The sequence below is a fragment of the Uloborus diversus genome, chromosome 1, assembly GCF_026930045.1.
Source record: "Uloborus diversus isolate 005 chromosome 1, Udiv.v.3.1, whole genome shotgun sequence".
NCBI classification, from domain to species: Eukaryota; Metazoa; Arthropoda; class Arachnida; order Araneae; family Uloboridae; genus Uloborus; species Uloborus diversus.
Genome location: NC_072731.1, coordinates 58,591,719 through 58,663,807, shown reverse-complemented (window position 1 = coordinate 58,663,807; position 72,089 = coordinate 58,591,719).

Genomic DNA, 72,089 nt, shown 5'->3' with positions numbered 1-72,089 from the left:
TTAGCAAAAACGTATGCTAACCACTATGCTATATTTTTCATTACTCTTTCAGTCTTAATGTGAATCTGTACCATGACAACGAATATTACAATTAAATTAATTTTAAAACCATCAGTTAATTTACTCTTTAGTACTAATCATGGCATATCATTAACTGAATTTCAGCTCATAATTGAAACTATCATCATCATTATTATTATTATTATTTTTCATAATTACAATGTTTTCACTTAAGTAAAGATTTATTTAAATACAACCCATTCGAGATTTTAGATTTATTTCAATGCTTTGTGGACATGAAATATATTTTAAACTTTGATTTTCTTTTTCATGCATTTCAAACTTTATCCTTTTTATTTTTTCTAACTTGTTAAATTTTCTTAACTAATTTCTTTTTTCTTTGTCAAATTTACAAATAATTTTTCTAACTTGTAAAAATTTCGAAGAAATAATTTTCTTAACTAATTTTTTTTTTTTGACTTTCATACAACAAAATATTTTTTCTTATTTGTTAAATTTTCTAAGAAATAATAAACTTAAATATTCTTTCATACATTTTGAACTTTAACGTTTTTTTCCTGTCATTTAGCACTTTGATTTTTTTTCACTATTTTAGCGTTTTTCAATTATTTTCAGTCTTTAACTATTTTCTTAGCTTTTTAGTCTTTAACTAATTTCAAGCATTTCAGACTTAGATTATTTTTTCGTGATTTCGATTTTTTTAGTATATTTTAGAGTTTGATCATTTTCTCGCTTGTTTTTACTTTATCGTTTTTTTCCGATATTTTTAAACTTAGAAATTTTTCACAAGTAGTGACTGGAATCGAACCTTCAAATTTTTCGAAACATTATCATGTCTACAATTTTTGCAATCATGTCAAACTTGCAATCAATTTACTCTTAGTAGTAATTAACACTTATCATTAACAAATTTTTACGGATTTTAAAAAATCAACTTAATTAATTTTTTCCAGTAAGCAAATTTCGCACTCAAGTTACATTTCATCACTGCATATACGTTTCAAGAGTTTCATTGAATTTATCACATTCCATTTAATTAACTCTAATAATTACTTTTTCATTAATACTTAACTTAATCATTTTATCATACATTTATTCCAGTTACAAAATTATGCTTAAAAGTTATTTATTTTTCTTAGCACAAGAGATTTTAACATGTTCCTACTAAAATGCTTTTCACTCCAGTTTGAGTTTACTAAAATAGCAACTCATTTACGATTTAGATTCATTTAATCGTCTTTGATTCTTTTTCATTATTATTATTTTACATTATCACATACGTTATTATTTTTATACATTTATCCATTTAATTTTCCAAAATCTACAATCAATTTACTCTTCGTATTAATTACTGCATAACATTAACAAATTTTCATAGAATTTAAAAATCATCTTATGTAATTTTTTCAGTAGATAAATTTCCCACTCAAGTTACATTTCATCACTACATATGCTTTTCAAGAGTTTCATTTAATTTATCGCATTTCATTTAATTAACTCTAATAATTATTTTTTATCATCGTTATTTAAGTTAATCATATTTTCCTTTATTTATTTTTCATGCAAACACTCTTGATGGAATAAAACAAAATTTTCAACTTTCATGAATTAAATCCCCTCTGACTATTTTATTTTACTTTACCATACTTTACTATTTTACTTACTGCGTTTTACTATTTATCATTCATTACAGCTTTTCCAAAATATTACTTTACAACCAACTAATTTCATTAACAGAATTTTCATTACAATTTATAAATTTCACTTTTATTTAATTATTTTTACCTACGCTAAAATAAAACACATCACATAAAAAAGTTAAACATCAATGAAGAACCCGAGAAATGTTAAAATTATAAGTCAAGTATCAAAACTTCATGTCAACAAATTTTAAAAATAGACTTACCGAAAAATAACTTCTACTGAAATTAATTTCAAAACTTGGCATCAATTTACTCTTAGCATTAATAAACACTTATCATTAAGAAATTTTCATGGATTTTAAAAATCAACTTATTTAATTTTTTCCAGTAAGCAAATTTCGCACTCAAGTAACATTTCATCACTTTATATGCTTTTCAAGAGTTTCATTTAATTTATCACATTTTATTTAATCAACTCTATTAATTATTTTTGATTAGTATTTAACTTAGTCATTTTATTGCATAGTGTTTTACTTTATTATTATTTTTTTTTTTTTTCATGCAAGCACTCTTGTTAGAATAAAACAAAATTTTCAACCTTCATGAATTAGAATCACTTTGGCTATTTCATTTTCCCAATAATATTTTACTTTAACAACTAATTTCTTTAACAAAATCGATATCATTTATTTTAGTCTTTATCCTTTTCGAACGATACATTCAAATGGACAGCTATACGTCAAATTAAGAAACTTAATCTAAATTTTGACAAATTAAGTTATAGCTAAATACTGACTAAAATTAAGTACAAAAGACTAACCTTTTTGAGGTGAAATCCCTCAAGTACCAGCTATCGCGAAGTTATTTAAAAACAGTGAATGAAATTGTAATAAGTGGATTGTTAATTATAACTCAATCTCACAAAATTACAATTACACGCATGTTTTATTTGAAATCACTGCATACGGCTGGCTGCCCATCGTCGATTTGCAGTATGCATGCCGTGATATCGCAAATCAACTCGGCTGTTGAAAAAACTACCGTAATGCTACAGCACTTCGGATCGTCCACACACACATCGAGACGAATTGAGAAAATGACTTTATCAATATTGCTATCTACCCCTTTACCGATAACAGATAACAAACCCCACGTGCTAGTATTATTCACCACCTGGCCTACGTCTTTCAAGTGATGTCACTGTTTCTGACCAAATAAAATTAGTTCACGTTTCTCAAATATCAAGCACATAGATCGGCAATAGCCTGATGTCTGGTTTTCCAAACAAAATTTTAGATTTTAATTCGTAGTTTCGAATTAATTTCTTTTTCATTTCAAACTTATATAAAAAAAAATTTCCAGCTTGTAAGAATATTTCTTTCAAAAACAGATTTTTGATTCAAAACAGTATTTTTTCAAACTTGTAATATTTTTCTACTTAGAAAATGAAATCAAAAATTTTTGTTTTCTTTAATCATATAAAATGTTTTTTAAGAAATAATTTCTCAAACTTGTAATATTTTTCCACTAATTAAAAAAAAAATCAATTTTTTTTTTCAATCATATAAAAAATAAATTTTTATTCTTACAACAATAAATTTTTCCGCAAAAATATTTTTTTTCAAATCAAAATAATAATAATAATAATATTTTTGTAACATATTGTTTTTTTTTTTCCTTTCAATCTTTTTTTTTTTTTTTTTCAAAAATTTTCAAACTTACAAAATAAAATTTTTTCAACTGAATCTTCAAACGAAATGATTTAATTAAATTTAAAACTCAATATCACTTTACTCTTAGTATTAATAAATAATAGCACTTAACCATTTACTCTTTGCACTCTAAGCATTAATTAACACACACGCATTACAAATAATAATAATAATGTTTAAGATACTTACAAATCATCCACTCAAGCTTTCAAATATCCATCTAGCATGTTATTGTTCATTCGTGTGAGGGAACTTGTAATAAAACTTTACTTATCAACCGAAATTATAAGCGAAAATATCGCATTTTTTTTTAGCACTTAATATAATCCTACAATTAACAAATTGGTTTTAACTTTGAATTTAAGAAAAATAAAAACTATTACACACTTAGTAACATATCTATCGATGTATATTATTTCATGACAAATCACAAATAGGTGAGGATCTTTTATCGATCATGTGACCAACTAAGTTAAGAAAGAGCGTTCTTATCTCATATGAGAATTTATAAGTCTTTAATATTTCTCTTTAATGTAAGTGTATTGATACGTACGAGTTTGTGTATGTGAATATAACTGTGTATTGTTTTCAAACCATTGTCATGTTTAAGCTTTACGGTTCTAATTTTGACTTTCCACTTAGCATTATTTGAAGTCCTTCGCATGCATTAAACTATAGAAATATTACAAAAATTATATTTTCATTCAGTCTTAATTACAAAACCATACAATAAGATGAAGACAACACCGATAGTATAAAGATTACTTACAATAAAGTGCATATAAAAAATATATGTAAGAGTGATTTCAAAGTATAATCCATCAACCATATTCAACAACTCAATCAAAACACAAGTCTCTTTTAAAATGATAAACACAATTTATTCACACACACAGTAAAAGACAATTAAAAAAACTTTCATCCTTAAGTAAAACTCTTCAAAACTTTCAAGCGTATTTTTAACATCGATTGCATCAAATAAATCAGACACATGACATTTTTAACATGGACTATCAACATTCAAAGTAACGAAGTCACGAGTCAAGTTTTCCCAATTAACATTAAAAAGAACCCGTTCGAAAAAAGTGTCGAACTTTCGACCCCTTGTTAATGATTCACATTCATGCACTCTCATGTAAAAAATGAATCCATTTTTACAATCCACACATTCTTTTTTAGAAAGGTAGTTTATGTTGCATATGAGCTCATCAAATAGTCACTTACGTAGAGAATCAGCCAGTTTACGAACTTCTTGCGATGTATATGTGCTGATTTTATCACATCGACAATCACAGGGAGCGTTTTTCAATTATTTTCAGTCTTTAACTATTTTCTTAGCTTTTTAGTCTTTAACTAATTTCAAGCATTTCAGACTTAGATTTTTTTTTCGTGATTTCGATTTTTTTAGTATATTTTAGAGTTTGATCATTTTCTCGCTTGTTTTTACTTTATCGTTTTTTTCCGATATTTTTAAACTTAGAAATTTTTCACAAGTAGTGACTGGAATAGAACCTTCAAATTTTTCGAAACATTATCATGTCTACAATTTTTGCAATCATGTCAAACTTGCAATCAATTTACTCTTAGTAGTAATTAACACTTATCATTAACAAATTTTTACGGATTTTAAAAAATCAACTTAATTAATTTTTTCCAGTAAGCAAATTTCGCACTCAAGTTACATTTCATCACTGCATATACGTTTCAAGAGTTTCATTGAATTTATCACATTCCATTTAATTAACTCTAATAATTACTTTTTCATTAATACTTAACTTAATCATTTTATCATACATTTATTCCAGTTACAAAATTATGCTTAAAAGTTATTTATTTTTCTTAGCACAAGAGATTTTAACATGTTCCTACTAAAATGCTTTTCACTCCAGTTTGAGTTTACTAAAATAGCAACTCATTTACGATTTAGATTCATTTAATCGTCTTTGATTCTTTTTCATTATTATTATTTTACATTATCACATACGTTATTATTTTTATACATTTATCCATTTAATTTTCCAAAATCTACAATCAATTTACTCTTCGTATTAATTACTGCATAACATTAACAAATTTTCATAGAATTTAAAAATCATCTTATGTAATTTTTTCAGTAGATAAATTTCCCACTCAAGTTACATTTCATCACTACATATGCTTTTCAAGAGTTTCATTTAATTTATCGCATTTCATTTAATTAACTCTAATAATTATTTTTTATCATCGTTATTTAAGTTAATCAATTATTTAAGTTAATTAAGTTATGCAAATTGACATGATCAATTACACGTGATTGATCATGTCATGCGTGAGATGCGAAACCGTCATCGGCATTCGATGTGATGTGAAAACCTGCTACCATCTTAAAATTACTCGTAGTAGGTCAGGATGAATTTGGAAGTCAAAGTGTTGGCATTTTCTAAAAATCTGAATACTGTGTAAAACAACACAATTCTGCTCAAAAGTTCATGTGATATTCTATGACGTCAGTAGCAAGAGATTTATGTACACTTCTCATTGGTTAAAGTGGATATTCATTGGTTTATAGTGGATGTTTGGAGAATCATTTTCAGGGTGATTCTGAGCTTTGAAAGAGATCGTGAAATTTTATTCTATGTACTTAGGATTTTTCTTCACCAGCTAGTGTTAAAACCTAGTTTGATTTATTTTTTAAGTTCACAGGAAGTTGTTTTAGTATTGTGACTCCTAATCCTATGAGAGTTAAGAATGACTAACGCTGGTGAAAATCATTCTGAAACTTTGAAGCCCGAAGATGAACAGATGGGATGCAACGAACATGAAAATGAACATTGAGGCTTCTCCACAGCCTGATGATATGATACACTTGGGTGATTGTATTTTCACTTTAGGTGAATACTTTTCGGAAACGTACACGCGTGCATATTAGAAGATATACGTGTGGGAAAGATGGTATTTTTCGACCAACTATGGATGGTATTTCCTTAGAACCAGATGTGTGGAGATCACTTATTTCAAGCCTACGTAAAAATATAAATCAAAAATTAATCGAAGACCGTGATTTCGCTTTTGTTATAAAAAAGGAGAGTCGAGTGCGAATGGTAACATCTGTGTTAGTGTGCAAAGATTGTTCAAACTGAAACGAGAAGTGTTCCAGTTGATGCCTGATAGAGTTCTACTTTTGGAAAGCTAGATTGACAAATTGTGCTACGCGTCCCCTTGTATCTCACGTAGTGTCAAAGACAAACTTATGACTTATACTCTAAAAGAGTACATCCTTTCGGAAATTGAGAAAAAATATCCCTGTGATTGTCGATGTGATAAAATCAGCACATATACATCGCAAGAAGTTCGTAAACTGGCTGATTCTCTACGTAAGTGACTATTTGATGAGCTCATATGCAACATAAACTACCTTTCTAAAAAAGAATGTGTGGATTGTAAAAATGGATTCATTTTTTACATGAGAGTGCATGAATGTGAATCATTAACAAGGGGTCGAAAGTTCGACACTTTTTTCGAACGGGTTCTTTTTAATGTTAATTGGGAAAACTTGACTCGTGACTTCGTTACTTTGAATGTTGATAGTCCATGTTAAAAATGTCATGTGTCTGATTTATTTGATGCAATCGATGTTAAAAATACGCTTGAAAGTTTTGAAGAGTTTTACTTAAGGATGAAAGTTTTTTTAATTGTCTTTTACTGTGTGTGTGAATAAATTGTGTTTATCATTTTAAAAGAGACTTGTGTTTTGATTGAGTTGTTGAATATGGTTGATGGATTATACTTTGAAATCACTCTTACATATATTTTTTATATGCACTTTATTGTAAGTAATCTTTATACTATCGGTGTTGTCTTCATCTTATTGTATGGTTTTGTAATTAAGACTGAATGAAAATATAATTTTTGTAATATTTCTATAGTTTAATGCATGCGAAGGACTTCAAATAATGCTAAGTGGAAAGTCAAAATTAGAACCGTAAAGCTTAAACATGACAATGGTTTGAAAACAATACACAGTTATATTCACATACACAAACTCGTACGTATCAATACACTTACATTAAAGAGAAATATTAAAGACTTATAAATTCTCATATGAGATAAGAACGCTCTTTCTTAACTTAGTTGGTCACATGATCGATAAAAGATCCTCACCTATTTGTGATTTGTCATGAAATAATATACATCGATAGATATGTTACTAAGTGTGTAATAGTTTTTATTTTTCTTAAATTCAAAGTTAAAACCAATTTGTTAATTGTAGGATTATATTAAGTGCTAAAAAAAATGCGATATTTTCGCTTATAATTTCGGTTGATAAGTAAAGTTTTATTACAAGTTCCCTCACACGAATGAACAATAACATGCTAGATGGATATTTGAAAGCTTGAGTGGATGATTTGTAAGTATCTTAAACATTATTATTATTATTTGTAATGCGTGTGTGTTAATTAATGCTTAGAGTGCAAAGAGTAAATGGTTAAGTGCTATTATTTATTAATACTAAGAGTAAAGTGATATTGAGTTTTAAATTTAATTAAATCATTTCGTTTGAAGATTCAGTTGAAAAAATTTTATTTTGTAAGTTTGAAAATTTTTGAAAAAAAAAAAAAAAAAGATTGAAAGGAAAAAAAAAAAACAATATGTTACAAAAATATTATTATTATTATTATTTTGATTTGAAAAAAAATATTTTTGCGGAAAAATTTATTGTTGTAAGAATAAAAATTTATTTTTTATATGATTGAAAAAAAAAATTGATTTTTTTTTTTAATTAGTGGAAAAATATTACAAGTTTGAGAAATTATTTCTTAAAAAACATTTTATATGATTAAAGAAAACAAAAATTTTTGATTTCATTTTCTAAGTAGAAAAATATTACAAGTTTGAAAAAATACTGTTTTGAATCAAAAATCTGTTTTTGAAAGAAATATTCTTACAAGCTGGAAATTTTTTTTTATATAAGTTTGAAATGAAAAAGAAATTAATTCGAAACTACGAATTAAAATCTAAAATTTTGTTTGGAAAACCAGACATCAGGCTATTGCCGATCTATGTGCTTGATATTTGAGAAACGTGAACTAATTTTATTTGGTCAGAAACAGTGACATCACTTGAAAGACGTAGGCCAGGTGGTGAATAATACTAGCACGTGGGGTTTGTTATCTGTTATCGGTAAAGGGGTAGATAGCAATATTGATAAAGTCATTTTCTCAATTCGTCTCGATGTGTGTGTGGACGATCCGAAGTGCTGTAGCATTACGGTAGTTTTTTCAACAGCCGAGTTGATTTGCGATATCACGGCATGCATACTGCAAATCGACGATGGGCAGCCAGCCGTATGCAGTGATTTCAAATAAAACATGCGTGTAATTGTAATTTTGTGAGATTGAGTTATAATTAACAATCCACTTATTACAATTTCATTCACTGTTTTTAAATAACTTCGCGATAGCTGGTACTTGAGGGATTTCACCTCAAAAAGGTTAGTCTTTTGTACTTAATTTTAGTCAGTATTTAGCTATAACTTAATTTGTCAAAATTTAGATTAAGTTTCTTAATTTGACGTATAGCTGTCCATTTGAATGTATCGTTCGAAAAGGATAAAGACTAAAATAAATGATATCGATTTTGTTAAAGAAATTAGTTGTTAAAGTAAAATATTATTGGGAAAATGAAATAGCCAAAGTGATTCTAATTCATGAAGGTTGAAAATTTTGTTTTATTCTAACAAGAGTGCTTGCATGAAAAAAAAAAAAAAATAATAATAAAGTAAAACACTATGCAATAAAATGACTAAGTTAAATACTAATCAAAAATAATTAATAGAGTTGATTAAATAAAATGTGATAAATTAAATGAAACTCTTGAAAAGCATATAAAGTGATGAAATGTTACTTGAGTGCGAAATTTGCTTACTGGAAAAAATTAAATAAGTTGATTTTTAAAATCCATGAAAATTTCTTAATGATAAGTGTTTATTAATGCTAAGAGTAAATTGATGCCAAGTTTTGAAATTAATTTCAGTAGAAGTTATTTTTCGGTAAGTCTATTTTTAAAATTTGTTGACATGAAGTTTTGATACTTGACTTATAATTTTAACATTTCTCGGGTTCTTCATTGATGTTTAACTTTTTTATGTGATGTGTTTTATTTTAGCGTAGGTAAAAATAATTAAATAAAAGTGAAATTTATAAATTGTAATGAAAATTCTGTTAATGAAATTAGTTGGTTGTAAAGTAATATTTTGGAAAAGCTGTAATGAATGATAAATAGTAAAACGCAGTAAGTAAAATAGTAAAGTATGGTAAAGTAAAATAAAATAGTCAGAGGGGATTTAATTCATGAAAGTTGAAAATTTTGTTTTATTCCATCAAGAGTGTTTGCATGAAAAATAAATAAAGGAAAATATGATTAACTTAAATAACGATGATAAAAAATAATTATTAGAGTTAATTAAATGAAATGCGATAAATTAAATGAAACTCTTGAAAAGCATATGTAGTGATGAAATGTAACTTGAGTGGGAAATTTATCTACTGAAAAAATTACATAAGATGATTTTTAAATTCTATGAAAATTTGTTAATGTTATGCAGTAATTAATACGAAGAGTAAATTGATTGTAGATTTTGGAAAATTAAATGGATAAATGTATAAAAATAATAACGTATGTGATAATGTAAAATAATAATAATGAAAAAGAATCAAAGACGATTAAATGAATCTAAATCGTAAATGAGTTGCTATTTTAGTAAACTCAAACTGGAGTGAAAAGCATTTTAGTAGGAACATGTTAAAATCTCTTGTGCTAAGAAAAATAAATAACTTTTAAGCATAATTTTGTAACTGGAATAAATGTATGATAAAATGATTAAGTTAAGTATTAATGAAAAAGTAATTATTAGAGTTAATTAAATGGAATGTGATAAATTCAATGAAACTCTTGAAACGTATATGCAGTGATGAAATGTAACTTGAGTGCGAAATTTGCTTACTGGAAAAAATTAATTAAGTTGATTTTTTAAAATCCGTAAAAATTTGTTAATGATAAGTGTTAATTACTACTAAGAGTAAATTGATTGCAAGTTTGACATGATTGCAAAAATTGTAGACATGATAATGTTTCGAAAAATTTGAAGGTTCGATTCCAGTCACTACTTGTGAAAAATTTCTAAGTTTAAAAATATCGGAAAAAAACGATAAAGTAAAAACAAGCGAGAAAATGATCAAACTCTAAAATATACTAAAAAAATCGAAATCACGAAAAAATAATCTAAGTCTGAAATGCTTGAAATTAGTTAAAGACTAAAAAGTTAAGAAAATAGTTAAAGACTGAAAATAATTGAAAAACGCTAAAATAGTGAAAAAAAAAAAAAAAAAAAATCAAAGTGCTAAATGACAGGAAAAAACGTTAAAGTTCAAAATGTGTGAAAGAATATTTAAGTTAATTATATCTTTGAAAATTTAACAAGTAAGAAAAAATATTTTGTTGTATGAAAGTCAAAAAAAATTAGTTAAGAAAATTATTTCTTCGAAATTTTTACAAGTTAGAAAAAATATTTTGTAAATTTGACAAAGAAAAATGAAATTAGTTAAGAAAATTTAACAAGTTAGAAAAAATAAAAATGATAAAGTTTGAAATGCATGAAAAAGAAAATCAAAGTTTAAAATATATTTCAAGTCCACAAAGCATTGAACCAAATCTAAAATCTCGAATGGGTTGTATTTAAATAAATCTTTACTTAAGTGAAAACTTTGTTATTATGAAAAATAATAATAATGATGATAGTTTCAATTATGAGCTGAAATTCAGTTAATGATATGCCATGATTAGTACTAAAGAGTAAATTAACTGATGGTTTTAAAATTAATTTAATTGTAATATTCGTTGTCATGGTACAGATTCACATTAAGACTGAAAGAGTAATGAAAAATATAGCATAGTGGTTAGCATACGTTTTTGCTAACTCAAAGTTTGGGTGTTCGATTCCCAACTTCAACACTCTGTAAAAATAAAAATAATTAAATTCGTAGAAATATTCAAAGTCCGGAAATAAAAAATAAACCTCTCAATAGATGGCGCCACCGACGTTAAACATAGCATAAGTTAAAACATAGCAACAAGTGTTGCCAACCGAAAACTAAAAACTCTGGTTGTCATGACAACAAGTGTTGCCATTCCAAAACCGAAACTCAAACAAGTGTTGCCATCCAAAAAGTAAAAACTTTGTGGATACCATGACAACAAGTTCAAAATATTCTAAGTCCGAAAACGCGGGAAAAATATCTAAAACGCGGGGAAAAACCCTCGTCACCTTCTACGGGTTCTCGCGGCGGCCCCGGTCGTGGGGAGGGTCAACCCCAAGGTCGGGAGGGGGTGGGGAGGAAGTGGAGGAGGCGGTGGGAGGAAGAGTGGGAGGGGGAGGCGGATTTGCAGATGCATACCACCGACACCGCCTCCTGTTGCAGAACTCTCATAAGTACCCTACTATCGTCGTTGAAAGTAATTCTGGTCAAGTAATTCTATTTCGGTAATTTACGAAATAGAAATTAATATTCATTTTTATGCACCCTCGTGTTTATTTATTTGTAAAACACATTATTCGCTAAATATGGTGCATAATTCCGGAAGTGTTATTCGTGACAACAATAGACTAATAATGTAAGAAGACAAACTTCAGAGAATTACTTTCAGCATCTTTCAATCGTCGTTGAAAGTAATTCTGGTCAAGCAATTCTATTTCGATAGTTTACGAAATAGAAATAAATATGTATTTTTATGCACATTCGTGTTTATTTGTTTATTTACTTGTCAAACACATTATTCGTTAAACATGGTGCATAATTCCGGAAGTGTCATTTGTGACAACAATAGACTAAAGCAGGAAGTCGAACTTCCGAGAATTATTTTTGACAAGTGGAACTGCTAGTTTACGAAATAGAAATAAATAAACATTTTCATGCGCGCACGTATTTATTTGTTTATTTTTTTGAAAAACATATTATTCGAACACTTGTATAGCTTGACCACGGAGAGATGGCAGATGACCTTGAAGCGGAAACACCATTTGTATCATTTGTGCTTGTTATTATTTTGTAATAGATAGGATCAGAGAAAACGTACCTTTTGCTACTCGGCACTTTCTGGCTGATTCTACGTATTAACAAGAAGTTCTGTCTAGAACTAGACGAGCCTACTTTCCCGTATACCCATACAACTTTCTAGTACCTGATCAATAGTCTCAAAAATAGCTAAAATCGCAAATGTTTTCAAATATATTTTCAAAATACTTTAAGCTGATTTCTAGGAATAAAAATATTCCTCACTCATCTAAAAAAAAAAAAAAAGCAGCACCTTTTAAACAAAGCAGCTAATACACTTTTTTTCCATTAAAAAAATCTTTAACAGCTTTCAAAACGAAAAAACAATAATTGAAATTAATAAGCTCATTAAAATAAATACATCATATCAAAAAAAAAAAAAATCGTTTCTTTTTCCCCTGTTGCCAAAAACAATTTTTTAAATGAATTAATGCACTTACCAAAATAAATAAAAAAATAAAATGTCAACTCAAAGAAATAATTTTCATTGTCAAAAAAAAAATCGTTTGCGCATATCTTTATGTAGAAACATAAATGACGTTCGGATAAATCTGCAACGGTCTACTTCTGACGTCACAAGAATGGGTGGAGCTACGTAACCTTCTGACGTCACATCGTTTCTTTTCTAGTTGATTTTCGCGTTTGATATTTTTTTCTTTTCGCTTTTCGATCTTAATTTTTTATTTATTTATTTCTCTTTTTTTATCTTTATTCCCTTTTTGTTATTGTTATAAAACAGAAAGGGAGTTAATTTTTTAAAGCATAACGGTTTTACTTCATATTTAATTAAAATATTATTTGTTTTTAAGATATAAATTTGGCGTTCTAAAAGATATGATTATTTTATTCGAAAAATGGGAGGGGGGGGAGGAGGTATCAAGATTAGTTTTTCAAGTTATTTACCAAATATGTTTTATTTTAGTTATTTAATAGAAACATTTTGAGGGGAAAAATAGGTTTTAAGTTTCTGTAAAATAATACGGTATACGAAAAAAGAATGGAAAAAAAAAAAGTACGAATTTTTTTGTTAAGAAATAATTTAATTCCTTTGAGCCGAGAAATAACAGGAAATATCTAACGTTTATTAGCACAAATAAATAGATTGTTGAATACACTTATTACGGGGTTTCCAGGAACCCCTTTTTCATTTCAAAGTTGTGAACTTTTGGATGTAAAGACATCCGGTAAAAATCTGTTTATTTGTACTAAAAAAAATTGGCTATTTCTTGTTAATATTAATATTAAAGTTTAAAATAGGGGGTGGCGATTGTCAAAATATGTTTATCAAGTTACTCAACCATTATATTTTTATTTTAGCTATTAAATAAAATTTAATAGCTAAAGGGGGTAATTTAATAGCTAAGTTTTGGGCAACAATAGGTTTTAAGAGTTCGTGAAATAAAACAGTTGACAAAAAACAAAATGAAAATGGAAGAGTAGGATGGGGGGGGGGGCAATATTGTTATACAAAATCCAAATTATTTCTAATGAGGAATAGAGGAAACAGAGGTATGGATTTAAAACGAAAAATATACATTACTGAAGTTTAGTGCATTTGTGCTCAGGCATCCTAACTCCTTTAAATGATTGCTTTTGATAAAGTTTCGGTTTTTTTGTATTATTTTATGGAATAAACTAGGATGACTTGAATAAGAGTCCCCTGCTAGTTTCGCTACGCCGCAGACCCGGGTTCTGTGCCAAGGTTGGGCACGGTCAACTCGGCCTTTCATTTCCTCAGTGGGTCGATAAAACGAGTACCAAGTGTGCTTGGAATCTAAACACTAGGGACTCCGCGTTCGACTGACCGGAACATCTGATTTTAGCACCCCAGTGCCAAATGTTAGTCCATAAGTTTTGTTGATTTTTATTTCAAGGATATAAAGCTAGCAGTAAATTTTTTAAATGAATAAACTTGTAAATATAGGATCGAATTAAAAAAGTTTAAAATTTCGGAGGAGGGGGAATGAAATGAAATGGAAGTGTAACGATTTTTCTATAGCAAATACTTGGTAATAGGTTAATAGCAGATTAAAGTAGCAGAAATAGCAACACCTTCGTAGTCAGCATGTTAAATAACACTAGCCTATACTCCAGGGTCCCCCGTCAAGGGCGTCCATATAGGGGGCAAGTGGGGGCTCAAGCGCTCCCTCCCTTAGATATTGAAACCTCCTTGCTTTTAGTAATTTTTTCTTTGCAAAAATGTAAAAACATTTTTTCTCTAGCCATCAATGAATAATTTATTAAAAATGTCACACTTCAATTACTCTAATCTGCACTGAAATCGGTTTCTATGGGGAAAATATCCTGCTAAACCATGAAGAAAATATCTGAGCCCCCCCCCCCCCTTTCTTAAAATTATGCACATGGGCGCCCATATCCCCGCACCTACCGCTTACACATGGTTTCATTAGTCAGATGGGACCCTGAAAACAGTTAAGTTTCTTGATCCAGACCAGGAACCGGGCAATTCCTGATCCAGCACCCTCGGAGATATCGATTTGGAATGGAAACTTGGAGGTCTTCGTGATCACGACTGATTAAACGTGACGTGAACCTGTCACCATTAGCGTACACGGAGGATCTCCGACCAGCTGCATCGAACCCGCAACCCTGCAGTTGCGAATCCAACGCCCTACCGATCAGACGAATACGGCCACCTGTTAAGAACATGCAAAGGTCACTGTATCATTTACCTGGGGACCCTACTCAATGGGGTTCTTTTTCCTACTAATGGATTTTGCCGCAACGCTGTAATTTGAATTCTTGACGTCATAATTCAAATGAATGCCTGGGGTTGGATACTGGATGTTATGTGTTGGATGTTGCGTGCTGGATACTGTTTTCGCTTAAAAAGAATGAGTGATAAGTCGAAAAGGTCATTAATAAATAATTCGCTTTCGAGGTGCATGGACGCTACCATCCGAGGGAAGGAACATGCTAGCGGAGGCCCGAGGACCAGAGGACATGGGCGCCACCAATGAAGGAGGTGGACACGCTCATGGAGGCCCGTGCACCAGAGAAGTTTGCATCATAAGCATAGAAAAATGAAATCAAAGGAAATCAACTATTGTCAAGTAAAAACAATGAACAACAGCGATTACTCAAAAACATATTTATGTAAACTTTTTTATTTTACATTTTTTTCTTTAATTCAGCAATTGCGATTTGCTTATTGTTCTCACTTGACCGTTTTGGGCGTCCGTCCGTCCTTTGATTTTATTTTTGCCGCCACCAGTGGATGTTTGGAGGGACTCCACCTTGGCCACCCACTCCCCATACTGCTACTCCAGCGGGCACCGTCTCCAGGTTGCATCCATATCATATGCACATGCAGATGCCTACACGCACACACACACACCTGCAGACACACACATGTCTGCACACACACACACACACACACACACCACTGCACACTCACACACACACACGCTTGCAAACACACACACACACCGCCTGCATACACACTCACACATCTACATATACACGCCTGCACACAACTACATGCCTGCAGATAGACTTACACGCACACGCCTACATACACACACACACACACACAAACTCGTGATTGCGAAAGACATAGCCAAAATTAAAATTAATTTTTATTTATTCATTGATTTACCAATTTTTAAAAAATTATGTGAATAATTATTTATGCATTTAATTTATCTTAAAGCGACTTCTAAGACGTATTTCTATTTAATTACTCAGTTCAAAAGTTACATTTTTCTGATCACAGTATTTCTGTAGTTTTATATCTGTCCTTTGCTTAAAATGCAGTTATTTTTACTTTCTTTCTTATTTAGTATTAACAATCATTAAAAACATGCTTAAAAATATTTTAAAATTATTATTAAGTTTTTGTTTTGAAATTATTGCAATTTTATTTTTTAAAGTTGATGGGGGGGAGGGGGGGGGCACTTTCTTGCCAATTCAGGTAAACACAAGCGATGGAATAATACTAATCGTGATGTATTTTGCAGTTCTTTAAGATATTTTGTATTTTTTTTAATATGTTTAACTTATCCAATTTAGTTTTTATAAGTCAAGGATGAAGAATGTCCCTAAAAATAGCATAAAAACACTTAAATATAAAAGAAAACCTAGTGATTTATCTTTAAATTTCCTATAAATACATAACTAGTAAAAAAGTTAATATAAAAAAAATTCTTTTGAAAATTTTTTTTTCAAAATCCGTGAGGTATAAGAACCCTCCTTGCAACCCCCCCCCCCTCCTTGCCGGCACGCATGCGCACATCTCTTATTTCCTGTGGAAATAATAGGTGTCACATCACTGTCGTATCATTAAAATTACAAAAGTATAAGAAAAAGAAGGAAAAGAATGAGTAAAAAAAAAAATAAAAAAAATAGCGAGAATAAAACAACGTAAATCCGCTTATTTCAGACAGGCTGAAGAAAACGTAGCTCCACCCATTCCGATGACATCAGAAGGCAACGTAGCTGTGACGTCAGTGGTAGACCGTTGCATATTTATCCGAACGTCATAAATGACTTCGAGTTTATTCGCCGAAAACTGAATACCTAAATTAAAACTTGAGCGTAAAAATAAAAACAAGTCAAATCAACAATAATTATTTCACAGTCAAAACCATAGCTGCGGAGTCGGAGTCGGAGTCAATCTCATTTTGGGGTAAAGGAGTCGGAGTCGAATATCTAAGAATCGGAGTCAGTCATTTGTCCTTCGTGTATAAATTTTTGCCAAAGCTACGAAATCAGAGTCGAAGTCGGGGAGTCGGAGTCCGATTAATTGTCGGGCACAGGAGTCGGAGTCAAGTGCCCCTAAATTCTCGGAGTCGGAGTCTGGAGTTTGGCGTCAAGAGCTATTTCCAACAAAATTTGTTTGAAGTAAATCCGCCTTCAAGTACGGAATCTACATTGACTTTCAGTTTCCCCGTAGGCTCTAATGTTAAGGAATTTGAACTGTTCAAAATTGAACGGAAAATTGTTCAAATCAAAAAAAAATTTATATACAAGTTTTTCATCAAAAGCTTTTTCCTACAAAGTTTGTTTGAAGCAAATTCGCCTCACAGTTCGGAATTGCCTTGAATTTCCCCGTAGGCGCTAATGTTAAGTTTTTTTGAACTGTTCAAAATTGAACAAAAAATAGTTCAAATCAAAAAGTGAAATATGGGAATGAGGTGTCCTCGCCGAGATCTTTCGAACAAAAAAAAGTTTGTTTGAATCGGACTATTAATTCGAAAGTTATTAGGGGGGGGGGACAGACAGACAGACCGACATTTTTCCCCATCTCAATACTCTACTTTCCTATTTTTAATTTTTCGATATTTATTTAATTATTTTATTTATTTTTCACTTTTTTTTTTGTTTTTCGCAATATTTTAAAGATGCATTAAGCCTTCTTTCATGCTTTTTTCTTCTTTTTCTGACTTTTACTGGGAAAGTAGGCTAAAAATGGTGCAAATTATGTTTCCGCTTCAAGGTCATGCACCATCTCTCCGTGTTCAAACTTTACTTAGTTCATACATTGTATTAGGCTGTTAACTGAACCATTCTCTGCGTCAACTTTACTTTACCGAGCTGGACTGTCTCAGTCTGTTTTCTTTGATAATACGTGGACGTCCTGCACCTAGGCTCCTGTTTTGGGCTTTTTTTTCCCTTTTTTTTTTACACGTTTCATTAATGTTAACAACGACAAATCATGAATAACGTATCAGTCATGCAGTTTCGGAGATACTCGTTCCGAATCTTCGATCCATTATTCTGCCTTCTATCAAATTCACTTTGATCAACTGCCTTTCTCATCACTCGCAAAAGTGCAAGGAAATTCTTTTTAATGTCTTCTATTTTGAGAATCACTCATATATTAGTGCCTTAGAGTGAGCAAAAAAAAAAAAAAAAAAAAAAAAAAAAAAACACTTTAAATAATCACACATCTAGATAGTCGCGAATCAATGCAAAAACGTGTTTTCCAGATATTCACTTTCCAAATATGGACGATTTTAACATGATTGAATGGCTATCTCTTTAACTATCGCCAATAAAACCAAATTGGCGGTATTGATGGTTCGTAAAACCGAATTCGAATAATCGGATTTTTTTCGTCTTTTAATTTTGCGATATATCGCCAGAACGCAGCCACGGGAAGGCTTTGGGGGTTAAAACCCCTCCCAGAACTCCAACGCATTTATCCCCCCCTCCCTACTCCATTTTCCCACAAATAAGGAGAGAGAAAAAACAGTATTTTAAACTTTTCCGAATTGAATCAGTTTTAACAAAATAGCCTACTGATCGGGAAGCAATCACGAATTACTTTCCAGTTCTTAAAAATATCAGAAGTATTTCGTGATGAACACCATCTACTGGTATAATAAAAGGTCTACTGGTACAATAAATGGTCTTAATTATGCTCAAAATGGGATCATAGTCACTCAGCACTTCCAGCGCTGTACAAATTCTTCTGAGGGAAACCTAGGGTGAGGATGTCTACCACGCCGGATTTCCTGTGGTTTCTTTCCAATTCTCATATAGAACGATTGAACCCTTTATTAGCCTGCATTTGACAACGTGACTTGACTTTTATCTTGATTTTGACTTTACATATGAGGAAGTGAGAAGCAAAAGGATGCGACATTTTCAAGTTTTGAGTAAAGCGCATTTAAAGATAAGGTCCTTCCTAGGTGAGCTTTTAATGAAAATGTTTTCTAAATCCAGTGTTGCCAGATGGTCAAATCCACATTTCCCAAATTCCCTTCCAACTTTTCCCCAACAAGCGATGTTTTCTACCAAAATTCCCCAAATGCAAAAATTATTTTTCCACTAATATTTTCATAAAATGAATCGACTTCCTTTAATATTTTTGTTTCTTGGAATTTTTTTTTCCCCAAATAGCCAAATTTTCTTATAAAATTCCCCAACTTTTTTTTTCTTCACATTTTCGCTTTTTTTTTTTTTTGTCTTCTTTATCTCTCTTTATCTTTACTAATAATAAAACTGAAAGTCTCTCTGTCTGGATATCTCTCTGTCCGGATCTCTTTCTGTCTGTCAGGATCTCTAACGCGCATATAGCGCCAAGACCGTTCGGCTGATTTTCATGAAATTTGGCAAGAATTAGTTTGTAACATGGGGGTGTGCACCCCTTTAAGCGATTTTTTGAAAATTTGATTTTGTTCTTTTTCTACTCCAATTTTAAGAACATTTTCCTGAGCAAAATTATCATAAGATGGACGAGTAAATTACCAAGTTATCATAACGTGGAACCGTAACGTGAGCAAGCCACTTGGCGAGAAATTCATCATGCATTATTTATAAATATACAGGGGGACCAAAAGACCTTTTAATTTTCTACTACGGACAAAGCCGTGCGAGTGCCACTAGTCATAAATACAAGCGCCTGACCGAGAGATAAGAAATAACCAAATTTTTTTTTCTACTCGCATTTACTACTCTGCTTCTGTATGTACATTTAAACTATGATTTTTGTATATATTTATGCAAGAACCCTCTTCATCACACTTATCTTTACCTGTTTCACGTATCAACTAGTTATTCACGCAGAACATTAATGCGCATTCCATAACATAATATTCCACATATGCGAAATGTGAATTCCATAAAGTGGAGCAAAGCTAACCCAACACTGTTTGATACAAACAATGTTCCCACTACTTCTTGAAGCAAATTTAAATACGAAAAAAAATCTTTTTTCCCGAGGGTTTTTTTCTTCCAGGTTTTCCCCAAGGAAAAAATTTTTCCTCAAAGAATTCCCCTCAAAATCCATTTCCCCAAAATTTCCCCAGAAAGCACCTTATTTCCCCAAAATGGGGAAATTTCTTCCAATCTGGCAATACTGTCTAAATCATGCTGGACAGCAGCACTTACAAGGGCAACGAGTACTATCTCTTGCCCCAAGATAGAGGAGAGGTTTACCCCTATCATTTGTACCGGTTTTCTCCAAATTTTTAATTTTGTCACTTACTACCCTTTGCTTCTGACTTCCTCATCTACATTGCGAGTGTTTTAAATAGCTATTTAAGTAAAATTTATGTTTCTCCTTATGGTTTACGACATTCTTCCTTTGGAATTAGTACTCCTTATGTAGTGATTTCGGAAGAACGATTAAACGGCCTTTTTCCTCTTTAAAAACATTCATAAAGACATAATGTATCTTAAAGAGAGCTTTTCGATGATCTCGAAAATAATAATACGCAAAATGGATACAAAATTTAAGATAAAAGTAATGACGAATATTTTGGACTCTCCACCTTCTTCCCTCTTTTTATAGTTATTATGAAATCAGTAAGAGTTATTAATTATTTTTAAGTGAGTGATATAAATGAATAATTACTGAGTCTCTGTTGAAAATATGTTGAATAATATTTTGTGAAAATGAGAAAGAAAACAGTAATTTTCGGTTTTGGAAAATCTTCCCAGATTTTTTTTTTTTTTTTTTTTCCTGGCTGCACCACTGTAGGGAACCCGCCGAATGGTTTTTTGCCTCGGGCCCTGAGTTCGGTAAATCGTCGCCTGAACATGCAGGTTGAGGAATTTTTAAGCTAACGTACCATCCAGCGTCAATGAGCCCTAAACCTGAAAGATCACCGCAAGTTCACTATGATGTCATCAAAATAAGCTCTTGGTGGATATTTTTTTCCCGCGGCCAGTTCCTGGAATCGGACCAAGCTCGAGAGATAGCATCAACCATCAGTGGCCTTCCGTGCGTTGAGGGAAAGCTAGAAAGCGCATCACGAAACTACGATAAGTTGATGGATTCCAACATAGAAAGAGGATTTTCAGCGAAAAGGATTTGATTTTAGGGTTTCAAAGAACTCAGCCTAAATGAAAATCTCTATTTATCAATCATCAGAGAGGATTTTTTTGTTCATCTTTCAAAAAATTCTGATGTTTGTGATGCTTAGCCGCCGGGTGCTTTCTTGGAAGCTGCTGGCTTGAAATTCGTCGTTTCGGTTTAGTTTTGATTAGAACCCCTTCTGCAGAAAACAGGACCCGCGTATCTGACATTTTGAACCCAACTTTGTTTCAAGTACAGTAAACCCAGGAGCGCCCCGGTGAGAGGTCACGGGAGGTCACTTTACGACCTCCCAAAAATGTCCTTATTCTGTAAGTTTTGTCTGATGATTCGGCAAAAGTATCCTCATTCAACAAAACTTGAAGTTCTGCTCGGCAAAATTATCATAATTCGGCGAAATTCGGAATTTCATTCTACAAAATTATCATAATTCGGCGAAATTAGGAGTTTCTTTCAACAAAATTATCATTTTCGTTCGGCGAAATTTGGAGTTCCATTCGGCAGAATTATTATCATTCGGAAAAATATGGAGTTTCATTCGACAAAGTTATCATCATCATTCGGCGAAATTTGTAGTTCTATTCGGAAGAATTATTATCATTCGGCAAAATTTGAAGTTCCATCCGAAAAATTGAGAATTCCAACCTCCCAAAAAATTTAAGTTTCGGGCCGCCCCTTAATAAACCCTCATTACTTCACTTAGGACTTCACTTAGTCCGGACAGTCATTCAGACGTACATAGTAGATAAATGAAGAGCGAGTTAGCGCAACAATGTATTTTTATAGGCCGCATTTTGTATGTTTGAAATGAATTTTTGCAGTTACCTCTTTTGCAATTTTATAATTGCATTCTCTTGGATTCAAAAATACAATGCTTAATGTTTGCAATAGTTTGTTTATGTACCTTGACTGAGTTTAGAGGTTATTTTGTGAAATCCGTACTTTCAATATCTTTCGGACAAACCTTAACCCCTACAAGGCCCGATCCAGGCAAAGTGATGACCAGGTCTTGGTGAAATTTGTTGCCCCTCTTGTGAGAAAATCTGCACATTCTTTAAGTTATTGTTTTAAAGAAGGAGAAGAATGAAAGAAGTTTACCTATTTTGGTGCTCCGGTCCACCGACCCGCAGGACCGTACATTTACCTGGCCCTGATTGCTATTAGTCCAGATTAATTAGTTTACTGCATTTGAAAACACGTTATTATAGCGATTGTTACTGCGTCGTGTCGCAAAAATAATTGGGGAGAAGTTGAATAAAACACCACAAATGGCAGATCTGGAAACATATCCCATAGAGTTATGGGCGTCTTCACAGGGGGGCAAATGAGAGCAACTTCCTCCGCCCTCTCCAAAAGAAGAAAGTGATTCAAACATTAAAAAAAAATAAGGAAAAGTTTTTAAAAGACGATCTTTCAATTTCTAAACTTATAGTTAAGTTCCGCTCTGTAATTTGGCGCCTGATTTTGAAAGTGTATATTTCTTCTTCGAGAGTTCATTGAAAAGAGAAAGAAAGCTATTGGGGTAGGGTTACAGTCTCAATATCACTATGCAGGTAACATAATATAACGTATTTACAGCGTCAAAAGCACTTCCCTTTTCAAACTCCCCCCCCCCCCCCCCCCCAAAAAAAAAGTGCTCTTTTTTTTTTTTTTTTGCAAAAGTTGTGTTATTACAAGTGACCGTCTTTCTTGAGGCTATATAAAGGAACTTGCCTCCAGCAGATTTGTGATATTGAGCAATTAAAATTATAATTTTACATGATCTTCGATGATGTTAGAGAAGGGAAGTACGGCGCTATGAAAAAGTTTCCGAATTGCAAGTCCTAAAACGGAATCAAAATCTGAAAATTGCCGGCAATTTCGTTTTACGAAAGGAGAAGGGATGGGATTCTGAAATTTAGCGCAGGAACTCAGGACATATTGAAAGCTGTAAACAACAAAAATTCAATCTCCCACCCACCCTTTGAAAATATTCTCTATTGGAAATTAACGACTATAACGGAAATTGTGTTTGGTCCCTTAGACTAAAACTGGAAAAGGTACGACTGTAACAGTTTATCTGGAGATGTTTCCTGTAAAGAACCCCATTTTCATGCCTAAAATGTTTTGAATTTGAATCAAGGAAATCTTCTGCTTTTACGGACTGAAATACACGTCAATCTAGCAACACACCTGACGAGGTTTACAGGCACTAGTTTTGCTGCGCGGTTTTCGTACACGACCTAATGGTACAGTAGAACCTCATTAATCCGGACTAATACGGAATCCAGGTCGTCCGAATTCCTGAAAGTACGGATTAAGCAAAATAACCTATAGATTAAGCCAAGGTACATATTAAACTCTTGTACCCAGTAATTACTGTATTTTAAATTAAAGAGAATATAAGAAGTGAACCAAATTACTTTTTAATTTTCAACCGCGGGCTAGACCGCGGGGAACCACTAGTGAAATATAAAACTGCATGAGAGAAATTTTCAAAAATACATTATAAAAATGCAAAATACCACATGCAAAAATACAAAAATTGCATAAACTTGCCACTTATTTTTCAGCATGAACATCTAAATGGCTGTCCGGATGAAGCGAAGTCCGGTTTAATCAAGTCAGGATTAATGAGCATTTACTGTATATCGCGTTCGCTTGTGGGCAGGACCTGATTACCACACAGGCCCACTAGGCCTGGGCCTAGGGACCGCAAATTACTTAAAGAATTATGCATAGCATTACAACTATACGAAAAATACATACATTTTACAAATAAAAATTTAAAAATAATGACTTTGCTAATTGGAAAACAATTTTCTTAAAGAAGAATTTTCATTCATTCTTGCAGTAGTGAATTTACTATATCACAATTAAGAAAAGCCCCGAACGAGATTCATAAATACACATGATAAATGATTTACATAGATGTGTGATAGACAAAGGGACCCCAAACCTGTAAATCAATCACTGTATTCCGCTAAAGAGCCTTCAGGGAGCCTCCAAATTATTGTGGGCCACGGGCCTCACTTTTAGTTAGTCGGGCCTTGTTTGTGGGACCAAAATATCAGATGAGTCAGCTCTCTTAAGAGAAGTGACCTTAGTTTTGATAAAAAAATTAATTTGAATTCTGAAATCTTGAATTCAAATTATGTGTTTCGCAATCACGAGTGTTGACAGGACCCTACTCTTTGGAGTTATTGTTTCTAGAAACGGTTCCTGTCTCCCCAAGCCTGCCCTTCCTCTTGGGCGGTTACGCGTGTACAGGTGTTTGTGTGTAGGCTTATGTGTGTGCACCACGTAGGCGTGTGTGTATATGTGTGAAGGCATGTGTGTGTATGAGCGTGTGTGTGTGTGTGTGTATGAGCGTGTGTGTGTGTGTGTGTAGGACATGGACGCCACCGACCATAAGAAGCAGAATCTGGGGGACAGTGCTCAGGACCGGAGCAGCCGCGTTTGCAGAGGCCGGTGGGCGGTGGTGCTGCTGAGGCCCCTGGTTCAAGTTGAAAAAAGGCACGGACATCAAAGACGGTCAAGTGAGAACAATAAGCAATCGTGATTGCTCAAAAAGAAACAATTGACGGAGGCATCTTCTGATAACATTCTGCGAAAAGGTATTCATGAGCTTTATTGCAACGAAACTAACTCTAAGAGATGAAAGTACAACATATATGATTTTAAGAATGAAATCGAGATTGAGTTGCTTCAACTACAAAACTACAAATAAAAGCTGTATGCATTGTGTTATGTTCCACGCAAAGCTTTTAGGGGGGATTTTGATGTTTTATCGTTCCAAGAAAATATTAATCCCTAATAAAAAAGTATTATGAATAAAACTTTAATCCGATTTCACCAGTAACACTAACCTGCGGTACTTGGAATTTCTTGGGTTTAGATAATGGATTAATGCTTACTTCAGTTTTCAGCACTGAAACTGGAAATGACGTTCATGTAGCTCCATTTCTTCAACATGTTTTTGGCAAAAACGCATGTTACAAAATACACAGAGCCGTAACCATTGTACTTTTGTCTCGAGGAGACTGTTACAAAAAAAATTTCCTGTGAAATCAATATGATCGGTAAAATTAGATTTTAATTGTATTGATTTTTGTTACGATAGGTTATTTAAATAATGGGAGTGCTGCTTTAAGGACATTAACATGAGCAAATGTAAAAGATGTCGTATATGAAGGGAAAAATCTGATGTACACAACATAAACTTCACCTTAATTAAATATTTTAAGTCTTTTTAACAACTTAAAAGAATAGATGAGTGTACTCATTTACTCGCATTCGAAGTAAGAAGTAACACTCATTAAATTTATATTTTTTTGACCCTTAAAATACTTTAAATGTATAGTGTTCGGCCAGGAGCGTGCACAGGCGGGAGGGGAGAAGGGACACGTGATGGCCAGGGCCCGAGCCTGAAGGGGCCCAATATTATTAAAACTAAGTGTGAAATATAGAGGTAAACAATAGGAGGGGGGGGGGGGGGGCAAAATAAAATACTTTTAAGAAATTGAAATAAAAAAGAAAGAATCGAAGGATTTGAAAAGTGTACCCCACCCAAGTAGTGCCTGAAGTGCAGCAAAGCCTTGAAAAATTCGGGTTTTTAACGCAAATAATGGGGTTGTTTCCTTCAGTCAAAAGTACTTTTTATCACTGAAATTGATAGAATAACAAAAAAAAAAAAAAAAACATGCATCCAGAAAGTATTTTCATTTTCCCAACAGTTATTTTTTAATTAATTAAAATGTCCGATTTTTCAAACAAGGCGTGGTCTTGATGACTTCACAAATGATGCTCTTTGGCACATCTTTCTACCGCATTTCCACGTTATGATAATCAAGAAGCGAAATAAAATTGCGCTCTACACTTGCTATCAACCATATCGTTGCCAATACACGTAAGTAACGATGCGAACTAAATATTTTACTCTATGAATGGCAACACTGAATGGCATTTCATCATATGTGATGTCATCAGCAGAAGCGTCAAACAATGAAACCGCACCGATTTTAGTAGTTTTTTTTAATATTAAACAAATTATTTAAAAAATGGTCAGACCCTATGTTTTTAAGCATGCTCTTTCAGAAAAAAAATACTTTTAAAATTTTGAAAACGGCCACATTCCGCCATAAATAAGTTAGAGAGTTGAAAAAAATTGCATAGAGAGCAGAAACCTTGTATTTTCCAACGATATATAATGTTGATATGAGCGGGTAATTTTTCACCCCCATATTCGGGAATTTATGTGAGACGCTTTTCGGAGACTTCATTTCATACTATGTAGAGGTGATTAACAATTTTTTTTGATTAATTACCTTTCTTTAGTGCCTTAAAATTTTGATTAGCTAATTAATTTGAAGCTAATTATCATGCATTAGTTATTGTAGTTTCAATTGAAATAGTACTAATTAATATAATTAACAGCTAAAGCTTCTGGCTCAGTATTCCCCCATTTTTAAAGTTCATTCCGCCTTGTACCCCCCCCCCCCCCCGCCCCCTTAACAAAGTTCTAGCTACTTGCTTGCGGCCCTGCTGATATATTATCATATATTTTAGAAATAGTAACAAAACTGGCTTTATGCTGTGAGTGCTATGTAATTATTCTTCATTCCCTTTTTAATATGGGACCCCTCCAAACCACTCCTCTTGTTAATAATACCAAAGATTATCTAAAAACTGCTTTTTAAAAAAGAACTTGTAAAAGTTTCCAGGGGAGGGTCCCCCACCTCTCATTTTCGCCAATAACGTTCAAAATCAGCCTTAATTTTGTTTTAGGCACTTGAGTTTCAAAATGTTTCCGAGGGAGAACTCCTCCCTCCCTAACATCATTGAAAATCTTCAAGAAAAACGTTTTTGGAGCTTAGTTTCAAAGATTGATGGTCCTCTAAAATCTGCTCATGAATCATGGATAGCAGTGGTACCCCACCTGGGGGGGGGGGTCATGGCGCAGATTGCGCCATTGAAGTTTTTAGGGGGTGTTTTGACGGGTATTTTGCTCATTGGGGGGCTCTTGCTTTTGTGGGGGGTGTTCATGATATTTAGGGGGTGCGCCCTTTCTTTTAGGGGGTGGGCACCCTGGTGGATTGCCTACACTTGCAATTTGTTAAAAATTTGGGAGAAGACATCAGGACCTCATCAACACCTAACCTTACCAAACATAGTCTAGAATGCGTTTTTAAGTCTATAAATTAGAATAAGTTCCTGAGATGGGTCTTTTTCATATCTCCTCCTCTTAACATCACCAAAAATCGTCTAAAACAGCCTTTTTAGAGCTACAATTTCACACAAACAATTTCCTGGGGAGCGCTCCAAACCTCTTCTGCCCTACCATTATAAAAGATAATTAGAATGCATCTTTAAGACTGAAAATTAGAAAAATTTCTTGATGCGGGCCCTCGAAACTCTCCTCCACATAACATCATGAAAAGATCGTATTAAACTGCGTTTTTAGCACTGCAATTGAAAAAAAAAAAAATCCGCCGGAGAACCTCTCGAACCTTTCTCTTCTGAACATTAATGTTTGCGTTTTTAAGTTTTCAATTTTGAAAAATGGGCGGGAGGGGGGGGGGAGGCGCACCCGAGCGCTTAATATTACGAAAGACAGAATGCACTTCAAAGATTACAAATCAGGAGAACTTCCTGGGATGGGCCCTCAAATCTCTCCTCCCTCCAGCATCATCAAAAAGATCGTCTAAAACTGTATTCTTAAAGCTCCAATTTCGAAAAATCGACAAGTGAGCGCCATCAAACCTCTTCTCCCCTAACATTACCAAAGATCGTCTAAAATGCGTTTTTAAGACTACAAATTCGAAAATTTTTCGAGAGAGAAACCCCCGGATTCCCTTTACTTCGGGGTTAATATTATACTTACGATAGGTTCATATCGGATTCCTCTTAAATCAGAAGTCCCATAGAGTCGCCTCAGAACAAACAGTACTTACAGAAATACTACTTTGAGGCGACGATATATGCACATGTTTGCTGGAAAAAAGAGGAAAATTATCGGGAACGTTTCAGCCTTTATGATAAACTTTGTCGCCTAGTAAAAATTCCTTAAAAAATGCTCTGCCGCGGATTGTCTGCCTTTTTACCCCTCAACATCTACGCATTGAACCTCAATATTTACAGCAGGATTCACCTGTATGTTGTTTATTTTAAAAAGCTTGAATGTTCTTCTTACGCGATTCAGGCTATGTAAAATAAACAACATACAGTAAAGGAAGAAGCCTTCATTTGCGCAAAATTAGACCGTTTGCACCTTTCTTGACTCCTTGTCTTCAAGTAATGAGCGTACTATAATGACAATTTAGAGAGGAAATGATTAGTTTTAAAATTATTTTTCGGGGGGGGGGGGGTATTAGTTTTGAATGCACTTTAAAAGTTATTACTTCTTCGGGTTTTAAATTTAGTTGCTAAAATTGTAGGTTAAACCAAAACTTGCATCGTATTATCCGCGGATTATACGAAGGTTTTTTTTTTCTTCTTCTTCTGACCGATTTTAGGATTTTAATTTTTAAACAAATTCCGGGGGAGAGTTCCAGAATCCCTTCCCGTAAAAATCTGCAAACGTTGTCTACAATTACGTTTTTGGAACTGCAACTTCGAAAAATTGAAGAAGGGAGGACGAATTGATTTATATTCATTTTTCAAAAAACGGAAAAAAAAAAGACGATCATTGAGAGTCCCGGAGCTCCATTTCTTACCCAAACGTCAATAAATATGGCCTATAACCGCGTTTTAAGACTTCAATTTCTACAAATTTCCGCAGAGTCCCTTGTACCGTTCTTTCCCCTAACATCAATAAAGACCGTCAAAAATTGCGTTTTTAAAACTACAAATTTCAAAATTGAGAGATTTGATGAGCAAATCAAAACAATCAAATTGATGATTTTTTTTTCTCTATTATGCCTCCTCCCTTAAAAAATATTTTCTAGTTGCGTCACTGTTGCGTGTTGTGTTGTATGTACCTGTGTGCATATATCGATACAAGATTTTTTTTTTAATTCAAAAAGTGTCTCCCCATTGCTACACAGAAATTATGTTTTAAATTACTGCTCATGTATTTTTAAAGAGAATGTGCCACGTTATCAATAATTTGAAGAAAATAAAAAAATTTCGATACTTTTTCTTTTCGTAAAAATTCTGAATCTGGCCCATGGAAGTCGGCAAATTCATATGCAGAAGGGTACACCAGCATGTATATCGCCAGTATATTTTTTTAAACTAGTTTTTTAATTAATTAATTATTTTTTTCATTTACTCTATCTATTTTTATTTTATTTATTTTAAAGCGAATACTGAGATGTATTTTCATTTTTGTTGAAGTTAGTTAATTTATAATTTTTACATATTTCTCTGATCACAATGCACTTTTGTAATTAGGCCTTGCTTGAAATAAAATTAATTTTACTCATTCAAAATAATTAGTTATTAAAAGATTAAAAATAATATTACTATTAAAAATTTTTTGATTAATATTGCTTTTTAAAATTTATTTATTTATTTTGAAAATCCAGGGGGTGAAATTGCCTCTCTTGCAGCCCCTTACTTGTGCTGCAAGGGAGGTGTACTACAGCGCCGGAGAGCGTACTGGATATAAACGTGAGATCAATAATTTTCGTGATATATTTTGTGGCTTTTCCCTATCTGCTTAGTTAAATCTTATTTTTGAAAGTCAGGGGGTGAAAAGGCACCACCCTGCCGGCACTCACGGACATAAACATGATATTAATATCTTTCGTGATTTACTTAGCAGTTTAAGTATTTTGTAGTTTGTCCTATGCTTAAAATGAATTTCATTTTATTTATTTTACACAAATAAAAATTTTCAGAAAGTTTAAATATTAAATTTTTTTTTTTTTTTTTTTGAGCAATCACGATTGCTTATTGTTCTCATTTGACCGTTTTTGGTGTCCGTGCCTTTTTCAACTTGGACCAGAAGCCTTTGCAGCACCACCGCCCCACCGTCCTCTGCTGGCGGCGCGGCGCGGCTGCTCCGGTTTTGAGCTATCCGCTTCTCCTGGTCGGAGGCGTCCATGTCCTACACACACGCACGTTCACACACATACACACACACGACTTCACACACATACACTCACACACACCTACGTGCATACACACAGGTCTACGCACACACACAACTATGCACAAGTAACCGCCCAGGAGGAGAGGCAGACTTGAGGGGGGACAGGAGCCGTTTCTAGAAACAATAACTCCAATGAGTAGGGTCCTGTCTCAGTTCGTGATTGCGAAAAACATAATTTGAATTCAAAATTTCAGAATTCAAATTAATTTTCTTTCTTTCTTTCTTTTTTTTTTTTTTTATTTTTTTTTTTTTTTTTTTAAATCGGGTGAGGGGGGAGTGCGAATACACCCATGATCTGGCCCCTTCACTTTTACAAAGCACGAGCCGTCACTGGTAGAGAAATATATATTTGCTAGGGTTATCACAAGGGAACATATGTTATCCAAAATGAAATTATTCACGCTAAGAATTTGAATACCAATCATCAAAATATCCCCTTTCCTTCATTTATCTTGAGATTAACATACAAAAAGCTTTGATTGTATGGTTTTTTTTTTTTTTTTTTTTGCGAAGCGTTATTAATAGGCTATGCTACAGCACATACAGAAAGTAAAATCGGAATAAATTATTACTGTTTGGTATTGTGAGTCCATGCAAAAATTATATGTTCTCAGATGTACACTAAACAAATGTATAAGAGTAAAAATAAAACTGTTAGAAACAGGGAAATTCATACGTAAGTTTTCTCACATATTCAGCAATGAATATGGTCGAATTTCGACCGCTGGGCAAACCCTAATTTAAAATAATTCGCCAATGCGCTAACGTAGTCGCCTGGCGAGACTGGAGATAAAAAAAATGGATTTGGCGGATAAATTTACATTTTAATGGTAGTTTTAATGTTATTTCAGCGTGTTGTTTTACAAAATTGACCGATTAATGTTAACTACTATCTTCTATACATATAAAGGTGTCGGTGTTTCTTTGTTTCTTTGTTTGTACCCCGATGGCCAGAAGACCCCATAGCACCTATAGAGTCCTGAAACTTGGCACAAAAATTCGAACGTACCCCGGGCTCGTGCACCTCGAAGCCGAAATTCTAAATTTCGAATTAGTCTTTTTCTAATTAACTAATTAAGCTAAATTTCGGCTAATTAGGGGTAAAAAAATCTCCCTACCCCCCAAACATTATATATCGTTGGAAAGGGTTTCCCTTCCGAAACAAGATGATGTTTGCTCCATTTTTCTCAATTAGTTAGAACAGGAGATATGAGCGATTCTAATTGAACCAATTTTCAAGGCTTCTCTTTCGAGAATTTGCCATAACACTAGGTCCACTTTCCAGACAATTTTCAACTATAAAACTTGGTCCATTTTCCAGATAATTTTTCAATTACTTTCTTTTTAAACATTTTGGAGGAAGTTGCCTTTGTTGCTTAGGAATATTTTACTGTTACTACTTTATTTTAAATTCATTGTGCGTATGTTAATTGATTTTCTTTTTAATTAGAAAGTCGCTTGGCGAGTTTGTCGATGAATTATGGAGCTTTTTGCATTTGAAAGCTACTGAAAATGTAATTTTGATGCAATTTGTTTTTCTTTAATTCAACGGATTTTCTTTAAATTTTTAGCACAGGCATCGCTGTGCGGATACCGCTAGTAGAATATATAATCTTCTTACCAAAATTAATTTGGCCGAATTTTTGCATTTAATGCAACTTTTGTAATGGCTATAGCGCCAAGATTTTTGAACACTTGTCACGACCACGTTATCGTTACTCTGCCTATCAAATAAGTTTTGAAAATGTCATTTTGTTTAATTTCATTTTCTATTTTTGCAATTAAAAGCAGCGTTTAAATGTAAAATAATAGATCCAAATCCATTGTTAAACGCCAAAGGACCATATTCCCGTAAATTTGCGATAGACTTGCCAAGTTTATGAAACTGCGTAAAATAGTTTCTTAAATCTAATTCGCAACTCCAGTAAACTATAAGGGGGCGCTGTAGCTACTGTCTAATGGTGGTGGAAAAAGGTAAAACAAACAAATGCTGTAACTTATAAATTGCTTTGACGCTTTGTGATTGACAGGAATTTTTCATTGTGTTTGTGGGAAGCTTTCTTTTCTATTCTTTTGAAATTACATTGCACCATAAACTGTCTGAAGCCTGTAATTTACCCCAAAGAAAACACGTGGAATGGAATGTTTTACTTTAGTATTGTTAATCACCGTAAGGTAGCGTATTCGAGCTCTGGAGTTGCGAATTCATAAGATATGATTTTTTAATTCCGAACAGAAGATGCTATAAAGAAACTGTTCTGCATGTATTTGGCTTGGCTGTTCTTGACGAGAAAATAAATCTTTCTTTGGCGGTAACAGGGGAGAGGGGGGCACATTCGATTTAAGGACTTTATTTAGTTACCAAATTATTGTGCATTTTATCGAAAGTTTTAAGCTTGTTCTCTTGCGACTTAGGCAAAAATGACGGCAAACGAATTCGCAACTCCAGCGCTCGAATACGCTACCTTGCGGTGATTTACAAAACTGCCGAAAAAACTAAAACATTGCCACATTGCGTTCCAAGTGTGTCTGTTAACGTAAACACAGGCAGTTTATTAGGAGTATTTATTAACGCATTCGATGTGTCTTAGATTGCTTTCAGCAACAGAAATTGTTTTGTCCTTTAATGGTATTCTCGATCTTTTCAAAATAATGTTAGTTTTCATAATTTTCCTCTAAAAGTGATGATTGTCGTAAATGGCGAAAGCGTGAACACACAAGAAACTCTGGGTTCACAATCTTCGCATTTGCTCTGTTCGATGCATTTTTCTTTTTTTGAAAGAGGATAATTGTATACCAGGTAAGGTTTTTTTTTTTTAAATTGTTTTGTGTGAATTTGTAAGAATATGGGGTTTTTTTAATCTTAAGTTCGAAAGAAGGATTTGATAACATTAGCAGAAGAATTAGGGCTTTCATCTCCGCCTAGTTTAAAAATAATTAATTTAACCAACCTAATTTTACTGCAGCATTTAGTTGGAATGGGCAGTATGCAAAATATTTTCTTGAATATATTATCGTAGAAAGAAATGAAAAATGTTTAACGCTGAGAATTTTCCTCGCCAAAATAGTGGGATTATAGTGGGGTTATAGTTTTAGTATTGTGCGAGCAAAGAACATTTGGCGAGATTTCGCATGTCAGTTAAACCATATTTACTTTTTATCATGAGTGGAATAAAATGGTCGAACGATTAACAGAATTCGATAAGTTTAAAGAAATAATATTTGATCAATTGAAAAGAAAGCTACCACCACATATCCGTGAGAATGTTGTTGATGATTTTAATGGCATGACATAATTAAATTATAACGCAGAAATTAGGAAAATACGAAACAGAAAAATTTAAATAAACCGATTCGGCAATTTTAGAAAAATAACTCAGCTACAAATGCAAAACAATTAACGCTAGCCAAGGCAAAGAAGTATCATCTTCTTTTGATAATAATTCGTAATGTCATATAACTAAATTATCTAGCATTAATTGTTATTCATGTCAGACAACAATTATTACTTAGTTTTTATCAAGAATTGATAAATATTGAATTCAACATCGTAGAAATGGCTACTTAGAAATACGAACTACGTATTTTGCATTAATTTTTGACGTTTAGTAATGCTTCTTGAATTCTCATTTCATTCTACGTGGACCAGAATATCCACAAGACTTTGACAATTAATTTGAAAAGAATAAAGCGAAAAAATCATGCATACGAACAAAATTTACTAAGGCTTATGACATTTTTTACGCTACGGCTTGCGTTTGTTTTACCTTTTTCATCTGCCATTAAACGGTGGCTGCAGTGTCCCCTATTCGGAACTCCAGCGCTCGAATACGCTACCTTGCGGTGATTTACAAAACTGCAAATGAAACTAAAACATTGCCACGTTGCGTTCCACGTGTGTCTGTTGACGTAAACACAGGCAGTTTGTTCTGAGTATTTATTAACGCAATCGATGTGTCTTAGTTTGCTTTCAGCTACAGAAATTAATTTGTCCCTTAGTAGTATTCTCGAGCTTCTCAAAATAATGTTAGTTTTCCTTATTTCTTTCAAAAAAGTATTAAATGGTGGAAGCGTAAACAAGAAAACTCTGGATTAACAAAATTGGATAACGTTATACAAGGTAAAAATTTTTTATTGTTTTGTATGAATTTGTAAGAATATGAGTTTTTTTTTTAATCTTAAATTTATTTAACTAATCATATTTTACAGCAGCATTTAGTTGGAATGGACAGTATGCAAAATATTTTCTTGAATTTATTATCGTAGAACAAAATGAAAAATGTTTAACCGAGAAAGAATTTACTTTATTCCTTTTATTCTCAGCTGAAAGGTTTCGCCGAATTTGTTTAGGGTTATAGTTTTAGTATTGTGCGAGCAAAGTAGCCTTGGCGAGATTTCGCGTTTTTAGTTAAACCATTTTTAATTTTTATCATGAGTGGAATAAAATGATAGTAAGATTACAGAATTCAATAAGTGAAAGGAAATAACGGTCAATCAACTGAAAAGAAAACTACCACCATATATCCGTGAGAATTTTGTTGATGATTTGCATAACATGACACAATTAAATCGTAACTCAGAAATTAGAAAAATCGAAACAGAAAACTTTTAAATTAACCGATTCGGGAATTCGAGAGAAATAACTCAGCTACAAATGGGAAAAAAAAATAAGCGCTAGCCAAGCAAGGCAAAAAAAGTATCATCTTCTTTCGATAACAATTTGTAATGTCACATTGAATTTTCTAGCATTACTTGTTATTCTTGTCAGGCTACAATTATTATTTAGTTTTATCAAGAATTGATAAATATCGAATTCAACATCGTGGAAATAGCTGCTTAGAACTACGAACTACGTAGTTTGCATTAATCTTTGACGTTTAGTAATGCTTCTTGAATTCTCATTTCTTTCTACGTGGGCCAGAATATCCATCACAAGACTTTGAAAATTAATTTAAAAAGAATAAAGCGAAAAAATCATACGTACGAACAAAAATCACAACACTTTTAGCATTTTCTTCGTTACCATGTGCGTTTGTTTTAGTTTTCAATTCCGCCATTAGACAGTGACTTCAGTGCCCCCTATAGTTCGTTGGAGTTGCGAATAGTTTGTTGGAGTTTGTTGCGAATAGAGTAAATGAAAAATAGTAGTAAGTAGAGAAAATAAAAAGCAATAATATTTTCTTCTGTTGCCAAATACAAAAAATTGGGAAACTGAGCTTACTTAAAAGAGGTAAAATTAAACTGGAGTTCCGACAATAAATTTAAGGATCAAGATAAGCCTCGTAAAAAAAAGAAAAAAAAAAACTCTTTTTTTTTCTGGATGAAGAGTACCCTATGTTCTATTCTGCACCCCTGACGGTGTTTATAAATAAATTTCATGATGATCGGTTGAGTAGTTAAGACATGAAAGAATTACAAACAAACAAACACACAAATATTCGTAACTCCAACAAACTATAGGGGGCACTGCAGCCACCGTCTAATGGCGGATGAAAAAGATAAAACAAGCGCACGCCGTAGCGTAGAAAATGCTAATAAACCTAGTAATTTTTGTTTGTATGCATGACATTTTTGTTTTATTCTTTTTAAATTAATTTTTAAAGTCTTGTGGGATGTTCTGGCCCACGTAGAAAGAAATGAGAACTCAAGAAGCATTACTAAACGTTAGAAATTAATACAAATTTCGTAGTTCGTAGTTGCAAGCAGTCATTTCCACGATGTTGAATTCGATATGTATCAATTCTTGATGGAACTACATTTTCATTGCGGCCATAAGAACACTAGAAATATTTCATGTAACAAAACCTTTGTTTACCAGTGTTATCAAAAGAGGAAGATGATACTTTTTTGTCTTGTTTGGCTAGCGCTAATTGTTTTACATTTGTAGTTGAGTTATTTCTCAAACTGCCGAATCGTTTAATTTCAGTTTCTTCTGCTTCGTATATTTCTAATTTCTGAATTATGATTTAATTCTGTCATGCATCATCAATAAAACTTTCACGGATACACTTTGGTAGTTTTCTTTTTAATTGATCTTCCATTATTTCTTTAAACTTATTCGGAACTCCAGCGCTCGAATACGCTACCTCGCGGTGATTTACAAAACTGTGGATGGAACTAAAACATTGCCACGTTGCGTTCCACGTGTGTCTGTTGACGTAAACACAGGCAGTTTGTTCTGAGTATTTATTAACGCAATCGATGTGTCTTAGTTTGCTTTCAGCTACAGACATTAATTCGTCCCTTAGTAGTATTCTCGAGCTTCTCAAAATAATGTTAGTTTTCCTTATTTCTTTCAAAAAAGTATTAAATGGTGGAAGCGTAAACAAGAAAACTCTGGATTAACAAAATTGGATAACGTTATACAAGGTAAAATTTTTTATTGTTTTGTATGAATTTGTAAGAATATGAGTTTTTTTTTAATCTTAAATTTATTTAACTAATCATATTTTACAGCAGCATTTAGTTGGAATGGACAGTATGCAAAATATTTTCTTGAATTTATTATCGTAGAACAAAATGAAAAATGTTTAACCGAGAAAGAATTTACTTTATTCCTTTTATTAACCGACTTCAAAAAGGAGGCGGTTATCAATTCATACCGTATGTATGTTTTTTTTTTTTGTTTGTCCACTCATAGCGTCTCACCTAGTGAACCGATTTTGATGATTCTTTTTTTAATGGATAGGGGATGACTCAACTTAGGTCCCATTACTTTGTTTGACCATATTTGTTCTTTAGAAAAAAAAATATGGGCAAAAAACAATAAATTTTGTGCAATTTCCCTATTAAATGATATTGTAGCGAAGTTCGCACTTTTCATCCGTGGATAACGGTGGTTCAGTGGTAGAATTCTCGCCTCCCACACGAGCGACCTGGGTTCAATTCCCGACTAGGAGAAAGTGAATTTTACTAAAATTTCGTTTCTACTGTTTCCCGTATTTTCTCGAATCTTCTATTAATTTCTGTATCTTTCCAAGTCTGGAAAGTTCCAGCACTTTCTCAAGTTGTATATAAGGAGATGTAACGTTCATTCGTGGTTCTGAAAATAAAGATCTCGTGTTGAGACTAACGAGTATTCGCTTCATTTGGCTTTCACATTGTCTTCGCTATCTTCATCTACGCGACAATATGAAACTCATTGTTATAAAAGTTTGGTGCCATATAATTGTAACATTAATAGTAATTGTAATGAAATTTTGAATGAAAGCTTCTCTGAAGCAAGCATCAAATTTCTTCAAGGGATATTTCGATAATGGGGAATCTGGCGCTGTCGTCTCATTTTTGGCATAAATAATTTTATTTTAGTAACCCTGCTGATTTATAGTAACCCTATGTGAATTATCAAAATCTGCCTTTCTTCAGTGCTATTGCTCCATAGTAGGGGTAAACCTAACCTGGAAGCGAGGTGATGCAGTGATTAGGATCTGCTTAGCCTTCACAATGCTACCATTAGGTTTGACTCAACTACTCTGTAATATTTTTATCGTTATCATCTATGCCGATAACAGATGATCGGGACTAAGTAAGAAAATACAGGATTGCATCATGAGCAACTTAGATGCTGTGGAATGAAAATTAGTTAGGAAAAACGTAATACTTAAATGGTTATAATTAAATTAACTACGCATGATTTCCAGAGAGGAACAAAGATAAGTTTTTAGTGCCAATCGCTTAAAGTTTAACGCGTGTCAATAGTTTTTTTTTTTTTTTAGTATGGAGCATTTTTAAGAAAAAAAATGTGAAGTTTCGTGATGGTAACTTCTTATTATTTCTGAAATACCTACATTTACAGTAAAAAGAATGAAATAAAAAATTTTTGAAAAAAAAATAGAACCGACTTCAAAATTGCTCTAAAAAGTGAAAAATAATTTTGTTCTTTAAACACCATCGATAATGATCTTATACATATAAAATCTGAGTATCTATCTACAGTGACTCCCAAAAGTGTTCGTACACTTTGAAATTTTTTAGTAAAACCAAAATAACTCGAAACTGAATTCGAATATGAAGTCCAATATTTTTTCACATCATTCCTATGTCATTCTAAATACAACCAATTGGTTTTTTCAAAATGTTAACGGATCTTCTTTTTGAAATAAGTCAGAAAACGAAGAGACAGAGAAATAACACGCCACGAAAGTCATCGCACACTCAACTATTTTCGAATAAATTCATGATTAAAATTATCATATGCCGTTTTATTAATATTTTTGCATTGTTTTGACCCTTATAAGTCATTTGGCTTTAATTTTTTGTTTATTTATTCCTTAATATTGTCTTTATTGCTATAAAATCGCTGGTATTCGTAAAAAACCGCAAACACCATTCAAAATTCGAATTTGTTTCCCACAGTAATGGTAAATTGGTTTGAAATGACTCTAAATTGGTTAATTTATTTGTTTGTATAGTACAGTGCTTGATAAAATGCTTTAAACAAAGGAATCGGACCGAAAACAAGGTAAGAAAAGGTCAACAGACAAAGTTGACAAAACATGATCGGAGATTTAAAGTTGAAAAATTTTTGAAAAAATACACATTTGAGTGCTGTAAAAGTTTCTACAGAGTTAAAAGAAAAATTTTACGTTTAATTTTCACCTAAAATGTTTCGCCAAAATCTCTGATTAGCTGGATTAAATGGGGCCTCTTCCCGCAGAAATTTTCTTGATCGCGCGAAAAACAGAAAGTTTACGCTTTTCGTCGCAGAATCAAGGATAAATAAGCTCAAAATGTTTTAAAATTACGTCTTACTTACAGATAAAAATGAATTCAACATTTTTGGTCAAATTTTTGCTTAAATGTAAGTAGAAGAAAAAATTAGGAACTTAATCTTAAGAACTTAGTTGGATCAGTTAATCACGACGGTGGAGATGTTCTAGTGTAAGGGTGCATATCAGCATCAGGACTTGGTAGTTTGGAATTTTTTGATGAAATAATGAATCATGCTGTTCCTTTAAGTATTTTAAAAACCAATTTTGAACTTTAGTCAAAAATTTGGTTATTGGAAACAACTTTGTTTTTTTTTTTTTATCAAGATAACGATATGAAGCACACTGTTTTCAACGTTTGCGTCTAGTGCCTCAAAAATTGTCCTAAAATTTAGAAAATACTCCCTCAATTTCCAGATTTGAACTTAATGTAACGTATTTGGAGATATCTAAAGGCTAGATTACGAAAATACGGCTTTAAAACGAAAATAGAGCTAGAAACAGTAAGACTCGAAGTGTGGTTGAACACTTACTCAGAAATTACGCAAAAAAAAAAAAAAAAAAAAAAAAAAGAAAGAAAGAAAAAGAATTAAATCTATTCTCAGACTTTTAAAAGGTGTTATGAATACTGTATGATATTCTACTAATTAATAACTTAATAAGAAGTTAGATTATTCAATAATACATAAACATTTTATAAAGTGTACGAAGACTTTTGTGACATAAAATTTCAGGCACTTTTTGATTTTCGATTTTTTAAAAATTAAGTTTTAATAGTTTTTAAAAACTTTTCATGTAGTTTTGTTGAACATTGATCATATATCTTATAATTAAATACCTAATCCGAAATATTAATTCTAACCAATGGATTGGGGCCTATTTCGTTGAAAGTCGTAGGTGTACGAAGACTTTTGGGAGCCACTGTATCTATCTATCTATGTCCAAGCTTCTTCTCCCGAACGACAGTGAACTGACCATCGAACCAGGTATCGTTGGATTCGTCATCTTCCCGTCTTCATGTTTGGCTATTTAACATAATCCTCCGATAATAATTAGCGGAGATATCAATTAAAAACTATTAATTATGACTCTTAGATTTCAAAATCAAATCCCTATTTTTCGAAGGCTTTCCTCCATTTAAATTATTATTCAGTGCTTCATCTCAACTTTCCATAACAATGCTTTTATTAAAATGTATAGCGGGTGAAGAAAATCATTGAGATGAAAGATCTGATGCCATTTTTTTTCTCGAATATGAACAGGTAAAATTCTTGTTTTTATTTTGAGGCTTTTCCTGTAATCAGGGGATTTAAAATGTTTACTTTTTGGGGTTTTCCGCAATCTGCCGCAAAATTTCAGTGACTTTTTTTTTTTTGGTTCAAGCCTGATTGTTAAATACGCGTCACATGACATAACTTTCATTTTCGAGGAGGACCGTGCACGTCGTAAAGTAAATGAGTGATTTACAAGTTATTTGAGTTCTTTGAAAGTTTGTACCTGGAAAACGGATTGATGTAATTCTTGTACGACCATGTGGATAGAATCCATCCAAATATTTATCTGAGTGGTATGTTGCATTAATAAACACCCGGGAAACGCCGGGTAGTAGACTATTTTATGTAAAAAGCGGATTGTTATTGTGCATAAATATTTCCGATATAGTCTATCAGATGTAATTCAGTTTAACGTGAGTAAAGATTATAGTTGATAATGCATATATTTTCCCCTTTTGTGCTGACTGAAAATGTACTCATAACTTGTATCATTGATAACGATTATTAACGTTGATGAGGTGTTTTGGCAAAAATATGTTTTACTGGTGTTTTGCAAACCTTGCTTTACGCGCATTTATTTATTCCTTAACGCGTTAGAAACTAGTGTCAGTGTACTACAAAAGCATCAAATGGACTGCTCTTACATTTTTTAGGTAGCCCGTGCAACGCCGGGCACGCAGCTAGTTTTAAACATAATTTTTGAAGTTGGCGCAAAAACGATAGATAAAATCATTCACAGCCATAACTCAAATACAACTATAAATTTAAGCTGGTCCAGTTTCCTCACTATCACATACATTATGCATTGATACATACATTATGCATTGATGACAGCATATTTGAATAGTGATATAAATGTTTCGTTCGTAACTTTGGATGCTTTTCTAAAAAAAAATATGAACGAAGCATGGTTACACTGGATTTTACGTTTTGTTTTTGCGCCAACTTCAAAAATTATGTTTAAAAGCATTATCGATGATGTTTAAAGAATAAAATTATTTTCCACTTTTTAGAGCAATTTTGAAGTCGGTTCTATTTTTTTTTTTTTTTTCAAATTTTTTTTATTCTCAGCTGAAAGGTTTCGCCAAATTTGTTTAGGGTTATAGTTTTAGTATTGTGCGAGCAAAGTAGCCTTGGCGAGATTTCGCGTTTTTAGTTAAACCATTTTTAATTTTTATCATGAGTGGAATAAAATGATAGTAAGATTACAGAATTCGATAAGTGAAAGGAAATAACGGTCAATCAACTGAAAAGAAAACTACCATCATATATCCGTGAGAATTTTGTTGATGATTTGCATAACATGACACAATTAAATCGTAACTCAGAAATTAGAAAAATCGAAACAGAAAATTTTTAAATTAACCGATTTGGGAATTCGAGAGAAATAACTCAGCTACAAATGGAAAGAAAATAAGCGCTAGCCAAGCAAGGCAAAAAAGTATCATCTTCTTTCGATAACAATTTGTAATGTCACATTGAATTTTCTAGCATTACTTGTTATTCTTGTCAGGCTACAATTATTATTTAGTTTTATCAAGAATTGATAAATATCGAATTCAACATCGTGGAAATAGCTGCTTAGAACTACGAACTACGTAGTTTGCATTAATCTTTGACGTTTAGTAATGCTTCTTGAATTCTCATTTCTTTCTACGTGGGCCAGAATATCCATCACAAGACTTTGAAAATTAATTTAAAAAGAATAAAGCGAAAAAATCATACGTACGAACAAAAATCACAACACTTTTAGCATTTTCTTCGTTACCATGTGCGTTTGTTTTAGTTTTCAATTCCGCCATTAGACAGTGACTTCAGTGCCCCCTATAGTTCGTTGGAGTTGCGAATAGTTTGTTGGAGTTGGTTGCGAATAGAGTAAATGAAAAATAGTAGTAAGTAGAGAAAATAAAAAGCAATAATATTTTCTTCTGTTGCCAAATACAAAAAATTGGGAAACTGAGCTTACTTAAAAGAGGTAAAATTAAACTGGAGTTCCGACAATAAATTTAAGGATCAAGATAAGCCTCGTAAAAAAGAAAAAAAAAACTCTTTTTTTTCTGGATGAAGAGTACCCTATGTTCTATTCTGCACCCACCCCTGACGGTGTTTATAAATAATTTCATGATGATCGGTTGAGTAGTTAAGACATGAAAGAATTACAAACAAACAAACACACAAATATTCGTAACTCCAACAAACTATAGGGGGCACTGCAGCCACCGTCTAATGGCGGATGAAAAAGTTAAAACAAGCGCACGCCGTAGCGTAGAAAATGCTAATAAACCTAGTAATTTTTGTTTGTATGCGCGACATTTTTGTTTTATTCTTTTTAAATTAATTTTTAAAGTCTTGTGGGATGTTCTGGCCCACGTAGAAAGAAATGAGAACTCAAGAAGCATTACTAAACGTTAGAAATTAATACAAATTTCGTAGTTCGTAGTTGTAAGCAGTCATTTCCACGATGTTGAATTCGATATGTATCAATTCTTGATGGAACTACATTTTCATTGCGGCCATAAGAACACTAGAAATATTTCATGTAACAAAACCTTTGTTTACCAGTGTTATCAAAAGAGGAAGATGATACTTTTTTGTCTTGTTTGGCTAGCGCTAATTGTTTTACATTTGTAGTTGAGTTATTTCTCAAACTGCCGAATCGTTTAATTTTAGTTTTTTCTGCTTCGTATATTTCTAATTTCTGAATTATGATTTAATTCTGTCATGCATCATCAATAAAACTTTCACGGATACACTTTGGTAGTTTTCTTTTTAATTGATCTTCCATTATTTCTTTAAACTTATTCGGAACTCCAGCGCTCGAATACGCTACCTCGCGGTGATTCACAAAACTGTCGATGGAACTAAAACATTGCCACGTTGCGTTCCACGTGTGTCTGTTGACGTAAACACAGGCAGTTTGTTCTGAGTATTTATTAACGCAATCGATGTGTCTTAGTTTGCTTTCAGCTACAGAAATTAATTCGTCCCTTAGTAGTATTCTCGAGCTTCTCAAAATAATGTTAGTTTTCCTTATTTCTTTCAAAAAAGTATTAAATGGTGGAAGCGTAAACAAGAAAACTCTGGATTAACAAAATTGGATAACGTTATACAAGGTAAAAATTTTTATTGTTTTGTATGAATTTGTAAGAATATGAGTTTTTTTTTTTAATCTTAAATTTATTTACTTAATCATATTTTACAGCAGCATTTAGTTGGAATGGACAGTATGCAAAATATTTTCTTGAATTTATTATCGTAGAACAAAATGAAAAATGTTTAACCGAGAAAGAATTTACTTTATTCCTTTTATTCTCAGCTGAAAGGTTTCGCCAAATTTGTTTAGGGTTATAGTTTTAGTATTGTGCGAGCAAAGTAGCCTTGGCGAGATTTCGCGTTTTTAGTTAAACCATTTTTAATTTTTATCATGAGTGGAATAAAATGATAGTAAGATTACAGAATTCGATAAGTAAAAAGAAATAATGGTCAATCAACTGAAAAGAAAACTACCACCATTTATAAACTGTGAGTACACATTTTATTTATTTTGTTCTGAGTGAATTTGAATAAATATCAGTTTTTCAATTCGATGAAAAAAAAAACGAACTTAACAACATTGACTGAACACTTTTCCTTAACCTAATTCCACATAAATGATGTAAATAACCTTTGTTACTACAGTATCCTACTGAAATAGACAGTATGCAAATAAATTTTCTTGAAAATATTTATCGCAGAACAGATTGAAAAATCCAGAAAGAACGTTAAGAATTTGAACAATAAAAAATAAAAGTTCACCAAAAATCTGTTTATAGGGTTATGGTTTTAAAATTGCGTGAAAGAATAATGCATCTTGACAAGATTTCGCATATCAGGTAAATCATTTCCATGACGAATGAATTAAATGCATGATTTCTTTGGATATCCAATCATATAGTCATAGAAATAAATTATCTAGTCTTAAACGTTACTCTTGACAATCTGCCACGTATGTGCACTATCTGACAAAGATGTCAACAAATGCCGGAGATGTCAACAAATGCCTGTCACGAAGCTGAACTTAATATGTACTAATGTATAGAAAAAACGGTACAAAATGAAAATGCCTTTCGAAGCGAACCAAAAATTTATGAATTCCGAATTCAACATCGTGAAAATGGCTGCTTCAGAACAACTTACTGTGTGATCTGCATTAATTGTTGACTTTCGTAATACTTTGGTTTCTAATCTCTTTCTATATGGGTCAGAATAACCAAAAGACTTTGAAAAATTTTTTCAAATGAATAAAGCGAAAAAATCATACATAACAACAAAAATCACAACACTTTTAGCATTTTCTTCGTTACCACATGCGTTTGTTTTAGTTTTTAAGTCGGCCATTAGACAGTGACTGCAGTGCCCCCTATAGTTCGTTGGAGTTGCGAATCGAATTCGGTAATCTTTCTACCATTTTAATCCACACATGATAAAAAATAAAAATGGTTTATAACTGACATTCGAAATCTAGCCAAGGGTTCTTAGCTTGCACAATACTAAAATTATAACCCTAAACAAATTTTTGGTGCTCTTCAGCTGATAATGTAAGTAATAAAGTTAAGTTGGCGCACTATTTTGGCGATGAAAATTCTCAGCGTCAAACATTTTTCATTTCGTTCTACGATAATACAGTGGCTCCCAAAAGTGTTCGTACACCTACGACTTTCAATGAAAAAGGCCCCATGGAATGGTTAGAATTAATATTTCGGAATAGGTATTTAAGTACAAGATCTATGATCTATTTTTAACAAAACTAAACGAAAATTTTTAATAAAATATTAAAACTTATTTTTTTTTAAATCAAAAACCAAAAAGTGCCGGAAATTTTATCTCACAAAAGTCTTCGTACACTTTGAAAAAATGTCAAAAAATTGGCAAATAATCTAACTTTTTACAAAATTATTATTTAGTAGAATATCATACAGTATCAATAACAGCTTTTAAACGTGTGGGAATAGATTTCATTGTTTTTCCTTTCTTTTTTTATGCAATTTCTGAGTAAGTGTTCAGCCGCTCTTCGAGTCTTACTGTTTCTATTTCGCTTTTAGTTTCAATGGTGTATTTTCGTAATCTAGCCGACAGAAATCTCCAAATATGCTCCATTAAGTTTAAATCTGACGATTGAGGAGATATTTCTAATTTTAAGGACAATTTTTGGGGCACCCAATGCAAACGTGTACTTCTTATCGTTATATTGATAAAAAAAAATCAAGGTTGTTTCCGATTACCAAATTTTGGGGTAAACGTTTAAAATTGTTTTTTAAAATATTTAAATGTACAGCATGATTCATTATTTTATCAAAAAATTTCAAATTTCCAAGTTCTGATGCTGTCATGCACCCTCACACAAGAACACTTTCACCGTCCTGATTAAGTGATCCAACTAAGTTCTTAAGATTAAATTCCTCATTTTTTCTTCTATTGACAGATATACAACAATTTAACCTAAAATATTGAATTTATTTTCATCTATAAGTAAGACGTTGTTCCAGAACGTTTAGAGCTTATTTATCATTGATTTGACGATGGAAAGCGTAAGCTTACTGTTTTTCTCACGAACAAGAAAATTTCTGCATGAAGAGATGCCGCTAATCAGAGAACTTGACGAACAATTTTTGGTGAAAATTAAACATAAAATTTTTTATTCAATTCTGCAGAAACTTTTTCAGCACACAAATCTGTATTTTTCATTATTTTTTTAACTGTAAACCTCCGATCACTCTTTGTTAACTTTGCCAGTTGACCTTTTTTTTTACCTTGTTTTCGATCTGATTCTTGTCTTTAAGTCATTTTATCAAGCACTTCACTATAGAATGGTATAAATTAACTAATTTAGAGACATTTTAAACCAATTTATGTCTACTGTGAGGGGGAAAAATCAAATTTCGAATCTTATTTGTTGTTTTCTACTCATACCTGCCATTTAAAAATAATAAACAGGATATTAGGGAATAAATAAACAAAAAATTAAAGGCAAATGACTTTACAGTGTCATTACAATACAAAAATTATGAAAAAAAACCACATATGATAATTTTAATCATGAATTTATTCAAAAATATTTCAGTGTACGATGACTTTTGTGGCGTATTTTTTCTCTGTCTTTTAGTTTTTGACAAATTTCAAAAATAAAATCTGGAAATATTTTGAAAAAAACTGCTGGGTTTTATTCAGAATGGCATAGGAATGGTGTGAAAAAAAATTGGACTTCATATTCGAAGTTTTGCGTTATTTTGGTTTTACTACAAAATTTCAAGGTGTACGAACACTTTTGGGAGCCACTGTATCTTCTCCGGATTAATAGAGATAAATCCACTTTGATAAAGTGCAAGAGCTATCTCAAAGCGGTAGAAGAATAATAAGATAATATATTCCAGAAAATATATTGCATACTGTCCATTCCAACTAAAAGCTGCAGTAAAATAAGATTAGTTAAATTAATTGTCTTTAAACTGGGCGGAGATGAAAGCCCTAATTCTTCTGCTAATATTATCAAGTCCTTCTTTCGAGCTTAAGATTTAAAAAAAAAAAAAAGCCACATTCTTACAAATTCACACAAAACAATAAAAATAAAAATTACCTGGTATAACGTTATCCTCTTTCAAAAAAATAATAAAAATGTATCGAATAGACGAACATAATTTCATGAAAATGCGAAATTTGTTGTTCTTGTTTTCTTGCGTTTACGCTTTCGCCATTTACGACAATCAATTCACTTTTTAGAGGGAAATAATGAAAACTAACAATTTTTTGAGAAGTTCGAGAATACTATTTAGGGACGAAACAATCTGTTGCTGAATGCAATCTAAGATGCATCGAATGCGGGCTATGTTTACCAACAGACACACGTGGAACGCAATGTTTTACCTTTTTCTTAAATCGAATGCGGGCTATGTTTACCAACAGACACACGTGGAACGCAATGCTTTACCTTTTTCTTAAATTTTGTAAATCACCGCAAGATAGCGTATTCGAGCGCTGGAGTTGCGAATAAAAACGAAGTTACTTTCGTATTTATAATATTAGTAAGGATATATATATTTCTCTTTCTATATGTACTTTTTTAATTTATTTATTTATTTCAATAAACGTTGTGCAACTTTGAAATAGAAAACTAAAATCCCTATCAGTTTAAAACCTCATCAATAAAAATAGTTAGATTTTAACGGTTAACTAATGAACGCGCACATATGCAGAAGAAAAGTTCTTATTTCTATCAGACACTAAGAATTACGTTTTCATCCCAATTTTTAAACAAAACCATAGCAGTTAACTTTTTCTCCGTCACTCCCTCAATTCAAAAGTTGAAGAAAAAAAGTTCTTTTTTCTACCAGACTCCAAGAATTGCATTTTCTGAGGATTTTAACGTCATTTTTTAACAAAATCGTGGGGGAGACATTTTCTACATCACTCTTTTAAATCGAAAGTTGAAAGATTCGCTACTGCTTTGGCGGATGCTTTTGCACGCTATTTGTTTTTTCAACTGTTCCCAGAGACTAGTCTGAAGTTCATGTGGCTTCTATTATGATTAAATACGAAAGTCAGTTTTGTGTTTATGGCTTCTGTTTCTATTATTTGTGTGCTTCGTGTGGCTTCTGTTATGGTTACATCCAATTCTTCATTTATGAAGAGAGACAGAGATGATGAAATTGTGTCGCAATCTCTTTCTCATCTCTTCATTTCGAAAACTAAGCTCTGGTGCCGGGGGGGGGGGGGGAGCGGCCAATTTCTTCTTTCTAACTTTTGGGGCTGGCCGTAGATGATATCACTTTTTAAACAAATTTGACACTCCTCCCTTTTCACTTGTCGCACTGTTTTTCATAAGCATATTGCTACAAAAAATGTGTGGTGTCCAATTTCCCTGCACCCAGGGGCGGCCCGGATGGAAGGTGTGACCTTCCAAAAATTTGTCGGACGATTTGGCAAAATTATCATCATTAGGCAAAATTTGGAGTACTATTCGGTAAAATTATCTTCATTCGGCGAAATTTGGAGTTCCGTTTGGCAAATTGAGAATTTCTGCCCTCCCAAAAATTTGGGGTTACCCTGGTTACACTCTCCCTCCTTTTTTGTCCCAAGCTGTCAAAATTTCACGAACTCCCGTCGGCCTCAAAGCGTGACATCATTTATGGAATACGCCACATGCAAATGAACTCGAACTTATGCCACTATTGTAACAAGAAAGAGCCTTAAATTTAGATTTTAAATCATTAACACAACATCGAAGCAGGGATTTAGCTGACTTAAAAACTGTGACTCGTTCTTGATCAACTTTTGGCCCCTGAGTCCACAAATGATCTCGGTTTTCATCCATCACGTCAGGATTTTCAGCTATAGAGGGTTACAAGCGAACAAATCACAAAACGCAGAACATTTTTAAAAATACAGGACAAAAGTAAGTATATTTTAGGTAAGCAATAATAAAATATTAAGAAATGGGTTCCAAGGCAGCAGATTCGTACGCGGGTGAAGACAATGTTGTGCGCATTGCCTCACCTGTGCAGTAGAGAAAGAGCTGATTTCTACAGCTGCCGCTTTTGGAGGTGCAATATGACTGGAGTAATACAATAGTAGCGCTCAAAAAGGGGTACCCCCCCTAAGAACAAGAGCTAAATATCGCAAAGAGTCCCCCCCCCCAAAAAAAAAGCAAGAGTCCCCCCTCCCAAAAAAAAACCTTAAAACATTTCCCCTAAAAATTTCAATGACGTGACCCCCCCCCCCTCCCTGGATGAGCCGCCCTGGCTCATGTAACTGCATTCTGAGATGTAATGCCAGCATTATTAGTACTACATACTGTGTGTTACCGCGTTGCTTGATTTTACGTTTTTCCCTCGCATTGATCATTTATTTTGTGAATCTTAAAGTATTTTACTTTGAATAAAACAGCTTTTTTTAAATTTTTTAAAAACAGTAAGTTCAGTTCTTTATGTGAGAAACTGTAATGTATAATTGAGGAATGCTTTAAAGCAGTTTAAGAGGTGTATAAAAGTATAAAATAATTTTGTATGTTCCTTAAAAAAAATTGAATACGTACATTTTTCTACAACGCGAAATTTCGACTTACGCGAAGAGTCTTGGAACACTTTTCTCCATTACTTTTCTTGAAGATATTACCGTTGCAACGAACAAAATTTTCGGTTCCTTGAAGTTCGTTGCTACGTGATTTCATTGGAGCAATGGCAATCCTCACATATATAATAGCCAATGATCGAATAATCCGCGTATTTCAACAATGAAACTCGCGCCACGGCACAATAATTTGATAATATGTTTTGGAAATGTTTGACATGAAGAGAAATGCTTTATTTCGACAAAGCTGAGCTAGATCCGGTAACTTAACTGTTTTACTGGTAAAACTGTCATTTCAGGAGAATGAAGAAACGAAAAAGTGGTCCACAATGAACTCTATCTTCTGGAGTTTAGGGTAAATCCACTGAAGTTGAGGTAAACATTTGATGTATCAAAATATCACCAAACAGCAATTGCTTCGTTTAAAAATAGAAGCAATTTTCATCCCTCATACCTTGCCGGGCGATTTTCTAGTGTATAATAATGAACACGATTTCGCTGTGCCATATGCGGTGAAGCAACTAAAATGAAACTTAAACTCTGATCACGTTAAATGTATCCGAAGTTAAACCATTAAATGTAACTCGATCGGCGTTGCGTGCTCCAGAAATGAGGTCAAGCTTCATCCCCGAAAACCAAAAAAGAGAAAGAGAGAGAAAAGGAAAAAAAATTCGCGAAACCGACGAAACTAAATATTTTCCATTTTCGTTCCGCTTCAAATCGCTCTCTCATTATGTCGAGTATTTACGGGTTTTCGCGGAAAAAAAGTCAACTGTGTCCGTGAGTTTCGTGTTACAAGTCAGCTGCCGTGCCACTACGAATGTCACCGAACCGCAGGAATGTGCTGAGCGGAAGTTCATTTAAATACGTCAACACTACTATTACTACGCTTCACTACGTATAGCTCACTCCCAGTGATGTCGTGGAAAAGAAAGATGTGCTGTGGAAAGATGCTGCTCTGGAAAAAATAGAAAATCCCCCCTGGATCATTGCAGAGGCGCCCCGAACCTAAAATTCTCAATTTGCCGAATGGAATTCGAAATTTTGCCGAATCGAACGCCAAATTTCTCCAAATGATAATTTTGCTCAATGGAACTCCAAATTTCGCCAAATAAAGATGATTTTGTCGAATCGTCGGAGAAAGTTTGCCGAATAAAGAAATTTTTCGAAGGTCACTATGACCTCCAATCGGAGAGCCCCTGGATCGTGATTAATACAAGTTTTATGATCACTCACAATCGATGAATGCTCAGCAGTCTTACAAAACAAATTTAAAAAATTGCATTTTGCTCTAAGGAGATATTGATCTCCCCGTCAGCCTTAAACAAAAAAAAAAAAAAAAAAAGAAATTAAATTAATTTACATTCTGACATTTTGAATTTTAATTATGTATTTCACAATCACGAGTTGCGACAGGGCCCTACTCGTTGGAGTTATTGTTTTCAGAATCGGCTCCTGTCCCCCCAAGCTTGTCCCTCCTCCAGGACGGTTACGTGTGTATAGTTGTGTGTGTGCGTAGGTGCACGTGCAATGCATGTGTAGGCTTGTTAGAGTTGTGTGTATGCGGAGACCTGTGTGTATGCACGTAAGCGTGCGTGTATATGTGAGTGTGTATGTGTGTACAGGACATGGACGCCTCCGACCAGGAAAAGCAGATTCCGAAGCGCCTGCAGAGGCCGGTGGGCGGTGGTGCTGCAGAGGCCTCTGGTCCAAGATGAAAAAGGAACCATAGCGTCAAGGACGGTCAAGTGAGAACAATAAGCAATCGTGATTGCTCAAAAAAAAAAAAAAAAAAAAAAACAGAGAGAGAGAGAGAGAAATACTATAAAAGCATCAGAGACGCACTGAAGGGGGTTGGGGTCATTAGCCCCACAAACAGGGGCGGCATTTCAGCATTTCATTCGGGGAGTTGAGTTTTTTTAAATACGAATTACTTTAGTATGGAACGAAACACAGGTTGGCTAACAGCCAATCATGATATGGGAGGGGGGGGGGGGTGAGATTGCATAGTTAAGAGTCCCCAGAAAAGGTATTTGTTGATGTGAGATATTTTTTTAAAAAATAGTACGTATTTTTAAAGAGTATCTATGAAAGCATACTATGCATTGAGCAGCTGAAATGTGTTTCTAACAGAAGAAAGTGAAGAAAACTCATTAAATAGACACACTTAAAATATGAGCGTAACAATCAATTTAAAATACCAAGTCATTTTCTTATGAAAATCATGCAGCCACACCATTGCACGGGCCTCTCATAACCATCGTTACACAGAGTACGCAAGAACGAGATATTTAGAATATCTGAGGAAATTACGTCTTTGGATAAAATTAACCATGATCCTTCAGTTTTTTCTGTTCTGAAAAAGCCGGTAAAGGCTTGATGAATTTCTAATAATTTAAAAAACAAAAAACACTTGCTCATGTCTGAAAATGTGTCGAGTTTCATCAACCAGCAAGTTTGTTTTTCTTGAACAATGATTTGCAATTTACGTAAATTGAATTTGCTTATTTTTTATCATTCCTCTCGAAAACTTTGGAGGTGCGACCGCCCCCACTCGACCCCCCTATTTGCCGCTCCTGCCCACACATACATTCATACTAGAGATGGGCATAATCAAGTTCTCATAATAGAATCTTTCGATTATTCAAGATCATTAGAGAACTCGTGATAAACGAGTTCTTGATTATCAGATTTCGAGTTCCCTATTATCAAGCCTAGAGTTCTCGATTATCAGATCTAGCATTCTCAATTATCAGGTCTAGAGTGCTCGATTAACACAAAATAATCGAGAACTGTCCGAAATAACTCGAGCGATTGACTTCTCGATTATTTTGTGATAACCGAGAAGTCAATCGCTCGAGTTCTCGATTTCAAAAGATCTCGATTATCAATCGTTCGAATTCTCGATTTTGGAAGATCTCGATTGTCAGTCACTCGATTATGAGAAGTACCTGATTCTCGAGATCTCGATAACACCTGTCACTAATTCACACATACCAGGGATCAATTCAGAAATTTTCCACTACCGGAACGCCACTGTGAAATACGATCGAATCTCTTTAAAACGAACTTCAAGGGATTCTTAAAACCAATTCGTATTTACCACAGTTCCTCTGATTCGGATCCGACAAACATTAAACAACAAACAGTACGAAGGGGATCTCAAATGTAGTTGTTCTTATTCTTAGCAGTAATTTGTTTTAAGAGTGTTCAAATTACCGAGGTTCGACTGCGGTAATAGAATCTAGAGTCAAGATCAATTTAATGTGAAAGGGGAATTTATATTTCCAGAAAAACAATACCGGAACGATGTTCCGGTGCGTTTCGGCAGCAATTTCCCTCTGATACTTTGATGCATTGATACAGTATACAGACATACATACATAGATGTGTGTCATGTAGCGATTATTTTCGCAAGGCTTTGAATTTCGCAATTCTAACGCAATCGTAAAAACTTAAGAGTCTCGAAACATTTTTTTTTTAACTTTCGGTTTCGAACATGGGCGTCGCGGCCGGGGAGTCCAAGGGGTCCGGACCCCCCCCCCCCCCCCCCAATATTTGAGGACCGGACCCCTTCAATATTTGAAAATCGGACCCCCTCGATAATTGTCAAGATGAAATTCATTATTTTGGGGAAATTATTTTTGCTTTGAAGACTTTAAACAGTTGCATAATACATAATTTACCATGTTTAATTCATATCAAATAAAACGAAATGAACATCGAAAAAAAAAAGAACTAAATAAAAACAAAATAGGTGATGTGTATAGTGACCAGAAAGTCGGAAAGTGAATTCCAATGACAAGCCATTGCTCTGCTCTCTGCGCACACGAGCTTCAGTGGAGGATGCTAGAAAGGGGACAACTTCTCCCGAGTGCAATGTCAGCCATCCATAGTCGTGTCGCCGGCCTCCCCAGCTTGAAAGCAGGGCTGCGGAGTCGGAAGGAAAATGACCGACTCCGACTCCTGGATTTTTTTAAACGCCCGACTCCGACTCCAGATTTTTTTATTTTTATTTTATTGTATTTTTTCAATTCCCTCTCCCCCTTCAGGAAGGGGGGGAAAACCACAAACAGAGATTGAAATATTAATTCTTTTCCATGAAAATTTCGCATTTTGTATTTTATTGTAAACGTAAGATGCATACAACGTCAGAAATTCAATTAGGAAATCAAATTTTCCAATAGTTACGAGTTCAAAGTGAGATGACTTAAAAATACCATTTTTTTCTTTTTCAATAATTTAAAAGGATTACTTGTAATTTGCCCCCTTTTAATGTTTAACAAATACATATTGATAAAATCGTGTGCTTTCAAATTTTGAAAGTTGCAACTTGAAAGAAAAAAAAAGCTTTTTTCTAAGTCTAAGTTCTTGAGAAGGGGTGGTTTGCCCCGGGTGACACCCATCTGGTAGGTGACACCCAAAGTTAATTTCAGAGTTTGTAAAAAATATAAATATTTTAATTCTGAAAATTTTCTTGAACATATTTTAAATTATATTTAACTTTTCAATTTCAACGAAAGTAAGGCACATATACGTCAGGAGCAAATTTTGCACAAAATGCGGCGGTATACAAATTTGTACGAATAGCTTTTGCTATACCTATATTTCTTCTTTACTAAATTTTTAATTTAAATTTTATAGTCTGCTTTATAATTAACCTTAATATGAAGATTTAAAGATTAACTGCAATTATTGAGAGTTGTAACCAAGAAATCATTTACACTTATTTTGTTCCATACTTTTTATGGAGAATTAAGCATATAGAAATGGTCTTGACAAAAAAAAAAAAAAAAAATTCATCGGATCTTTTAGATTCGTGCTTTTATGCCAGAACTTATTTGCAAATTTGCCGAACACTCTCAAAAGTTTCCACCCGAGCTACGGGCCTCGACTTACTAAATTGTTACTTTCCTTTAACTATTTTATAACTGAGATTAAACAAAACACTATTTCTACTTTTATTTGAAAGTGATTACTTGAATAATGTTAGGCAACAAAACCGTTTGCTGACAGTTGCTATTTGTTAAGTTAAAAAGCAAGCAAACTAGGGGACGGCTACAGAAAGTTCGGAAAGCACTTAAGTTAGCTGATTGCCATAATCGCAGTTATTTTCTCATTAGTAGCTTTTTATACGTGTAATCGAACCAATTGCTAGTCATTTTTTAAAAAATGCAAGGAGAGTCAGTGAAAATGAAAGTAAAAAAGAAGGTCGGAGTCGGAATGTTTTCTAATGACTCCGACTCCTTTGCCCCAAAATCAGTTCGACTCCGACTCCACAGCCCTGCTTGAAAGTCATTCCAGCGTATTTGTTGCTATTTAGGGGGAAACAACGGGACAACTTTAAGATACTGAAACTAGATGGACAACTCCCCCCCCCCCCCCTTTTTTAAGACTCAACAGAAGTCAGACGGGGATCTGAGTTTCTGCCCCTTTCTTTCTTATCTCGTTTCTCGGCGCTTCCAGGTTTCTGTTTCAAGTTTGGCAGTGTTTGTTTCTCCGATTCGATTCAATTTATAGCGACCCCGACGTTACCCAAACAAAATGAGACACCTGACCTCTTTGGCGGTTTTTTGCAGCTGGCAACAACACCCTGGCCAAAGGATGCTCAAAATTTTAGAAAACCACTTAGCTGATCAAAGGTTAAGTTTGGGGTAGAAAGGGAAAGGACGTGTCATGTGTTTGTCATTATTCAACACGTAGCTTCAAAGTACCTTACCGAAGCGCGGTTTCTCAAATGTGTTTGCGGCATCTCAAATTTGACCAAAAAAGCGTTACGTTACAGAAAAAAAAAGAGGAGGAGTCTAAAAATGAACGTGCAATTTCAAAAGCAAATCGTAAGTCAGCATAACGATGGATACTGTGATGTCACTTCCGATAGACCAACGAAAAAAGAAGCGCAAGATGACCAGAAAAAAAAAAAAAAAACAGAAATAAAAGGAGCTTCCCTATTGGGAAACATTCCGACAAAAACAAAAATAATTTCATATTGTCTTTTAGTCTCCTTGAGAGTAAGTGACCTGAAGAGCGCTCCATTTTTGGTAAAAATACTTTTTTTTTTACATATTCGATTACGGCTATGGATAGGTGACTTGAAACGGGAAAATGTAGCAAACCTTCTACTTCAAATGAACCTGAGTAATTTTTAACTACTAAATCATCAACAACATCCACGGAACCATTTTTAAAAAGTCAAAAGACCGTGATAGGTAAGTACCATTTTGTTTAGTGTATCATGCAGGGATTCCCCGATTTTATACTATTCAGATTAGGTTATTTCTCGATTTTCTGAATGAAATTCCTAATTACCCACATCACTACTACCCACATCACTATCTAATAAGAATCTCCTTTTAATGCAATATTTCATAAAAAACTTCGAAATTTGAAGACTCGTCAGAATTTTCTGGGAAAGGAAAGTTAATGAAAGTTCACAGTGACCTCCTATCGAGTAGCCCCTGAATGCCTTTTAATCAGGTATGCTTTACAGTCAATATTTTGACATTATGAGTCCCATCCGAGCTAATGCGTTCAACTTTCTCTCTCTCTCTCTTTTTTTTTTGAAATGTTTCATCTTTTATAAATTTTAATGGAATAAATAATACTCCTTTTAGTTCTTAAAACTTAACAGAAAATTATCCATTAATAATCCTGCTTTACTGAACAAATTTTATTGAAATAACCATTTTAAAACTTATTGTCACGTGTCAGAAAAAAGCAGTTCATTTCTCTATCTCTTTCCCATCGTCCGCTGATCAGAATTCAATTATGCACCAAATGCTGTTTGTTCTCTGTGTAGGCCAGTACTTTTCAATCTGTGGGGTGTGCCTCTCAAGGCAGGCCTATCACTTAAAGAGGATCAGGAGGGGCACTTTCCCCGCTGACTTTGAGAAATCAAAAATTAAGGTATATACGAGTACATGGGCATGGCTATTGTTGTTTTTTGGTTGCTTATGCATTGAGTGTATGAAGGATTCAACAAAAAAGCACAATTTTGGTGCATTTGTTACAAAAAAACCTGAAAAAATTAAGAAAATACTTTAAAAGGTTGCATTATTAAAATATGATATTATGAGAGCTTAATTATTTGTGTCTTATTTTATTTTTGTATTTGTGTTTTTCGTAGGTTCGTGAATGTCATAAGGGTGAATTATATACTTTAATTTTTTAATTAAAAAACATCAAATTAAACTCTTTCGAATCCAACTTGTGCCAAGAACTTAGAACTGCAGGGTTTATCACTATGTAATATAAAATTAATTTATACAGTTGTCGCGGCTTATATATATGAGTCACATTTTGTTCTAAACAGCTTTGATTCCATAAAGCGGCTGATTCAATGAAGCTAGATTTCGTTTTTGATGATTTCATCCATTAAGAACGGTTAATTCAATTGTCCACTGTTTCAAAATGTTGAAAATTTGGTGCGGCTACTCTTCGTGTGCCTTCTTCGTCGTGTAAAGCTGAAAGAAGCTTCATTGCGCTGAGAAAGCTGAAATTGTATCTAAGGTCGACTATGACACAAAAGCGGTTGAATCATGTTGTTTTATGTTACGTTCACAAAAACATCTTGGACGAAATTGATCACAAAAAAATAGCACGGATATTCTTATTGATTAGATCTAATCAATTTTGCTGCATGTATGATACTGACCCGCACAGAAACCTTGCAGAATATTTAATATGCCAGCTGCTCCAGCTCTTCGTAAACGTAGCAGCAGTTTAATACCCATGATTTCATCAATTCTTGTTTTCAATGTTCCTAGTTTATTTTTTTTTAACGTTCCATGTTCATTTTTGTTGTTGTTATTTTTGTTTATCTTTTTGTTACATACACTTTTTTCTGTGCTACCCGTGTATGTGAAACTACACACTTTACTATATTTTCAATACATTTAACTACTTTAGCTGCAACATTGCGCTGTTTAAATGTAGAATATTTTATATCAATTTTGATCATTATATTATATAATACTTAGCATTTAATGCTGCTATTGCGCTTACGCTTTGTATTATTCTCCTGATTTCACATTGGGTTTGCATAGTCTGAGTGTATTTTGTTCAATGTTCTTTTCGCATATTAGGTTACACCTACAAAAAATTCTTTAAAAAAATTTTCACACAAAACTTTTTCTCATGGCTGCTAAATGTAAAAGGAAAAATTGTAAAACTTGTGCAGTTAGTGGAGACTCTGTCGTTGCTGTATCTAATAGTCACACCCCATTTTGAAAATTAAATAACGTGATATATAAAATTACATGTTTAACTTGTTTTCAATGTTACATCGGACAAACCTCTAACGAACTGCATTTACGCATTAATCTACATCGTTCACAAATTAACAAAGCAGCCCGGCTCTCTTTCGAAATTAACCATTTTAAAACACATTCTTTTGAAAATATCAAAATTGATATACTTGCACATCATGAAGATACAAATGAACGATTAAGGGCTGAAAATGATCTTATACTTAAAAACAAATCACTCTATCCATATGGACTGAATACCTATCTTAACTTTTTTAATATGCAGGATATCAAAAACATTTTCAGACTTTTTTACAATTTTAATACTAAAACTCGAATTTCCAGAGGACATAGAGGCTCACATAAGAACAGTAAAATTATCAATAGCATTAACCTTAACCTTTGGTGCAAAGAGGTCGAAGATTCGTTTCTCAAATTATCTAATATTAATCAAGTCAAAAACTATATTTTCAAGTTAAAAACTTCCACTTTGAAAAAATTGAAACCGTATCTTTCTAAATATAAATTTGTCAATGAACAATGTAGAGATTTGATCTCTGATCTTATAAATTACAGAATCGGGTTTGAATTTACAGCTAAAAAAAATATTTATTTCACTATTTCCTTCCAACAGAAAAGTTTCGATAATATTCCATTTCACAAAATTATAAATAAACTGGCAAATTATTTTCCACTAAAAAATAAACAAATCATAACTGCCTTTAAGTATTGCAAGCCTTTTTGCAAAAATATTTACAATTACCGTGATGTTGCTTTTTCGCATACTGCTGATGATTTTCCATGTTTATGCAATCAGGACAATTTTAGGGAATTTGTCGATGCTGATCACAAGCACGTAATTACTGGTAATTTACATATTATAAAAAACACAAATGTCAGATATTTAATGAATCTCGGTGCAAAATTTAGACTCAACAGCACTTGCAAATTCAGTAAAGCAGTTCATATTTTTAAAGTTAACATTCTTCGATTCATTAAAAAAGTTGCATACTCGCACGCAATACCTTTTGAAGCATTCCAAGAATGGAAAGATCTATTAACCATTGAATTTAAAACTTTTTTAGCTAAACAAATTAACAACGCAGAACACCAATATCAAAATTTGAAAAAAGATGAAATCGAATACATCAACAATTTAAAAAAATTCTTTGTCTTTGTTCCAATTGATAAAGCTGCCAATAATTATGGCATCATTTGCAAACATTTCTACGTTAAACAAGTCTTACAAGAACTTAACTCGTCTCTTTATTACGAAAAATCGAATCTTTCTACAGACGTGATTATTAAACAGTTTATTGCATACAATAAACTTTGCAAATCGAATTTTTCATACAGTTTTACAATTTCAAATTGTCAAAACCTGCCTTTCATATTTATGACGCCCAAATTCCACAAATCACCAGTTAAATTTCGTTTCATTTGTTCTACTACAAAAAGTTTTGGAAAAAATATCAACATCCAATTACAGTTTATTTTGAAAAAAATTTAGGATTTTCTGAAGGTCAAATTTATGCATACGAGCTATTTCTGGTGCATTGACAACAGTTTCGAAATCATTAAAAATCTACAACGCACACCTAAATCAATTTACACATTTGACTTTGAGAATCTGTTCTGCAACATTCCCATCGAAGATTTATATACAACTTTGTTAAAACTTTTTGACATATTTTGCATTGGTGAGGAATTGGGCATCGACAGGAATTTTTTTCAATAGTCTTTGTCATTTCTGTTTCTTTAACAATTTTGTGTCTTTCAACAACTTTATTTTTAAACAAATACATGGAATTGGCATGGGCACCAACTATTCCAGCACAGCTGCTAATCTGTATCTCTTTTTCTATGAATTTAAATACACAGTACAGTATAATAAAAAACATGATATTTTCAGGTATATAGATGACATCCTTATCTTCAACAAAAGTATGGATGACATTTTCCCTTTAATCTATCCACAAAATCTAAAGCTCACTAAAGCCAATGACAACTTTCTGTCTGCCGATTTTCTGGACATTTCTTTCAAAATTGTTGATTCTAACCTTATTACAGATATCTATGATAAAAAAGATAACTTCAATTTTTACACAAAAAGTATGCCACATTGGTACAGTAATTTACATAAAAAGATCTTCATTAATATTATAATTGGACAGCTAAGCAGATTCTTTAAAATTTGTAGCAACAATTCTCAATTTAATAAACAAATCTTCAAATTTGCTGCAAATCTCTACTATTACAATTTTTATCCTGCCAATTTCACATTTTATTATCTTAATTTGTTCAAGAAATCTTTTCTTCAACAAGGACAGATTTAGTTTCCACCCAAACAACTGCGATTTGGCAACAGTGTAACTGGGTAACTTTGATGATAAAGAGTGCTGAAATCCTTTCGACAGGAAGGTGCTTTTTGGATGCCCTGCCCCAGCGACCTGTTCGATTGGCGTGGCATTGGATTTTCGTCTCTGGCAAATGGATACCTAGACATAGACATTGTTGTCGACGAAATGTTTGAAATCATGTGGTATGTAATTTTTTCTTTTTATTTTGCAGGTCAGAGCTGGGGGGTTGGTAATACATGACAGCATATTACTAATAAGCATACTATTTACATATATAAAATTTATTGCATATATCCAAAAAATAAACATATATAACGTTTGATAATTTTCCTGCCTTCTATATTAAGCCTTATAAGTAGCTACACATATTAGTTCGTTAATTCAAATACATATACTTTTACTTCTAATCAATTTTGCTGCATGTATGATACTGACCCGCACAGAAACCTTGCAGAATATTTAATATGCCAGCTGCTCCAGCTCTTCGTAAACGTAGCAGCAGTTTAATACCCATGATTTCATCAATTCTTGTTTTCAATGTTCCTAGTTTATTTTTTTTTAACGTTCCATGTTCATTTTTGTTGTTGTTATTTTTGTTTATCTTTTTGTTACATACACTTTTTTCTGTGCTACCCGTGTATGTGAAACTACACACTTTACTATATATATATATATATATATATATATATATATATATATATATAAACGAATTTTTCTTAATGCAACTTGAAAATGACAGAGTCAAAATGGTCCCCCCCAATAAATTTCAGCTGACGACGCCAATGGTTTCGAAAACCCTACTCACAAAACCACTGATATCTTTATTTCCATGAAAACTACGGCTCTCGAAAATAAGTGTTTTTGCAATATGTATTTTCACACATATGTATGATGTAACAATTTATGCATAATGTGTATACATTATAGGGATTCCCGCTCCCTATGAACAATGTCAGATTTGGTTACGCCATTGAAAAGGCCAGGGAACAAAAGTATCGTTTCGAATTTGGTCGCCGGAGGCCCTTCTTTATGTTTCCATCATTTCATCGAACCTTCGTGATCAATCTCTTGCGGACTTGAAGGGGAGGGTTCCGAAGAAAATGATGTCATTTCACTTGAACTCAAATCGAAAGTCTTAGAATCGAAAGCGAAAGTAGATCTACTCTCTCCACAGACTGCTCATTCACCTCCACCAAATACCGAAGTTTTTTCTGTCACACCCTACTCTACCATGCACATGCTGTGCGAAAATAGTACCAGAAATTTGTTATAAAAACTTATGGCGATTAGAACTAGTCAAAAATAATTCCACGACACTTTTCCATTCTACTCAAAAGCTTTAAAAAAAAAATTATGTTTTTGTTTAACAACTGATAACAAAATTGAGGATAAAAATAGCTAAGTTAGCAACCGACATCTCTGCCGTGTCTTGACCAGCAATACAGGAGCTTCCCCCCCCCCCTCAAACACCACGAAGACCCCTCCCTAAAAAAGAGAAAAATAACCATTAAAACACAGCCGCCTCCCTAAAAATGTCAATGTCATTTTTGTGCCATGAACCCCCCCCCCCCCCCAGGGGAGCACTCCTGAACAATAAATCCGATCGGGTGTAAACTTAATACTGTGCTTGACTTTTGTAGAGCAAAATGTGAAATCAAAGACAAAATCTCTTTCCCCAAGCCAAAAATTCATACGACATTCAACCTCCCCCCCCCCCTCTCCCTTGGAAATAAAACCTTCATATATTTCAGAGAAATCAAATTTGGCACCCAAACCAGACTCACAAAAATGTGTCCTCCTCGGAGATTTAATATTGAGATGATTTTTGTTTTGTCTTTGAAAACTACTGTCGGGCCCGTCATTAAGTGGAATTTGGAGGGGCGATAGAGTTGGCTTTGAAAAATGAAATCTATTTTATATAAGTGGGCGTGCTGTTTGGTAGTTTTCGGATAAAATTTGCACTGAGTGCACACCTTATGCCACCCCTGAAAAAATTCGAAATGACAAGTCTGCTACCTTATTGGCTTCTTTTAATTGAGGGGAGGAATATGAAGCATAGTCGGATATAAGAGCGAGGCGGAGGGAACAGTTCACAGTTGTCTCCCCAGCCCAAAAATAAAAACTTCAATTAAAAAATTGAAGAAAGAGATTTTGAGCAAAACAGAAAAACCAATTATTTTCGTGAAATGACATATTCTTCATGTGTCTACTTCTCGGTACTACATTTAAAGAACTACTGAGCACATTTCACGAAAAACTCATCATTCAAACACCTTGAATTATAATAGTACGAATAAATTGTAAAGTTTCTTTAAAAAAATTAACCGATTGACGAAAAAAATATTTTAAAGACGGTGAAGTAGCTTCATATTCAAATTTCACTTTCCTTTCTAAGTGAGATATAACTCTTAATATTATTAAATTACGTCGAAATAATCTCTTTCATTCGTCAGCTTTTCTTTCATAGAAATTTTCTTCCGAAAGTTCCAATAATTTCATATTAGAATTCCGTAAAATGTTTGGTCAGTACTACTAGATGGCGCCACTACAAGCTAAGCAAATTTAATTGTAAGATTGCAAGCAATTCAGTTAAATTCAATTTTCATAAAACTGTAAGAAATAAAAGTGAGATTTTTTGTGGTAAGATACTGCTAGCTAAAAGCTGAATCCAACTTTCTTCAGGAAATTCAATTCCCCCCCCCCAAAAAAAAAAATTCAACAATATTGGAACACATATGTTGTTTATTACAATGCGTTTATCACTGAGAAATCGCTTTTGAAAGATGCGTCTGAATTATCTATATAGGAACTCTCTGAATGAACCAGGGGTTCTCAAAGTTTTTCAACTCGAGCCAACCTTTCAAGAATTATAATTTTCTCACGGTACCCTAGTTCATCTCCATTATTTGAGATAAGTGCGTAATTGCGCCTTGCGCCAAATAAGGCTACCCCCCTAATAGCAAAACTTCTTGCATCAATCTTGACAGATCTTGATATTATACTGACGGCGTCAATATTGACGTGTTTCATACTGCATAAAGCTTGCATAAAGATTAAAAAGCAATATTACAATAACAACACGTATGCAACATTGCATTTATCTTAAAATATCAATATTGATATTACCTTACAATAACAACATTGCATACATATTGACGCCGTCAAGATGTATTGATTTCATGCTGTCGCCGTCAAGGTAATTAGTACACAATAGAACAGGTGGACCTTCGTTGATACTTGCGCATGCGCACAGTTCTTCAGTGGCGGATTGGTTCAAGAAATCGGCCCTGGCATAAAGGATGTCGCGGCCCCATAGCTTCTAATACTAATTTTTACCAAACGATTGGGAAACGATATCCCTTAATTATGAAGAAATCATTCGTAAAAATTCAATACTTTAAAAAAAAAACGGATCATTTCTGTGTTTTAATGGGGTAATTAAATGGGGGTTTTAATGGGGTATCAATTGAAACAAGATAAGCTTAATCTTGGTTTGTAAAAAAAAGGGGGGGGGGGTAAAATAATCTCTTTAAATATTTTTAAATGATTGAAGCTTTATTGTTTATTTCCGTAATAATATCTTCTAACATAACTTTTGTTAGAATAGAAAGGATATTAGGGAGGCAGGTTGACCCCTTAATTTTGTCAAACACATACAGCAATACACAGAGAAAGAGAGTAGATTTATTTTCTTGCTTATGTGAGTCATTACATTAAATATTAGCAATATAAACCTAATTGTAAGTTTAACATTAGATCAGAAATAAGGGGTCCGTTGGTTTCTCGCCCGGAATTTTTTTAAAATTGTAGTCTTAAAAATGCAATTTTAGATGATCTCTGGTGATGTAGGGAGAGCGGAAGTTCGAAAGTCCCCCTCTGGCGTTTTTTGGAAGTGAAACTCCAAAATTGGATTTTTATATTAAGGGCTAGTTGCTCGTTAATTTCTCAATTATGTTAGGAAGATGGCGTCCAGGAAATTTTCAAAATCTTCGCTCTGAAAACGCGGTTTTAGAAAATTTTGAGCGATGTTAGTGAAAGGAGAGATTCGAGCAGCATCAACCAAGAATTTGCTTAAAATGAAGTCTTAAAAACGTGATTCTAAGCTTTCTTTGATAAAAATTAGGGCATAGAAAGTTGTTCAAAAGTTAAGTTCCAAAAACGAAACTTAACTGTCCTCCTATGATTTAAGGAGAAGGAGTAATGGCGGGGCTCTCCCTAGTTTTTTTTTTTTTTTTTTTTTTCAAAATTGAAGCATTAAAACCGACATTTCTGACGTGCTTTATTGATGATGACGAGGAAGGGCGGGGGGCTTCCTTTAACTTTTCGATGCTGTTAATTCGGAAACGGTGTTTTAAATATCTTTTGTAATGTTAAGAAAAAGAGAAGATCGATGGTAAACTTTCGAAACTAAATCCTATCAACGCAACACTGTAGACGGCCTTTGGTGTTGTTATGCATATACATACACCTTTAGAGACTTCCGTTATTTGTCACAATTAGAATGAATGTTACAAAACACAATAAGAAGTACAATACAATACATCTAAAATGCAGAATGATTATAATTATAAAGCTGCGTGATAAATGGCATAAAAACCAAAAATTGGCACTAAATGAAAATAATTCTGTAAAACAAAAATAGACAATGTGAATAACTATGTTCTCTTCTCGGGGAAGGCGGGGGGGGAGGACTGAAAACAAAACCGTTTATTAAATTTTAATTTTTTATTACATGACTTCATAATTTAAATTTAAAAACCCTAAACAAGATACCCCTTTGGCTAAGAGTGAAAAGAGGGTGTGTATTAATTTATTCTCATGAGGATGAAGAAAGCTGTGCGAAGATTTTCAGAAGAAAAAAAGAGAGGGGTTATATTTAATGTGAAAAGATGAGATCAGTGGAAGATATAAAGGTCTGGTGTGTACCTGGGAGTGCATGACACCACGACATGAACTTTTACTTGATACAGAATCTGAAAGTGAGAAACGAAGTATACGTAGATAGGGAAATGATTATGGCCAGTTACAAAAATTGTTTGGTGTCTAGATTTAATTTGAGGTTTCAATTTAATGTTAGGGAATAGGTCAAAAATTCTTCTGCCATGATTTTGTTGTGGGGGAAGGAGAAATTCGAGGGTTCTCTTTTTTTTTTTTTTTTTTTTTGAGATTGAAGTTCAAAAAAGGTAATTTTTGACAATCTTCGATGATGTTATGGGAAAATGTTCAAGGGATTTCCGAAATTTTTTCGACCCTGATTTCTGACGCTCTTTAATGATAGGGAGGGGAAGTTTCTAGGTAGATTGCACCGGAAACGCTCTCCTCGAAGTTTTTCGAAGCTGAAATCCCAATTACGCTGTTGTGAGCCATCTTTTATTACGTTAAACTAAGGGCGTTTTTCCGAGAATTCCTAAAAAGCAAAGTTTTAAAAACGCACTTTAGGCTAGCTGTGGTGACTAAAAGAGGAAGATATAAGCTTTTGCATCCCTCTCCCCCTTCCCCTTTTGGCTACGTCCCAATCTTTATTTATCTATTTATTTTAACTACTGATAAAAAAAGAATCACCATCCTACAGTTTTCTCTTTCAAACGCATTTAGACTTAGATTTTCCATAGTAAAATTTTCAATTTCCAGCCTGGTATTTTTATTTGCTTGAAATGCAAGCCATCTGCGGTCGCAGGTTAAAAGAAAAAAAAAAAACTTGAACTGACCTGATACTTTGGTGACCTAAAATAACCTTAATGACATTAGGCCTTTTTTCCACTCTACATTTTATTTTAATTTCATAATCTTCTTCACCTCTTGATAAAGTTTTGAGAACACTTAGAACACTGGTGTGACTGTAAAGTAAGACAAAACAACGTTAGAAGAAGCACAAATTTGTAAATTACAGCAGACACGAGTTTCGGCGTTACAGGGAACGCCTTTTTCAATGCAAAAAATAATGAGCTTTCTTTTCATCCATAAGCTCATTATTTTTTGCATTGAAAAAGGCGTTCCCTGTAACGCCGAAACACGTGTCTGCTGTAATTTACAAATTTGTGCTTCTTCTAACGTTGTTTTGTCTTACTTTACTGTTCAGCACAAAGGTATTTATTTATCTTATCTTACTGGTGTGACTATTTATTTCAATATTTTAAATCTCTCTCGCTGCATTTCAATTTTTCTCCTAGATAAACCATATTTTGAGGGCCTGTGTATTTTCTCCACTTGAACTCTGATTTTCAGGATGATATTTTTTATTTAAAAAAAAAGGAAAGGTAAATGGTAGAAAGGGTAGGTTTGTCGGCGACCCCTGAGATCCATGTTTTTATTTATTTATTTTAAATCTAAACAGGTTCAAATTTAACTGTCTTAACTAAGGGTCCCTCAGGGTCTTAAACTGTGGATTTGAACCCTTCGAGGGATACTGAGGGAAACTGAATGCTTCATTTTTCGTAAAAAGTGTTAGAAACGCACATTTCGGAGGTCTTTACTTAAATAGTCTTAATAATGTAGTACATACTTTGGATGCTCTAAATTGTGTTTTAAGATTGCATTTTATATTAAAGTTTTATTGAAAAATGTCACTTTTATTGCAATTGTTATGAAATACAATTCATAACAATTGTTAATTGTCATTCATAAGTAAAGTAAATGTGAATTGTCATTTGTAACTGGCAATTGGGCAAAAGTCTTTTAACTTTTTAACATTGCCAACGTTTTCCTGTTTTTTATTGCATTACTAAAATGAAATTGGCGGCCCCATTTCTGAAAAACTGAGGTGGTGTAGCATCCCCCCTCCCCTTTGGCGCCGGCCTTGCCCCCCTCCATCCGTGGCGCGGGCTTCAGCCTAAGCGTTAAGAGGGACTGAAGCTAGAGAATTTACGTATCGGTATTTACATTTTGTTGTTTGTAGACAGGGCAACTGAGCAGCCCAAACATAACCGGCCCACCGGGCAAATGCCCGGTTGCCCGCCGGCTGTATCCGCCACTGCAGTTCTTTCTACCCAGCGTCCCTCGAATTGCTGGCACATCTTCCTCCTTCGACCTACGATTTCAGTCGGTTCAGAGGAGCTGCACGTGGCGTTGTCGTTGCGTTCTTTAGGCTTCGTTAAGTTGGTTGCTTAGCTATTAGTGTGTAATAGTATTGTTTTAGGAATAACTTATGAATGACTGATAACTGCATTTGTTTATTAATATAGTACTAAACAAGTCATATCGCAGACGATGTGCGATCAATGTTAGAAATGGCCGAAAATAACTTTTTTCGTCCCTAGACTTCGAAACGAAGGACATGAAGCCCAGAATTTCGTATTATCACTTCAAACTCATGAGTAAGATTGATTTTATTCAATGGTTATTTATGTTATTCTTTAAGATAAATTCATGTGTTTTGTCCATGGGATATTTTCAATGCTGACATCCATTTGGAAATGTACTTTATTGTATTTATTTACTTATTTATTATTTTACTTTCTTTATTCTTAAATGTGTTATAAAAACTTCCGCAATTATTCCTAACTAGGCATTTTATGTCTTTATAATACAATTAGAAGCATGAATTTATAAAATAAGTCAAGTATTACGCAAAACGAAGAAACTTTCATTTTTTAAATTAAATTGTGAGTACTATTAATACCTTTATATGAATTTCCGATCAGATGTCAGCTTTACGGAAATATTCTTAGGCTAGAAAACTATCTTGAAGAATAACAGAAATAATTACAGAATGAAATTTAATTCTCGAGTTTCAAGTGAAAATAATACAAAGAAATAAATAGATAAAACACCTTGCAAACGTGCTGATTTCATACTGTCATGTCAATGTATCCTGACATTTCCCTGTCATATCAATACGTATGCAATATTACAAAAGCAAGATCATCTTGCCTAGACCTTGATTTCATGCTGTCATGACAACATCTTGATATTATCCTGTCATATCAATACGTATGCAAGATTACAAAAGCAAGATCATCTTGCCTAGACCTTGATTTTATGCTGTCATGACAACATCTTGATATTATCCTGTCATATCAATACGTATGCAATATTACAATAGCAGCCTACCTTGATATTTTCCTGATATTATGTTGCATACACCTTGTCAGCCAATATTGTGGCAGCCTGCTGACAGCATAAAGGGAGTAACATAACAACATTGAGGCAGCATTAATGCAAGATGATTTTTCTTGCATGTCAACCTTTATGCAATACTGAGGCAAGATATTTTGCTTACTGGGCCCTATAGTTCAAAACCTAATACAGTCGGACCTTCGTATATCGAAGTAGCAAATTGCCGGGAAAAAATTCGATATATAGAAATTTCGATACATAGAAACGAGCTTATTTTATCGTAAAAATCTCCTGAAACATTAAAATTAAAGCTAATTTTCGTGCATGAAACCCAATTTCTAATTTATACGAGCATCGGATTAAACGAAAGTTAATAACTGAAAAATTAACAGAAATTACATTTTTGTGCCTTCATTCATCTTCAATCTTCGGCAGTTCAACTTGATTCGCAACATGAGGGGATTTTCGTTTTGATAATGTAATCGAGAGAAAAGTAAAAAATCCGTCTACTTAACTTGAATGATTTTTACTGAAGCTAAAAAGACTAGGAACGATAATTGACAGACAAAAAAGATAACTTGAAACTGATTTTACAGTGTTACTGGTTACAACTAAGATTTGAAATAAACTTGAGGGAATTTAAGAGCTCCAGAACGGAACAACGACCTATCTACACACCCGTCAAACCAGGGGCGGCATTTCAGCATTTCATTTGGGGGGTCGAGTTTCTTAAATACGAATTACCTCAGTATGGAAGAAACACATATTGGCTAACAGCAAGTAATCATGATATGGGGGGAGATTGTATAGTTAAGGAGCCCCCAGAAAAGATATTTGTTGATGTGAGATATTTTTTTTCAAAAATAGTATGTATTTTTAAAGAGTATCTATGAAACCATACTATGCATTGAGCAGCTGAAATGTGTTTCTAGCTTAAGAAAGTGATGAACACTCATCAAATATACACACTTAAAGTATGAACGTAACAATGAATGTAAAATACCACGGCATTTTCTTGTGCAGCCACACCACTACACGGGCCTCTCATAACTATCGTTACGCAGAGCTCACAAGAACGAGATTATTTAGCCCATATGCGGAAATTACTTCTTTTGTTAAAATTAACCATGATTCTTCATCAGTTTTTTTTTTTTTTTTTTTTTTTTTCTGTTCTGAAAAGGTCAGTAAAGGCTTCATGAACTTCTAATTATTTAAAAAACGGGAAATACTTGCTCTTGTCTGGAAATGTGTCAAGTTTCGTCAACCATTATGGAGAACCAGCAAGATTGTTTTTCTTCAACTTTGATTGGCGATTTACGTAAATGGAATTTGCTCACTTTTTATCATTCCTCTTTAAGAATTTGGGGGTGCGACCGCCCCCTCTTGACCCCCCTATTTGCCGCCCCTGCGTCAAACCAGTGTTGCCAGATGGTCAAATCCGGTTTTCCCCAATTCACTTCCAACTTTTCCCCAAAAAGCGATGTTTTCTATCAAAATTCCCCAAATTCAAAAATTATTTTTCCTCTAATATTTTTATTAAACGAATCGACTTCCTCTAATATTTTTGTCTCTTGAAAAAAAAATTTTTCCCCCAAATAGTCAAATTTTCTTACAAAATTCCCCAACTTTTTTTTTCTTCCCATTTTCTTTTTTTCTTTTTTTTTTCTTTTTTTTTTTTATCTTTCTTTACTAATAATAAAGCTGAAAGTCTCTCTGTCTAGATATCTCTCTGTCTGTCAGGATCTCTGTGACGCGCATAGTGCCTAGACTGTTCGGCCGATTTTTATGAAGTTTAGCAGAGAATTAGTTTGTAAAATGGGAATGTGTACCTTTAAGTGATTTTTAGAAAATTCGATTTTATTCTTTTTCTATTCCAATTTTAAGAACATTTTCCCGAGCAAAATTATCATAAGATGGACGAGTAAATTACCAAGTTATCATAACGTGGAACCGTAACGTGGGCAAGCCATTTGGCGAGAAATTCATCATACATTATTTGTAAATATACAGGGGAACCAAAAGACCTTTTCATTTTCTACTACGGGCAAAGCCGTGCGGGTGCCACTAGTCATAAATAGAAGCACTGACAGTGAGATAAGAAATAACCAAATATTTTTTTTCTACTCGCATTTATTTCTCTGCTTCTGTATGTACATTTGAACTATGATTTTTGTATATATTTATCCAAGGACGTTCTTCATCACTTATTTTTACCTGTTTCACGTATCAACTTGTTACTCACGCAGAACATTAATGCGAATTCCGTAGCATAATATTCCACATAATGTGAAATGCGAATTCCATAAAGTTAAGCAAAGCTAAACCAACGCTGTTTAATACAAACAATGTAAAACTACTACTTCTTGACGCGAATTTAAATACGAAAAGAATTCTTTTTTTCCCCGAGGTTTTTTTCCCCCAGCTTTTCCCCAAGAAAAAAAATTTCCCCCAAAGAATTCCCCTCAAAACCCATTTCCCCAAAATTTTCCCAGAGAGCACCAGATTTCCCCAAAATGGGGAAATTTCCCCCAATCTGGCAACACTGCGTCAAACCCAGATTTCTTATGAGTTTCCTAGCGACCTTTAGTAAACATAATTTTCTCCCCTAACCTTCATTTTTCATGAGACAAAAAGTCTAAAGTAGAAAAAAAATCTACGAATGTCTCGAAATTTTTTTCGATATATAGAGATTTTTTCGATGTATAGAAACAATTTTTCTATGTAATGAACATAGAAATTTGCTGGGATTTCGATATATAGAAAATTTCGATATGTGGAAGTTTGATATATGGAGGCTCGACTGTATCTGTACCTCAAAGCCAGAATAACGCAAGTCACATTATAGTAATTTTATAGGAGAGAAAAAAACTTTTTTTTTTTTTGGTGCATGCGAAGGATGGGACGTGCGCTCTTTTAACCCAGGTAAGAAACTGAAATGTTTTTTTTTTTAAGAATTACGTTCACATCAGGCCGCGGATCCAAAGGGTGGGGGGCAATGGGATCAACTGCCCCTTCCTGGAAAAATCAGAAATGCCAGTAAGAAGGAGGCGCCAAAGGCGCCCCCGGCTACTACTACTTTTAACTGCATAAAACCTTAAACACTCAGAAAGATTTACCAAAAATTATGTTGGAAATAAAAACCTTGTTCACAAAAGCACAACCAAACTCCCCCCCTCTCTCGTGCCCCCCCCCCCAATCACCTCAAAGGGAAAAAGCACCGGCTTTACCCTCACCTCTGAGCAAACAGCAATACATATATATATATACACACACACACACACACACACACACACACACACATATATATATATATATATATATATATATATATATATATATATATATATATATATATATATATTTATTTCCAGCGCACTCAATCACATCAATGATTATTATAAACTTTTGCTTTCCGCTTCATTTAACTTTGTTCTTCTGTTTTTCGTTAGTTTAATTTTAAGTTGGTTTTGCTTTGCATCATGTTTTCAATCAACACTCAATTAAGTTTCATGCACAGAAATTAGAAAGTAGTTTGTATATAATAATGCTAAAATGTTTGACGTAAATGTAGATTTGTAAACGAATAATCAAATACCAAAAAGAAAGAACGAAAGATAGTTGGAAAATTTATTTCTCTCATTCACCGGTTCTCAACCTGTGTGGAGTGGATCGCTTCCGTGGCCCTCTAGAGGCGCAATATCCGCAACTTAAGCTTTCCCTATAAATTTAGTAGGAAAATTTTGCAATTGGGTACAAAAGAAAGAAAAACATTTGGGAAATTTATTTGTTTCATTTACTAGTTCTCAATGTGTGGGGAGTAGGACGCGTCTCCTAGGGGCGCAATATCGTAACTAGTGAGCTTTTCTTCTAAATATAGGGGAAAAGTTTTAGAATTAGGTACGAAAGAAAAAAATATACTAGAGGTGGGCAATGTCGTTCTTTTTAATGATCCGTTCATTAGAGGATCGTTCATTCTTTTGATCCGTTCATCCAAATGAACGACTTCGTTCCTTTAAAA